This window comes from Manis javanica, chromosome 11 (assembly GCF_040802235.1).
Source record: "Manis javanica isolate MJ-LG chromosome 11, MJ_LKY, whole genome shotgun sequence".
Classification (NCBI taxonomy): Eukaryota; Metazoa; Chordata; class Mammalia; order Pholidota; family Manidae; genus Manis; species Manis javanica.
The window spans coordinates 26,248,916-26,321,004 of record NC_133166.1 but is presented as its reverse complement, the minus strand read 5'-3'; the positions used below and the strand labels follow the sequence as shown (position 1 = coordinate 26,321,004).

Genomic DNA, 72,089 nt, shown 5'->3' with positions numbered 1-72,089 from the left:
TCGCATAAAAATAAAAATAAATCAACTATAAGCATATGGAAGTTGCTTGGTTTCATTCAAAATGAGAAAACATGTAAATCATAATGCTATATTGTTTTACCTCTCCATGTGGCAAATGTTTGAAAGCCTATTAAAACATTATTTAATAGGTGCAACGTTTATCTTGTTCTTTACTCCTTGGGGTACAAATTAGTGTTATCTCTCTGAAGAAAGAAAGGTGCTCTGTGACCCAGCGATTCTTTCCAGAAATAATTTTTAATCTTCCAAATGGACAAAATGAGATTTGTAAAGTTTATGCACCCGAACATTGCTTAGTTACACTTGAAATGTAAAAGAGGGAAATTATCATACTACAATGAAAGAGTTCTACGTAGAGAGAAATGGGATATAGGAATAACAAAATACATTTTTAAATGAAAAAGAATGAAGTATAAGGTATGCTACTATTTAGATTTTTTGAAGTCTGTATACATGGAAGAACCTGGAAGAACATGTAAGACTTGATGATAGTAGTTGCTTCCAGAGAGGAGCATTGTATATTCATAGTATGTTATGAAATAAAATGAGAGCTATAAAAATTTGTAGTACAACCACATTATAAGAGATGTCAGATACAGATCTCTTCTCTTTCTTGATACTTAGTTGGCACTTTCTATACCTGGCAATTAAACTGTCCCTTTCTCAGCAATGAGTTTCCTACCCACCTTGTCTAGGTTAAGTCCCTGGCAAAATGCTTCCTTCCATTGCACCTGCCATGTGACAGGCAATCACCTTGGAATTGGAGACATGTCAGAAAGATCTATATTCATGCTGCTAAAATTCTAAAGAGCAGAGCTGGGGAGCCCACACAATGAGTAACAGTATAATAAATATGTAAGAGGTATTATAAAATAGAAAGGAATATGCACTATGAAAAAACATGAGAGCTGGCTAAAGAACATTAGAACTAGACAGCACTTCGAAATGCGGCATTAAAGTGGGCACCTTTGGTGCGGTCACATTTGAACAAAGCATTGATACTGTTGGGGAGGGAAAATATTCTTCTACCCTTGAAGGTTCTTTTAGCTTATCTAAGTGTTAAATTGACACAACACAGATCAAAAGGAGGAAAAAACCAAACTGCATGCATGCAGAAGCCCAATAATGAAATTGAAGCCCAGTTTTTGTTAGGTAGGCAGTTTTTACATCTCTTAGAAAAAGAGACAATAAATCTGTGAGGAACTGACAGGACAAAGAACACTTATGTTCAGGAATGCTCAGGAATTTCGATTAGTAAGGAATTCTAAATAGATTTTGGACTGGTGTAGTAACTTAGTAAAAGTAACAAGGCTGGTTTACATGGCCTTCTTGGCCCTGAATTCCCTCCCTGGTGACAAGGATGTCTCTTTATCTCATTGCACAGGGAAAGGATCTTTCACATAGGAGATTTGTTTCCCTCTTTGTGGAGATGTGTGAGGAGTCAGAGGTTTGTTTTTTTTTTTTACATTGGCTGTTCCTTATATAACTTTTAATTCAAAGTAATCAATTTTTCCAAAGTGGCACATTTTTGAGGTAGCCTGCCTTTAGCCCTTGTAATATCCCCATTCATAGTGGGAGCAAATCCAGATGTTACAATATATCTAATTGCTAAAATTTGTGTTCAGGCTCTCTGCAGAAGTCATCTGTTATGGTTATCAGAAAGCAGTTGTATGGTTGGTTATGTGACTAAGTGCATTTCTGAAATGCAGGGTGGCACCTTTACACATCTGTTATGATACCTCTGGAATTTAACAAGCCATTTTCTCAAAAACAAACAAACATTACTTAAGGCACTGCAGTGTCATCTGGGACCTTTTCACCAACCCAGTCATAAAGAGTGTGCTATAAAGCCTTACATTTTTAATTACTTGGAGAAATCATGTGGTATTAATGCGACTTTAGAGACATTAAAATCAAGGACTTTGGAATCGGGTGGCCTGGGTTTAGATCCATGCTCTATCAGTAACTGAATATGTGACTTCCGTTTAGTGATTAACCTCTCTGAGCCTCAGTTCGCTTATCTTGAACTAGGCATCACAGAGTATCATCCTGAAAGTCGTCTTTAGGATAAAAGTGAATATACAATTCTTGGAAAAGTACCTGGAAAATAAATGCTATTTTTATTTGTTGTTACTGTTATTGTTTTCTTGAAACCCATTTTCTATGAGAACAGTCAACCCTCAAAGAGACAGTTACTGTAGGGAAGGCATAAGGAATCTCCACTCTATAGGAACGATTTGAGTCCTGGGTGGGCACTTAGGAAGTGAGTACAAACTGAGAAAATGGAGTTTCTATGCATAAGAAAAGAAAATCAGAGGGAGTAAAAGGAGAGAGAGAAAGGATTTAGGCAGAACTTACGCTGAAGTTCTGAGCAGACTAGAAAGTTACAAGTGGGGCTGTGGCTACTTGAAGGTCAAGGGTAAATCCCGAGACTCTGGGTATCTCTCAAAGCTGACGAGCAGCTGCTGGAATGCCTGGTGGTCCCTCTGAAACTCCCAGACAGGGCACTTGCAGATAGGGCCTCACCCAGCTTTCTGGCCATGTCTTGTGTTCCTCCTTTTTCCTTTACCTCCGATCATCCTGAAACGTTTATAGGCCCAAACTTGCAATTCTTTTATAAGAATCAATATTTTGCATATGTTATTTCATTTTTTAAAAAATAACAATTCCCATCTGCTCTTTCTCTTAAAATACTGATAAACATATCAAGTTCATGTCATAAGCTACCTTTTCTGTAAAATATTTAACACCTCTGATAACTACTGATCAGTTTTTATGAATTTTTTAACGATCTTTTTTGTATAATTATCATTTTGTCATAATGATTCAATGCATTTTATATTCTCTACTAGACTAGAAGTTCATTAGTGCTTTTTATATTCACTTTTATTTTTTAGTGCATAATTCAGAGTCAGTCACATAGAAGGTATCCAGAAAAAGTTTTCAGCTGATACTTATGACATGTTTACTAGAACTCAATGGAAGCTTGCCACATAAAACTGGTTTTCTACTGCCTGTACAACTTGAAAAATTTGTTCAGAACAAAATATGATGTTAAGAATGAATCAGAGGTGGAAATTCTTGGTCACGACAATAATAATATCAGTTACAATTTATTAAGTGATTAAGATACATCAGAAATTATAGTAAGTACATTTTATTTGTATTATTTTTGCATTTGTCACTTAATCAACCAAATAAGTCTTTGTGGTAAGTTTTTCCCACATTCGAAAGAAACTATGAAAGCTGAAATTTAGAGAGATTAAGTAGTCAAAGTCCAGTGGCCAGAAATTAAGACAGAGGATTTAAACTATGGGACTATCTAAATCAAAACTCATGTTTCTCCCCACCTCTTTCCTATTATGTGTCTTTCCTCCATACTGCATCCATTTTTATCATCTTTCTCCTTTCTTTCATTTACAGTTCCTCTTGTATATCTCTGGCTAGAGTCTAGATTACAAGTATCCCAAGGCCAGGGACCATTATCGTACCCAATTTAGCTTCTCTCTCATTAACTCCAAGATATCACCAATAATATGACTTAAATAAGTATCTCAAGAAATGAATGCATGAGTGAATGAGTGAATGAATTGTTAACCATACTAAGTAACTTAATCAATGCTTTGCCTTTTTGACTCATGACATTACAATTATATATTTTTAGCTGCATTTTAAATAGAGGTTCCAAAGTGATGAAATGGGAAAAACAGAATTTTTGCACATTTCCTGAATGAAATATATATTTTTAAAAGTATTTAGCCAATGATTTAAAAAGATAAGCTAATGTAGCATGTTTTAGAAAACACTGGGAAGTATTACAGTACTGGGTCCACATTAACCCTTGGCAATAACGTGGTTTGTGTAGAATTTGTCCTTTATGGAGAGAACATGCTCACTCCACATCCCCACAGCTGCTTCTTTCTACACACAAGGCAGACACTGCCACCAGGTGTGCATCTCTCATTCTATTAACTATCTATCCTTTTCAGATATGAGTCTATAAACCCCTCGTAAGATATAAAATCTTTAAGAAATGGGTAAGCTACTTCTTTATTCTCCATTCACTTTTTTGGCAGATCTTTACACAGATGAACCATTTTATAACATATACTTGCAAAGGCTTCAGAAAAATCTACATTTTAGAGGGACTCATATTTTGAATACCATTTTACTGACTGCATTTAAAATTATCTTCTCCACTCTTTTATTAAACCCTTCTCCCAAGCAATATATCTATTTTATAATTTATTTGTCTTGGGTAAAGACAACTTTGTTTCCAAGTAAAACCTTGACCACGCCTTCCCGAATCTGTTTGGTCTTGACTCCATAAACAATGGGGTTCATCGTAGGGGGCAGTAGCAGATAAAGGTTGGCCACAATGATGTGCATGTGGTGGGGGATATTATGTGCTCCAAAACGGTGTGTGAAAAAAGTGAAAAAAGCTGGGACATAGGTGATCACAATGGCACAGATATGAGATGTACAGGTGCTGAACGCTTTGTGACGAGCATCTGAGGATGACAAACTTATCACAGCCCGCAAGATCATAGCGTAAGACACAGAAATACAGCAGATGTCAAACACACCAATAAGGAGAGCAACCATCAGTCCATAAATAGCATTCACCCTGAAATTGCCACAGGACACCTTGGCCACAGACATGTGGTCGCAGTAGGTGTGGGGGATGTGGTTTCCCCGGCAATAGGGCAGGCGCTTGGTGAGGAAAGTGAATGGGGCGATAAGCACCACACCCCTCAAAAAGGTGGCAAGACCAGCCTTGGTGATGACAGGATTGGTGAGGATGGTGGCATAACGTAAGGGGTAGCAGATGGCCACATAGCGGTCCAGGGCCATGAGCATGAGCACCCCAGACTCCATCCCAGTCAGCATGTGGACAAAAAACATCTGAGCCAGGCAAGCACTGAAGTCAATCTCCTTGAGGTTGAACCAGAATATGCACAGCATATTGGGTACAGTGGTGGTGCACAAGGTGACGTCTGTGAAGGAGAGCAGGGCCAGGAGATAGTACATGGGCCGGTGCAGGGCCTCCTCATGGCTGATGAGGTAGATGAGCCCACAGTTGCCCATGACAGCAATGATGTACATGAGGCAGAAGGGCAGGGAGATCCAGATATGTGCGTCTTCCAACCCGGGAACACCATTCAGGATGAAGACCCCTGGGGTCAGGCTGGAGCTGTTGGTCCCAGGCATAGTGGCGGACAGGAGGGGGGCATTTTACACTCTTTAAAATGATAGTTTCCTGGACAAGAAAACAGCTCAGGTGAGTAGACGGCTTGGAAATAAAATGAAAAAGGAAAAAAAAGATTTTTGGAATATGAAGCAGTAATTAAGTTCCCCTGGAGTCACAGTATCTATAATCAGATTCCATACCTGGGTTTTACCTTGTATGTGATCTTGTCAGTTTGTTTACTTATTTTATGCCCCAGTTTTCTAAATTTAAAATGAGGATAATGATTGTGCCAAACTTGGAAAGTTTTCAGAATTATTTAATAGTATAATTTATGTAATGTGCTAAAACTGTGCATATACTACATGGTGAGTGCTCAATAAATGTTAGCAATAATTCCCATGTTATTATTATATTATATATTATCATTTCCTACCTCAGTATAAAGCATCCCATGTGATCAAGCTTACCTTGATTAATATGTGTAAATTCAAATGGAGTTTCCAAGCCCTGCTGTTATTCAAGGATCCTTGCTCAATTTAGGGTGAAAGAGGTAGTATGAGATTGGGTTATTGAGGAGTGACCATCAGAAAGCAAATGCTAGTTACTAGGACCTACAAGAGATTGCAATATATTCTCATATTATAGGCAGAAAAAAAATTTTAAATGTCTTTTAACTCTGGGACATCTTATCTAGTGTGATCCCTGCAAGGCTTCTGTTACTCTAGGTAACTAAGCATGTGGCCATAGGAACTTCTGCAGAGAACTGGTGTGCATGGGATACCACCTCTGATATCTGCTTCCTTCGAAGGGAGCCATAGAACATTACAGCCCCAAGACTGAAAAGACCAGGATATTAGGATAACAGAGGAAGAATAATTTTTGGCTCTGCACAACTGACTTGTAAACTAAAGAGTATTTTGGAAAACTCTCAGGCTCTTCCAAGCATCAATACGGTATAACTAAGCAATTGTTCAACATTCATTCATCACAAGCAAGTGGAAAGACAAAGATAGAAACTCAGGGCTAGTTCTTTCTTTCCTCTCCTCAGTAAAAGATTTCTCTCCACATCCACTCTTCCAGGTGATTTTTAAAGATGCACATGAATTCTCCTACTGGGTTGTCTATTTATAAAGTCATAATATATTCAAAAGAAAGAAAACTAGAAGGATATGTGTCTACTCTCTGAAAATATGAGAGTAGAGTTTTATTACATGCTTCCTTATGGAGACATACACACTAAGACTCCACGAGTTTCCAACACAAACTAGTTGGACGGACTTCAGCATATCTCAAACCTTTCTGTGAGTAATTTTCATGACTTTTAAAGGGCAGATGATAATAGTACATTATAGAGGTTTTAGAATGGTTAAATGAGAGTTAATCCTCCAAATGTTGCTGGCATTTAGTAAGTAATCATGTATATTATCTGTTATAATAATAGATATTAACTCTCAGATTATATGCTAGCATACATATTACTAATTTAACAGGTATTTATTGATTGTCTTCCATGTGGCAGGTATCATTCTAGTTTTTAGGGATACTTTAGTGAACCAAACAAATAAAATCTTCTTCACTCATGGAGCTAATATTTCAGTGAGGGTTGATTCCTGTATTCAGACATATCAATGCCATGGAAATATGTTGTTATCCTCATTTTATAGGAGAAAGGTAAGTGCAAGGTAACTCAAAAAGTCTGCCAACAAAAGTTAAAAACTGGTAGAGCCAAGATTCAAATCCAAGTTTATTTGATTATGAATCCACGTGTTTAATCAATCTATATCTGTTCTAATTTACTGATCCTAATCTGGGGAATGATACATAAACTGGGCATAACTAGCTTAAACAATTCATTATGACATAGGAAGAGAGAGAAAATTTATTCTTAATAGTATCTGAGGGAAGAGATGAATAAACATATAAAGACAGAAAGTCAGCCTTTAGCTAAGGGAGGTCTCTACAGAGAGAAAACTTATCTGTGAGATAGCCAGATTCTCGTTGCTGGACTCCTCACACAGACACTGTGTGGCACCTCCTAGGGCAGTTGTACAGGAAGATTTCTATAAGGAAGCTCCTTCTGGGAATTCCTGTCAATACCTGTTGGGAATCAAGTCTAGCCTTCCATTACTTTCTATCTGCCCACAAAGACCTTTCTCACTGGAAGCAGTTCTGAGTATCAATATCCATTAATTAAGGCAAAAACCTTAGTTTTCCTTCCATGGGGAGCCCACTGTTTTCTGGACTTCTTTGTATTCAATGAGTTATGATGTAGTTTTAAATTTATTTAAAAAGTAAGGGAATGCTGTTTCTCTTCTTAGTCCCCAAATGGTCATCTATTCTGGTTGTAATCAAGAAGAAATACTGAGTTTCCAGTCAACTACATCTCAAACACTTGTATTTTTTTATACTCTGAGCTTTGCATTTGGGAAAGTCACATCTTATGGAATCACCCAAACTCACCACAGTGCCAGCAGAGACCAACCTCATGGGCATGACTGGGACTCCTGAGCAACAGGGTTCTACACCAACCCATTCCCACCTCTACATAGCAGCTCTGTAGCCTCGAGGATTTTCTAGACTTGAGCATCTATGCTTGATTGGATCTCCACAGTTGATGTCTCAGAGGGCTCTAGTTAAAGATCCTTTTGGACTTTTGAGATTATTTCCATTATTTTTAAGCAGGAGTGAAACTACAAAACATGAGTATTAAATTTAATATGTTCCCCCAGGTGTGGATTCTGACCAAGAGATCTGATAGACATGAGAACTGTCTTTCATTTGCCTTGATTTATATAGTTATGGTCTAAGCATGTAGTCATACAATTCCAAAGATGTACTAAAACACCTACAATATCAATCTTACCATCTTACTACCTTGAATATATACATATATTCATATATATATACACACACAATTTTCACATATTTTCAGATTTATATATGTAATATACATATACATCTATATATAATTTCATGGAATTATAAAATGTTTACATAGATTTCTTTTATATATATGTATGTGTTGTATATATAGAGAGTGAAAGTGACAGATTTAGAGGGAGATTAACAGAGAGAGAATCATATATATTATATAAGATAAATAGCTCTGTGTCTAGTTTATGGTTTGTTCTGAGTTTATTGAATAATTTAATGAAAACACAAGCACTTATATGTATACATGCTTTTTAGAGATTGTGGCCAAACCAGTTTGTATATATTACATGTATTTTATTACTTGACTTTCCCATTTAAGATTTTATTGTAAAGGATGCTGACCTTGAAAGGATTAAAAAATAAATTGAAATGATTTTTCATTCTGAATAGTGAATGTATAAAGATTCCTGTTAAACTGGGAGTAATATTAAAATTCTCTTTAATTAGTCTTTGAAAGTACTATCCCAGAACTCTAACACCATACTGGGGCAAGTATAAAATTGTATGACTACTCTGCAGAACAGTTCAGCAGTTTCTTATTAAGTTATACATGTACCAACTTTATGCCCCAGCAATTCCATTCTTAGGTTTTTAAATAAAATCTTTATGACCACAAAAGGACTTATATGTGATTTAAAAAATAATAAAAAGTTATGCTCAGAAATTGGAAGATTAATTGTGGTACAGAGGCAATATAATCTCAAAGTCATTCATCAATTTAAAGAAATGCCAACAGTTTAATTACTCATTTCTGTTTTTTTAAATAAGGTGAAGAAAGTAACTTTAGCATGATGGTAGAATACAAGCTTTCCACCATCCTCCACACAAAGAACAGCAATCACCCATGAATAAGAGTACATTTGTGGAAATCCAGAGCTATGGTGAAGTTCCAGCATACGATTGGAGCAAAAAGTCCAAGACTAGATGTGTTGAGAAATAAGAGCAGTTTCATTTTCCCATGTCATTCTTTTCCAGGATAGCACAGTGTAGTGCTAAGTGAGCTGTCATTAGCCTGCAATTTCTTCTATGGGGTTAAGTGAGAAATGTAAGTGAGCACACAGCTTCCCCAGATTTTTAGGACCTGCCTAGGATGACTATCTCATTCTCTCCCTATCCAGAATACTGAAGTGGTATGCCTGGCTGAGGGATTTGGGGAGAGGTTGGGAGCACTGCCATCAGGGCTCACAATGTATCAGAGACTCTACTAATCACTTCAAGATTCTTCCTGCTAATCACTTCATGGTTTATCCTGCTAATGGCTTCATGGACTCCATAAAGAAGCCCAGCCATAAGCCACCTGAGAAGCCTTGCCTGAAGGTTCTGATAACTGGCCATAGGTATTTCCAATATTTCATGCAACTCACTCCTCAACCTTCCAGTGGTCGGCTCCTGGTTCATGCTACAGCAGATGTGAATTTGAGCCTTTGCAGAGGGCTAGAAGCATGCACAGAAAGCACACCCAATTCTGTAGGATTGGGAAAAGGCTCACAAACTTGTGGATTTCATGAAAATAATTAAGTTGGCAATGATAACTCCTTATCTGTCAATTATTGCTACAAATGTAAATGGATTAAATTCTCCAATCAAAAGACATAGAGTAACTATGGATTAAAAAAATAAAAACTAAATCCAAATATATGCTGCCTTCAAAACACTCACTTCAGTTTCAAGGATGCATGTAGGCTGAAATTGAAGAGATGGAAAAATTATTCTATGCCAATGGAAATAAAAAGAAAGCAGGGTAGCTATAATTTAAACATACTTCAGTCAAAAACTGTTACAAAAGAAAAAATCATTATATAATGATAAAGGATTAAATTCATGAAGGGGCTTTCACAGTTTTTTTGTGTTTCATTTTTTTAATACTTTTTAAAATTTTGTTATCATTAATCTACAATTACATGAAGAACATTATGTTTACTAGGTTCTCCCCTACCCCAAGTACCACCCCACAAACCCCATTATAGTCACTGTCCATCAGCATAGTAAGATGTTGTAGAATCACTACTTGTCTTCTCTGTGTTGCACAGCCCTCCCCTTTCCCCCACTCCCCACATTATACATGCTAATCATAATACCTCCTTTCTTCCTCCCCACCCTTATCCCTCCCTACCCTCCCATTCTCCCCAGTCTGTTTCCCTTTGGTAACTATTAGTCCATTCGTGGGTTCTATGATTCTGCTGCTGTTTTGTTCCTTCAGGTTTTCCTTTGTACTTTTACTCCACAGATGAGTGAAATCATATGGTATTTGTCTTTCTCTGCTTGGCTTATTTCACTGAGCATAATACCCTCTAGCTCCATCCACGTTGTTGCAAAGTGTAGGATTTGTTTTCTTCTTATGGCTGAATAATATTCCATTGTGTATATGTATCACATCTTCTTTAACCATTCATCTACTGATGGACACTTAGGTTGCTTCTATTTCTTGGCTATTGTAAATAGTGCTGTGATAAACATATTGATACATATGTCTTTCTCAAACTGGAGTGCTGCATTCTTAGGGTAAATTCCTAGACGTGGAATTTCTGGGTCAAATGGTAAGTCTATTTTGAACATTTTGAGGAACCTCCATACTGCTTTCCACAATGGTTGAACTAATTTACATTCCCACCAGCAGTGTAGGAGGGTTCCCCATTCTCCACAACCTCGACAACATTGGTTGTTGTTTGTCTTTTGGATGGTAGCCATCCTTACAGGTGTGAGGTGATATCTCATTGTGGATTTAATTTGCATTTCTCTGATAATTAGCAATGTGGAGCATCTTTTCATGTGTCTATTGGCCATCTGAATTTCTTCTTTGGAGAACTGTCTGTTCAGCTCCTCTGCCCATTTTTTAATTGGATTATTTGCTTTTTGTTTGTTGAAGTGCATGAGCTCTTTATGTATTTTGGATGTCAAGCCTTTATCGGATCTGTCATTTACGAATATATTCTCCAATACTGTAGGGTACCTTTTTATTCTATTGATGGTGTCCTTTGCTATACAGAAGATTTTCAGCTTGATATAGTCCCACTTGTTCATTTTTGCTTTTGTTTTCCTTGCCCAGGGAGATTTATTCATGAAGAAGTCACTAATGTTTATGTCCAAGAGATTTTTGCCTATGTTTTTTTCTAAGAGTTTTATGGTTTCATGACTTACATTCAGGTCTTTGATCCATTTTGAATTTACTTTTGTGTATGCAGTTAGACAGTGATCCAGTTTCATTCTCTTACATGTAGCTGTCCAGTTTTGCCAGCACCATCTGTTGAAGAGACTGTCATTTCCCCATTGTATGTCCATGGCTCCTTCATCAAATATTAATTGACCATATATGTTTGGGTTAGTGTCTGGAGTCTCTATTCTGTTCCACCAGTCTGTGGCTCTGTTCTTGTGCCAGTACCAAATTATCTTGATTACTGTAGCTTTGTAGTAGAGGAGTGAGATCCCCCCCCACTTTATTCTTCCTTCTCAGGAGTGCTTTAGCTATTTGGGGTCTTTGGTGTTTCCATATGAATTTTTAAACTATTTGTTTCAGTTCAGTGAAGAATGCTGTTGGTAGTTTGATAGGGATTGCATCGAATCTGTATACTGCTTTGGGCAGGATGGCCATTTTGACGATATTAATTCTTCCTAGCCATGAGCATGGGATGAGTTTCCCTTTGTTAGTGTCCCCTTTGATATTTCTTAAGAGTGTCTTGTAATTTTCAGGGTATAGGTCTTTCACTTCTTTGGTTAGGTTTATTCCTAGGTATTTTATTCTTTTTGATGCAATTGTGAATGGAGTTGTTTTCCTGATTTCTCTTCTATTGGTTCATTGTTAGTGTATAGGAAAGCCACAGATTTCTTTGTGTTAATTTTGTATCCTGTAACTTTGATGTATTATGATATCAGTTCTAGGAGTTTTGGAGTGGAGTCTTTAGGGTTTTTTATGTACAGTATCATGTCGTCTGCAAATAGTGACAGTTTAACTTCTTCTTTACCAATCTGGATTCCTTGTATTTCTTTTTTTTGTCTAATTGCCGTAGCTAGGACCTCCAGTAGTAAGTTAACTAACAGTGGGGAGTGTGGGCATCCCTGTTTTGTTCCCAATCTCAGAGGAAAAGCTTTCAGCTTCGCGCTGTTCAGTATGATGTTGGCTGTGGGTTTATCATATATGACCTTTATTTTGTTGAGGCACTTGCCCTCTATTTCCATTTTGATGAGGATTTTTATAATGAATGGATGTTGAATTTTGTCGAATGCTTTTTCAGCATCTATGGAGACGATCATGTTGTTTTTGTCTTCTTTTTGTTTATGTGGTGGATGATGTTGATGGATTGTCGAAAGTTGTACCATACTTGCATCCCTGGGATGAATCCCACTTGATCATCCTTTTGATTCGGTAGTTTTGAATTCGGTTTGCTAATATTTTGTTGAGTATTTTTGCATCTACGTTCATCAGGGATATTGGTCTGTAGTTTTCATTTTTGGTGTTGTCTTTGCCTGGTTTTGGTATTAGGGTGATGTTGGCTTCATAGAATGAGTTTGGGAGTATTCCCTTCTCTACTATTTTTTGGAAAACTTTAAGGAGAATGGGTATGATGTCTTCTCTGTATGTCTGATAAAATTCTGAGGTAAATCCATCTGGCCCGGGATTTTGTTCTTGGGTAGTTTTTTGATTACTGCTTCAATTTCATTGCTGGTAATTGTTTTGTTTTGATTTTGTGTTTCTTCCTTGGTCAGTCTTGGAAGGTTGTATTTTTCTAGGAAGTTGTCCATTTCTTCTAGGTTTTCCAGCTTGTTAGCAGATAGGTTTTCATAGTAGTCTCTAATAATTCTTTGTATTTCTGTGAGGTCTGTCATAATTTTTCCTCTCTTGTTTCTGATTCTGTTGATGTGTGTTGATACTCTTTTTCTCTTAATAAGTCTGACTAGAGGCTTATCTATTTTATTTTCTCAAAGAACCAGTTCTTGGTTTCATTGATTTTTTTCTATTGTTTAATTCTTCTCAATTTTGTGTATTTCTTCTCTGATCTTTATTATGTCCCTCCTTCTGCTGACTTTAGGCCTCATTTGTTCTTCTTTTTTTAATTTCGATAATTGTGACATTAGACTATTCAATTGGGATTGTTCTTCCTTCTTTAAATATGCTTGGATTGTTATATACTTTCTTCTTAAGACTGCTTTCGCTGCGTCCCACAGCAGTTTGGGCTTTGTGTTGTTGTTGTCATTTGTTTCCATATATTGCTGGATCTCCATTTTAATTTGGTCATTGATCCACTGATTATTTAGGAGCATGTTGTTAAGCCTCCATGTGTTTGTGAGCCTTTTGCTTTCTTTGTAAAATTTAGTTCTAGTTTTATACCTTTGTGGTCTGAAAGGTTGGTTGGTAGAATTTCAATCTTTTGGAATTTACTGAGGCTCTTTTTGTGGCCTAGTATGTGGTTTATTCTGGATAATGTTCCATGTGCACTTGAGAAAAAATGTGTATCCTGTTGCTTTTGGGTGTAGAACTCTATAGATGTCTACTAGGTCCATTTGTTCTAGTGTGTTGTTCAGTGCCTCTGTGTCCTTACTTATTTTCTGTCTGATGGATCTGTCCTTTGGAGTGAATTGTGTATTGAAGTCTCCTAAAATGAATGCATTGTATTCTATTTCCTCCTTTAGTTCTGTTAGTATTTGTTTCACATATGCTGGTGCTCCTGTTTTGGGTGCATATATATTTATTATGGTTATATCCTCTTGTTGAACTGAGTCTTTTATCATTATGTAATGTCCTTTTTTATCTCTTGTTATTCTCTTTGTTTTGAAGTCTATTTTATCTGATACTAGTACTGCAACACCTGCTTTTTTCTCCCTGTTGTTTGCATGAAATATCTTTTTCCATCCCTTGAGTTTTAGTCTGTGCATGTCTTTTGGTTTGAGATGAGTGTCTTGTAAGCAACATATAGATGGGCCTTGTTTTTTTAATCCATTCAGTGACTTTATGTCTTTTGATTGGTGCATTCAGTCCATTTACATTTAGGGTGATTATCGATAGGTATGTACTTATTGCCATTTCAGGCTTTAGATTCTTGGTTACCAAAGGTTCCAGGTTACTTTCCTTACTATCTAAGAGTCTAACTTAACTCACTTAGTATGCTGTTTCAAACACAATCTAAAGGTTCTTTTTTTTTCTCTTCCTTTTTCTTCCTTCTTCATTCTTTATATATTAGGTATCAAATTCTGTACTTTTTGTCTGTCCCTTGATTGACTTTGGGGATAGTCAATTTAATTTTGCATTTGCCTTGCAATCAGCTGCTCCACCCTCCCTCCCATGGTTTTACTACCTCTGGTGACAGCTATCCAACCTTAGGAAAACTTCCCTCTATAGCAGTCCTCCAAAATAGTCTACAGAGATGGTTTGTGGGAGGTAAACTCTATCGGCTTTTGCTTATCTGGAAATTGTTTAATCCCTCCTTCAAATTTAAATGATAATCTTGCCATATAAAGTAATCTTGGTTCCAGGCCCTTCTGCTTCATGGCATTAAATACATCATGCCACTCCCTTCTGGCCTGTAAGGTTTCTGCTGAGAAGTATGATATTAGCCTGATTGGCTTTCCTTTGTATGTGATCTTATTTCTTTCTCTGGTTGCTTTTAATAGTCTGTCCTTATCCTTGATCTTTGCCAATTTTATTACTATATGTCTTGGTGTTGTCTTCCTTGGGTCCCTTGTGTTGGGAGATTTGTGGATCTCCATGGCCTCAAAGATTATCTCCTTCCCCAGACTGGGGAAGTTTTCAGCAACTACCTCCTCAAAGACACTTTCTATCCCTTTCTCTTTCTTTTCTTCTTCTGGTATCCCTATAATGCAAATATTGTTCCATTTGGATTGGTCACACAGTTCTCTCAATATTCTTTCATTCTTAGAGATCCTTTTTTCTCTCTGTGCCTCAGCTTCTTTGTATTCCTCTTCTCTAGTTTCTATCTCATTTATCATCTCCTCCACTTTATCCAACCTGCTTTTAATACCCTCTATCGTGCTCTTCAATGATTGGATCTCTGACCTGAATTCATTCCTGAGTTCTTGGATGTCTTTTCATACCTCCATTATAATGTTGATCATTTTTATTTTGAGCTCCGTTTCAGGAAGAGTCACGAGGTCCATATCATTTAAATCTTTCTCAGGAGTAGTATTAATAATTTTACTCTGGACAAGGTTCCTTTGGTGTTTCATGTTTGTATATGGCGCCCTCTAGTGTGCATAAGCTCTATTCTGGAGCTGCTCACCTCCGGAAGCAATGTGGTGGGTCACAGGGGAGCAGCACTGGTGCCTGTGGGGAGGAAAGAGCTGTCCCCACCTCCTGACTGCTGTGCCTGTCTCCACTGCCTGAACCAGTGGGCTGAGCACAGAGGTATAAACTTTTGTCCCAGAGCAGCTGGGTATGGATCCCTGGTTTCCACAAGTGGCTGGAATCTCAGTCTCTCCAGGAATTCTGCCTGTACTAGCTTTCCAACCCTGTAATCACATGAGTATCATGAAAGCACCATGAAATGTAGGTTTGTGCTCCCAGAGCAGATCTCCAGAGCTAGGTATTCAGCAGTCCCAGGCTTTCCACTCCCTCCCTGTTCCGTTTCTCTTCCTCCCACCAGTGAGCTGGGGTGGGGGAAGGGCTTGGGTCCCTCAAGGCCATGGCTCTGGTACATTACCCTTTTCCGTGAGGTCTGCTCTTTTTTTCAGGTGTGTGCAGTCTGGCGCCATCCTCTTTCCTGTTGCTCTCTCAGGATTAGTTGCTCCAATTAAATTTTCTAATTGTATCCCATTTTAGGAGGAAGCCTCTGTCTCTCCTCTCATGCTACCATCTTTAATCCAGCTTTAAGATTTTTAAATATACATTCACCCAACTTCACAGCACCTATATATACTAAGCAAAGATGAACAAATCTGAAAGGAGAAACAGATAGCAATGTAATTAAAGTATGGAACTCCAGTACCCCACTTTCAACAACCGATAAGCCCTCCAGATAGAAAAATCAATCAGAAAATATTAGACTTGAACTACATTTGGGACCAAGTAAACTTAGACAAATACAAAATGTTCTATGCAATAGTAGCAGAATACATATTCTCCTCAAACACACATGGAACATTCTCTCCAGTAGATTATATATTAAGCCACAAAACAAGTCTTAAAAAATTTAAGAAAGATTAAATCATATCAAGTATCTTTTCCAACCACTATGGTATAGAGTTAGATTTAAGTAACAGGAGGAATGCTGGAATATTTACAAATAAGTGGAAATAAGTCAACATACTAATGAACAATCAATGGGCCAATAAGAAATGGAAACATATCTGGAAATAAGGATAAATGAAAACACAAATTGGTATAACTTCTGTAATACAGCAAAATGCCTGCATTAAGAACAGTGAAAGATCTTAAATAAACAACCTAACTTCACCCTTAAAGGAAATAGAAAAAAGAATAAATTAAGCCCAGACTTAGAAGGAGATAACAGAAATCAGAGAAGTAAATCAATTGAGACTAGAAAAACAGAAAAGATAAATGAAACTAAGTAGTAATTTTCTTAAAAGTTGACAAACTTTTAGCAGCACTAAGATAAAAAATATTCAAATCAGAAATGAAAGAGGACTATGTGTGGATTAAAGATGGCAGCATGAGAGGTGAGACAGGCTTCCTCCTAAACCCACATATAATACAAAAATATAATTAATACAACTAATCCTGAAAGAGCAACAGTAAAGAAGGCTGCACCAGACTGCATACACCTGGAGAAAAGAACAGACCTCATGGAACAGGGTAATGTACCAAAGCAATGAGCCAGCAGGACCCAAGCCCTTCCCCAACCCCAGCTCACTGAAGAGAGGAAGAGAAATGGAGCAGCAAAGGAATGGAGGCCTGGATATCTGCTCTGGGAGCACTAACCTACATTGCATGGTTCTCTGTTAATTGGTGGGGTTGGAAAGCTAAGACAGGCAGAATACCTGGAGAGACTGAGATTCCAGTCACTTATGAAAAACAGGGATCCACATCCAGCTGTTCTGGGACAAAAGAAAGATGGGCAGTCTGAGAGACTTCCTAACAGTGAGAGGGCTGCTAAAGGGGCAAGGATTACCAAGAGCTTACTGCCCAGGAAAAAGGGCAGGTAGACAAAATTGTCTGGGCTCACTCTGCCCAGCAGTTTGAGACCTTTCAGGAGCTACAGGTGCTCCATCCCCTGGCTGGATATGCAGCTCCAAGGCCCCCCACTGTGATACTCAGCCTGCTGGGCCTTCCTCTGGGCCAGCCTGCACCTGGCTTGCAAACCTGCAGCCCCTGCCCTCACATCAGGCCAGCCAGAGGGAGGCCCCACCTAAGGCACCTACAAACACAAAGCACAGACTAACACCTATGTGTTTGGCCCATTGGTTCTGGCACTGGAAACAGGCATAACAGCCAGGAAACAGCTCTTTCCTCCCCCCAGGCACCAGCATCTCTCCCATGAGACCCCCGACATTCAGGGGCCAAGCAGCCCCCAAAAGTAAAGCTCCTGGGAACCACATAAAAATATGAAACACCAAAGGAACCTTATTCAAACAAAAAATCCCTCCAGCACCTTAAAAAGCATCAAGTGAACCTGACCTTGTCAATCTTCCTGAAAGATATTTCACAAAAAAGTTATAAACATGACCATGGAGGTACAGAAATATATTCAAGAAATCAGGAACATTCCAGTCAGAAAACCAATCATTACAGGATGCAATGGAAGGCTTTAAAAGCAGATTAGATATGGTGAAGGAGATGGTAAATGAAACAAATTAGAGAATAGGAATGAATACAAAGAAACTGAGGGAAAGAGAGAAAAAAGGATCTCTAGGAATGAAAGAATATTGAGAGAACTGTGTGACCAATCCAAATGGAACAATATTCATATTAGAGGGGTAGTAGAAGAACAAGAGAGAGAAAAAGGGATAGAAAGTGTCATTTAGGAGGTTATTGTTGAAAACTTCTCTAATCTGGGGAAAGAGATAGTCTCTCAGGCCATGGAGTTGCACAGATCTCTGAACACAAGGGACCCAAGAAAGATAACAACAAGACATATAATAATAAAAATGGCAAAGGTCAAGTATAAGGACAGACTATGAAAAGCATCCAGAGAGAGAAAAAAGATCACCTACAAAGGAAAACCCATCATGATATCATCAGACTTCTCAACAGAAACCTTACAAGCCAGAACAGAGTGGCATGATATATTTAATGGAATGATGCAGAAAGGCCCCAAACCAAGAATACTCTATCTGGAAAGGCTATTATTTAAATTTGAAGGAGGGATTAAAGAACAGTTAATTACTAAGCAAATGCAAATTAAATCAACTACCCTAACAGTCAATGAAGAGATAGACAGAGAGTACAGAATATGATACCTAATATCTGAAGAATGGAAGAGAAGGAAAAAAAAAGTAACTTTAGGTTGTGTTTGTAATAGCATATTAAATTAGACTCTTAGACACTAAGGATGTTACCCTTGAACCTTTGGTAACCATGAGTTCTAAATCTGGCAATGGCAATAAGTACATACCTATTGATAATCATCCTAAATGTAAATGGTCTGAATGCACCAATCAAAAGACATAGTCACTGAAAGGATAAAAAAACATGACCCATCTATATGCTGCCTATAAGAGACTCACTTCAAACCCAAAGACATACAGAGACTAAAAGTGAAGGGATAGAAAAGATATTTTATACAACTAATAGGGAGAAAAAAGCTGGAGTTGCAATACTTGTATCAGACAAAATAGACTTCAAAACAAGATAGTCATGAGAGACAAAGGAGCACATTACATAATGATAAAGGGGTCAGTCCAACAAGATGTTATAACCATTATAAATTTCTATTCACCCAACACAGGAGCACCTACATATGTGAAACAAACATCAACAGAATTAAAAGGGGAAATAGAATGCAATGCATTCATTCTAGGAGACTTCAACACTCCACTCACTCCAAATGACAGATAAACTAGACAGAAAATAAGTAAGGATACAGAGGCACTGAACAACACACTAGACAGATGGACCTAATAGACATCTACAGAACTCTATACCCCAAAACAGCAGAATACACATTCTTCTCAAGTGCACATGGAACATTTTCAAGAATAGATCATACATTAGGCCACAAAAAGAGGCTCAGTAAATTAAAAAAGATTGAAATTGTATCAACCAGCTTCTCATACCACAAAGGTATGAAACTAGAAATAAATTGTTTAAAGAAAACAAAAAATCCCACAAACACATGGAGGATTAACAATATGCTCCTAAATAACCAATGGATCAATGACCAAATAAAACCAGAGATCAAACAATATATGAAGACAAATGACAAAAATAATTCAACACTGAAAAATCTGTGGGATGCAGCAAAGGCCGTGCTAAGAGGGGAGTATATTACAATAGAGGCCTACCTCAGGAAAGAATAACAAACCCATGTAAATAGTCTAAACTCACAATTAATGAAACTAGAAAAAGAAAAACAAATGAGGCCCAAAGTCAGTAGAAGGAGGGACATAATAAAGATTAGAGTAGAAATAAAATAGAGAAGAAAAAAACAATAGAAAGAATCAATGAAAGCAGGAGCTTGTTCTTTGAGAAAATAAACAAAATAGATAAACTCCTACCCAGACTTATCAAGAAAAAAAGAGAGTCTACACACACGAAAAGAATCAGACATGAGAAAGGAAAAATCACTATGGACACCACTGAAATACAAAGAGTTATTAGAGACTACTCTGAAAAATTATATGCTAACAAACTGGATAACCTAAAAGAAATAGACAACTTTCTAGGAAAATACAACCTTCCAAGGCTGACCCATAAATAAACAGAAAATCTGAAAGACCAATTACCAGTAATGAAATTTAATTGGTAATAAAAAAACTACCTAAGAACAAAACTCCTGGTCCAGATGGCTTCACTGCTGAATTTTATCAAACATTTAGTAAAGACCTAATACCCGTCGTCCTTAAAGTTTTCCAAAATGTAGAAGAAGAGGGAATACTTCCAAACTCATTGTATGAAACCAGAATCACCTCTAATTCCAAGACGAGGCAAAGACACCACAAAGAAAGGAAATTACAGACCCATATCCCTGATGAACATAGATGCAACATACTCAACAAAATATTAGCAAACTGAATTCAAAAATACATAAAAATATCACTTGTCATGATCAAGTAGGATTTATTACAGGGATGCAAGAATGGTACAATATTAGAAAATCCATCAACATCATCCACCACATCAACAAAAAGAAGGGCAAAAACCACATGATCATCTCCAGAGATGCTGAAAAAGCATATGACAAAATTCAACTTCCATTTAGAATAAAAACTCTCAACAAAATAGGTACAGAGGGAAAGTACCTCAACATAATAAAGGCCATATCTGACAAACCCACAGCCAACATCATACTTAATGGCGAGCAGCTGAAAGTCTTTCCTTTAAGATCAGAAACAAGACAGGGATGCCCACTCTCTCCACTTTTATTCAACATAGTTCTGGAGGTCCTCGCCACAGTAGTCAGAAAAAACAAAGAAATAAAAGACATACAGCTTGGTAAAGAAGAAGTTAAACTGACACTGTTTGCAGATGACATGATATTGTACATAAAAAACCCAAAGGAATCCACTCTAAAGCTGCTAGATCTAATATCTGAATTCAGCAAAGTTGCAGGATACAAAATTAATACACCGAAATTTGTTGCATTCTTATACACTAACCATGAACTAGCAGAAAGAGAAATCAGGAAAACAATTCCATTCACAATTGCATCAAGAAGAATAAAATATATAGGAATAAACCTAACCAAGGAAGTGAATACCTATACTCTGAAAACTACAAGATATTCATGAGGGAAATTAAAGAAGATACCAATAAATGGAAACACATCCCATGCTCATGGATAAGAAGAATTAATATTGTCAATATGGCCATCTGGCCTAAAGCAATCTACATATTCAATGCAATCCCTACCAAATACAAACAGCATTCTTCAACAAACTGGAACAAATAGTTCTAAAATTCAAATGGCACCACAAAAGACCCCAAATGGCCAAAGCAATCCTGAGAAGGAAGAATAAAGCTGGAGGGATTACGCTCTCCAGCTTCAACCTCAAAGCCACAGTAATCCAGACAATTTGGTACTGGCACAAGAACAGAGCAATAGAGAAACAAACAGACTAGAGAACATTGACATAAACCCAAGCATATATGGTCAATTAATATACTATAAAGGAGCCATGGACATACAATGGGGAAATGACATCCTTTTTAACAACTGGTGTTAGCAAGACTGGAAAGGTACATGGAAGAGAATGAAACTGGACTATTGTCTAACCCCATACACAAAAGAAAACTCATAATGGATCAAAGACATGAGTGTAAGTCACAAAATCATAAAACTCTTACAAGACAACATATGCAAAAATCTCCTGAATATAAACATAAGCTACATATTCCTGAATGCACGTCCTCAAGCAAGGGAAACAAAAATAAAAATGAACACATGTGATTCTATAAAACTAAACAGCTTCTGTACAGCAAAAGACACCATCAACAGAACAAAAAGGCATCCTATAGTATGGGAGAATTTATTTGTAAATGGCATATCTGACAAGGGGTTAACATCCAAAATACATAAAGAACTCACATGCCTCAACACCGAAAAGCAAATAACCCTAATAAAAAATGGGCAGAGGATATGAACAGACACTTCTCCAAAAAAGAAATTTAGATGGCCTACAGGCACATGAAAAGATGCTCTACATCACTAATCATCATGGAAATGCAAATAAAAACCACAATGAGATGTTCCCTCACACCAGTTAGGATGGCCAGTATTCAAAAGACTAAGAACAACAAATGTTGGTGAGGATGTGGAGAAAGGGAACCCTCCTACACTGCTGGTGGGAATGTAAGCTAGTTCAACCATTGTGGAAAGCAATATAGAGGTTCCTCAAAAAAATAAAAATATCAATATCATTTGAAATGGGAATTCCACTCCTAGGAATTTACCCAGAGAATATAATTTCTCAGATTCAAAAGGACATGTGAACCCTGATGTTTATTGCAGCACTATTTACAATATCCAAGAAATGGAAACAACCTGAGTGTTCATCAGTTGATGAATGGATAAAGAAGATATGGTACATATACACAATGGGATATTATTCAGCCATAAGAAAGAAACAAATCCTCCCATTTGCAATAAAATGGATGGAGCTGGAAGATACTCTGCTCAGTGAAATAGCCAGGTGGAAAAGGACAAGTATCAAATGATTTCACTCATTTGTGGAGTATAACAGTGAAGCAAAACTGAAGGACCAAACCAGCAGCAGACTCACAGACTCCAAGAAGGGACTAGCATTTACCAAAGGGGAGGGGTTGAGGAGGGCCGATAGGGAGGGAGGGAGAAGGGGATTGAGGGCTATTATGATTGGCACACATGATGTGGGGGAGATCATGGGAAACACAGTGTAGCACAGAGAAGATAAGCAGTGACTCTGTGGCATCTCACTACACTGATGGACAGTGACTTTAATGGAGTATGGGGGGACATGATAATACGGGTGAAGGTAGTAACCACATTGTTTTTTCATGTGAAACCTTCTTAAGTGTGTATATCAATAATACCTTAATAAAAAATTTTAAAAAAAGAAATGAAAGAGGAGACATTACAACTGATACTTCAGAAATACAAAGGATGTTTAGAGACTCACTGAACAATTATATGGGAACAATTTGGATAACCTAGAAGAAATGGAGAAATTCCTAGAAACATACAATTTGGTTAACCTGGGAGAATTGGAGAAACAATTTGGATAACCTAGAAGAAATGGAGAAATTAATAGAAACATACAACCTTCAAGACTAAGTCATGAAGAAACAGAAATTCTAAACATATCATAACAGAAGGAGATGAGTCCATAATTAAAAATATTCCAAAGGAAAAAAAAACCCAGGACAAGCTGGAGGCAACACAATTCCTGATTTTGAACTACATTGCCAACCTATAGTAATCAAAATAGTATGGTATCATCATAAAAACAAAAACATAGACCAAAGGAACAGAATAAAAAGCACAGAGATAAACTCATATATGTATAACCAAGTAATCTTTGACAGGGGTGCCAAAAACAATAATGGGAAAATGATATTCTCTTGAATGAATGGCCTTGATAAAACTGTATATTCACATACAAAAGAATGAAACTAGACTTATCTTACATTACTCTGAAAAATAAACTCAAAATAAATTAAACACTTAAGTGTAATACCTGAAACCATAAATCTCCTAGAAGTAAATATAAGGAAAATGCTCCTTTATGTTGGCCTTGGAAATGCTATTTGGGCTATGACACCAAAAGCACGTTTCGCATTGTATACACATCATCACCATGTACACATAAACATATATAATTTAATTTGTCAATTGTATCTCAGTAAAGCTGGGAAAAAGAAAAGTTAAAGCAAGAAGTTGATCATATCATTTACTTTGCAATGCAGCAGAGCACCAACAGCCTGTGCAATAATTTTAGAAGAATAAAAACAAACAAACAAAAAACCCAAATAATGGCTGGAGAAAACCCAATTATAGGAAAATAACACAATTTTGCCATTCTTTTTTTGGTAAACATGGTGTATCTCCTGTTCTTATGGGCTTTTTTTTCTTCAAATTTTCACATTGTTTTCTGAAGTGAACACAATTTGATTACTTTACTTACTGAATATCATGCTATACTATAAAATTATAGTAATAAAGATACTATAAACCCAGAACAAAATAAACCCATTGAATAACAAGCAGTGTCTAAAAACAGATCTACACAGGAATGAACATCAAAAGCATTCAAATGGCGCACTTCTTAATGGAGAGAGAACAGTTACTGCAATAAATGGTGTGGAATCAACTGGATATTCATGTGCAAGATATCGATCTTTACCCTTGACTAATATCAAAGCTATTATTAGTGCACAACCAGAAAAAATGTAGTGTATCCTTCAATTAGAATGATAAGACATTTTTTTAGACAACATATAGCATTATATTCAAGACTTTTACACCCTAAAACTTTTCCTAAAAGTGACACAAAAGCTGAGGATTTGTAATTTTTTTATTGTTTCCTTGTTTTTACATTAATAGATTGTTACATTTACTTGAAAAATTCTTATAAACATGAGCATACACAGGCCATTTTTTTCACCAATTCTTCTGGCTCTATGCCATAGATGAATACTATTTAATTAAGTTCATCAGAAATAATGATGAAAACCCTAAGAGGAGTTTTGGTCATTAAAAAAACATTTTAAGATAGTAAAAATGGAAGCCACAGATTAGAAGAAAATACATGACGACATATGTGATTGACAAAGGGATCTTATTTTAAGTATATAAAGAAATCCTGGGAGCCAAGATGGCGGCATGAGTAGAGCAGAAGAAATCTCCTCCCAAAACCACATATATATATGAAAATATAACAAAGACAACTCTTCCTAGACTAGAGACCAGAGGACACAGGACAACATCCAGACCACATCCACACCTGCGAGAACCCAGTGACTCACAAAGGGGGTAAGATACAAGCCCCAGCCAGGCGGGACCCAAGCGCCCCTCAACCCAGCTTCCGGCGGGAGGAGAGGAGTCAGAGTGGGGAGGGAGAGGGAGCCCAGGACTGCTAAACACCCAGCCCTGACCATACGGACCAGAGTACAGACACAGCAGTGCATGCATGGGGTCCTAGATACTAGGGAAACAGGACAGCAAGACCTGTGAGCAGGTCCCTGAGGCCAGGGCCCAGGGACAAAGAAAAGCGAGCAGCTTTTTTTTTTTCTTTTAAATTATTTATTTAATTTTTTTTTTTGCGAGTGTATTTTTGAAGTCTTAAAGGGACAGGGACCCCAAAACTGGATGGAAGCATCCCGGAACACTTAGTCCAGCAGCAGAGAATCTGGAGATCTCTGGGCACTCTAACCCCCTGGGAAGCAGGGAGCACAGAGGCCCCTCATGGAGGTAAATAGCCTCCCACCCACCCACCCTCCAACACGGCTCCACCATATCAGAGCAGCAGCCTGAGGCAAGCCACGCCTACAGTAACAGTGGAGATAAACTCCATAGCAGCTGGGCAGGGACCAGAAGCCCTGCCTGTGCGCAGTGACCCAGCACAAGCCACTACAGGTAGCTGTTCTCCCAGGAGAGGAAGGCCACAAACCAACAAGAAGGAAAGTTCTTCCAGTCATCACTCGTGCCAGCTCTGCAAACTATCTCTATCACCATGAAAAGACAAAACTGCAGGCAAACCAAGATCACAGAGTGAACACCAGAGAAGGACACAGACCTAACCAGTCTTCCTGAAAAAGAATTCAAAATAAAAATCATAAACATGCTGACGGAGAAGCAGAGAAATATGCAAGAGTGAAAGGTTGAAGTGCGGAGGGAGAACACAGATTCCAGGAAGGAGATTACAGAAGTGTAACAAACTCTGGAAGGATTTATAAGCAGAATGGATAAGATGCAAGAGGCCATTGATGGAATAGAAACCAGAGAACAGGAACCCATAGAAGCTGACATAGAGAGAGATAAAAGGATCTCCAGGAATGAAACAATATTAAGAGAACTGTGTGGCCAATCCAAAAAGAAAAATATCTGTATTATAGGGGTACCAGAAGAGGAAAAGAGAGAAAAAGGGATAGAAAGTGTCTTTCAAGAAATAATTGCTGAAAACTTTCCCAAATTGGGGGAGGAAATAATCGAACAGACCACGGAAATACACAGAACTCCCAACAGAAAGGACCCAAGGAGGACAACACCAAGACACATAATAATTAAAATGGCAAAGATCAAGGACAAGGAAAGAGTTTTAAAGGCAGCTAGAGAGAAAAAGGTCACCTATAAAGGAAAACCCATCAGGCTATCATCAGACTTCTAGACAGAAACCTTACAGGCCAGAAGAGAATGGCATGATATATTTAATGCAATGAAACAGAAGGGCCTTGAACCAAGGATACCGTATCCAGCACGGTTATCATTTAAATATGAAGGAGGGATTAAAAATTCTCAGACAAGCAAAAGTTGAGGGAATTTGCCTCCCACAAACCACCTCTACAGGGTATTTTAGAGGGACTGCTCTAGAAGGAAGCAGCCCTAAAACTAAACAGCAAAGAAAGCAGACCAACCAAATACTAACTAAAGGAAAAAAAATAAAATCAACTACCCACTAAAAGCAGTTAAAGGAAAACCTAAAGAGCACAGAATAAAACAACCAACATATAAAGAATGGAGGAGGAGGAATAAGAAGGGAGAAAAGAAAAGAATCTCCAGACAGTGTATATAACAGCTCAATAAGTGAGCTAAGTTGGGCAGTAAGATACTAAAGAGGCTAACCTTGAACCTTTGGTAACCACGAATCTAAAGCCTGCAATGGCAATAAGTACATATATTTCAATAGTCACCTGAAATGTAATGTAAATGGACTGAATGCACCAATCAAAAGACACAGAGTAATAGAATGGATAAAAAAGCAAGACCCATCTATATGCTGCTTACAAGAAACTCACCTCAAACCCAAAGACATGCACAGACTAAAAGTCAAGGGATGGAAAAACATATTTCAGGCAAACAACAGAGAGAGGAAAGCGGGGGTTGCAGTACTAGTATCAGACAAAATAGACTTCAAAACAAAGAAAGTAACAAGAGATAAAGAAGGACATTAATAATGATAAAGTGCTCAGCACAACAAGAGAATATAACCATTCTAAATATATATTCACCCAACACAGGAGCACCAGCATATGTGAAACAAATACTAACAGAACTAAAGGGGGAAATAGGCTGCAATGCATTCATTTTAGGAGACTTCAACACACCACTCACCCCAAAGGATAGATCCACCAGGCAGAAAATAAGTAAGGACACAGAAGCACTGAACAACACAGTAGAGCAGATGGATCTAATATTCACCTATAGAACTCTACATCCAAAAGCAACAGGATTTACATTCTTCTCAAGTGCACATGGAACATTCTCCAGAATAGACCATATACTAGCCCACAAAAAGTGCCTCAGCAAAATACAAAATATTGAAATGCTACCAACCAAGTTTTCAGACCACAAAGGTATAAAACTAGAAATAAATTCTACAAAGAAAAAAAAATGCTCACAAACACATGGAGGCTTAACAACATGCTCCTAAATAATCAATGGATCAAGGAACAAATTAAAATAGAGATCAAGGAATATATGGAAACAAATGGCAATAACAACACAAAGCCCCAACTTCCGTGGGACGCAGCAAAAGCAGTCTTAAGAGGAAAGTATATAGCGATCCAGGCACACTTGAAGAAGGAAGAACAATCCCAAATGAATAGTCTAACATCACAATTATTGAAACTGGAAAAAGAAGAACAAATGAGGCCTAAGTCAGCAGAAGGAGGGACATAATAAAGATCAGAGAAGAAATAAACAAAATTGAGAAGAATAAAACAATAGCAAAAATCAGTGAAACCAAGAGCGGGATCTTTGAGAAAATAAACAGAATAGATAAGACTCTAGTCAAACTTATTAAGAGAAAAAGAGAATCAACACACATCAACAGAATCAGAAATGAGAATGGAAATATCACGACAGACTCCACAAAAATACAAAGAATTATTAAAGACTACTATGAAAACCTATATGCCAACAAGCTGGAAAACCTAGAAGAAATGGACAACTTACTACAAAAATACAACCTTCCCAGACTGACCAAGGAAGAAAGACAAAAGTTAAACAAACCAATTACGAGCAAAGACATTGAAATGGTAATCAAAAAACTACCCAAGAACAAAACCCCCGGGCCGGACGGATTTAGCTCGGAATTTTATCAGACACACAGAGAAGACATAATACCTATTCTCCTTAAAGTTTTCCAAAAAGTAGAAGAGGAGGGAATACTCCCAAACTCATTCTATGAAGCCAACATCACCCTAATACCAAAACCAGCCAAAGACCCCACCAAAAAAGAAAATTAGAGACCAATATCCCTGATGAATGTAAATGCAAAATACTCAATAAAATATTAACCAACCAAATTCAAAAATATATCAAAAGGATCATACACCATGACCAAGTGGGATTCATTCCAGGGATGCAAGGATGGTACAACATTTGAAAATCCATCAACATCGTCCACCACATCAACAAAAAGAAAGACAAAAACCACATGATCATCTCCATAGATGCTGAAGAAGCATTTGACAAAATTCAACATCCATTCATGATAATAACTCTCAGAAAAATGGGTATAGAGGGTAAGTACCTCAACATAATAAAAGCCATATATGATAAACCCACAGCCAACATTATACTGAACAGCGAGAAGCTGAAAGCTTTTCCTCTAAGAGCGGGAATAAGACAGGGATGCCCACTCTCCCCACTGTTATTTAACATAGTACTGGAGGTCCTAGCCATGGCAATCAGACAAAACAAAGAAATACAAGGAATCCAGATTGGTAAAGAAGAAGTTAAACTGTCACTATTTGCAGATGACATGATATTGTTCATAGAAAACCCTAAAGACTCCCCCCCAAAACTATTAGAACTGATATTGGAATACAGCAAAGTTGCAGGATACAAGATTAACACACAGAAACCTGTGGCTTTCCTATACACTAACAATGAACCAATAGAAAGAGAAATCAGGAAAACAACTCCATTCACAATTGCATCAAAAAGAATAAAATATCTAGGAATAAAACTAACCAAACAAGTGAAAGACCTATACCCTGAAAATTACAAGACACTCGTAAGAAATATCAAAGGGGACACTAACAAATGGAAACTCATCCCATGCTTGTGGCTAGGAAGAATTAATATCGTCAAAATGGCCATCCTGCCCAAAGCAGTATACAGATTTGATGCAAACCCTATCAAATTACCAGCAACATTCTTCAATGAACTGGAACAAATAGTTCAAAAATTCATATGGAAACACCAAAGACCCCAAATAGCCCAAGCAATCCTGAGAAAGAAGAATAAAGTAGGGGGGATCTCACTCCCGAACTTCAAGCTGTACTACAAAGCCATAGTAATCAAGACAATTTGGTACTGGCACAAGAACAGAGCCACAGACCAATGGAACAGATTAGAGACTCCAGACATTAACCCAAACATAGATGGTCAATTAATATTTGATAAAGGAGCTATGGACATACAATGGGGAAATGACAGTCTCTTCAACAGATGGTGCTGGCAAAACTGGACAGCTACTTGTAGGAGAATGAAACTGGACCATTGTCTAACCCCATACACAAAAGTAAATTCAAAATGGATCAAAGACCTGAATGTAAGTCATGAAACCATAAAACTCTTAGAAAAAAACATAGGCAAAAACCTCTTAGACATAAACATGAGTGACGTCTTCTTGAACATATCTCCCCAGGCAAGGAAAACAACAGCAAAAATGAACAAGTGAGACTATTTTAAGCTGAAAAGCTTCTGTACAGCAAAATACTCCATCAATAGGACAAAAAGGTACCCAACAGTATGGGAGCATATAGTTGTAAATGACAGATCCGATAAAGGCTTGACATCCAAAATATATAGAGTTCACCCACCTCCACAAACAAAAAACAAATCATCCAATTAAAAAATGGGCAGAGGAACTGAACAGACAGTTCTCCAAAAAAGAAATACAGATGGCCAACAGACATATGAAAAGATGCTCCAGATCACTAGTTATCAGAGAAATGCAAATTAAAACCACAATGAGGTATCACCCCACACCAGTAAGGATGGCTACCATCCAAAAGACAAACAACAACAAATGTTGGCGAGGTTGTGGAGAAAGGGGAACACTCCTACACTGCTGGTGGGAATGTAAATTAGTTCAACCATTGTGGAAAGCAATAAGGAGGTTCCTCAATATGCTCAAAATAGACTTACCATTTGACCCAGGAATTCCACTCCTAGGAATTTACCCTAAGAATGCAGCACTCAAGTTTGAAAAAGACAGATGCACCCCTATGTTTATTGCAGCACTATTTACAATAGCTGAGAATTGGAAGCAACGTGTGTCCATCAGTAGATAAATGGATAAAGAAGATGTGGTACATATACATAATGGAATATTATTCAGCCATAAGAAGAAAACAAATCCTACCATTTGCAACAACATGGATGGAGCTATAGGGTATTAGGCTCAGTGAAATAAGCAAAGCAGAGAAAGACAAATACCAAATGATTTCACTCATCTGTGGAGTATAAGAACAAAGGAAAAACTGAAGGAACAAAACAGCAGCAGAATCACAGAACCCAAGAATGGACTAACAGGTACCAAAGGGAAAGGGACTGGGGAGGATGGGTGGGTAGGGAGGGATAAGGGGGCGGAAGAAGAAAGGTGGTATTATGATTAGCATGCATAATCAGGGTATGGGAGAAAAGGGAGGGCTGTACAACACAACGAAGTCAAGTAGTGATTATACAACATTTTGCTATGCTGATTGACAGTGACTGTAAGGGGGTTTGTGGGGCAGACCTGGTATAGGGGAGAGCCTAGTAAATATAATGTTCTTCATGTAATTGTAGATTAATGATAACAAAAAAAAAAAAAAGAAAAGTGGGATTACTCCCTGATAGGATAAAACTAACTGCAAATCACCAATTAATGCATGCTTTAAATATCCTTAATTTTGATCATTTAAAGGGTATCAGATGATCAGCTAAGTACATTTTTCTGATAATATTTCTTTCTCTTAAAGAAAGAAAAAACAAAAAAAAGCCGTTCCTATGTGGTGATCTCCAATAAGTTCTTCACAATGGTATAAAGGGCATATCAAAGTGTGGGCAAAGGGTTTGTTTGTGTTTATACAGAGGATCAAAGCCTAATTTGGCTACCCAGAAAACGAATTAAGATATGATATGAAGAAGAACTTCCAACATCAACTTTCTCTGGAAGAGTCATTCCAGAAGATGATCATTAAAAAACATCAACAAAGATCCTGATGCTGTTGCAGTTGTAGCTGCCTTCATCCACTGGTTCCTGGACTTGCCATGGGAATGAAGAAGGAGATATCTAAGCTGGCCTGTGCATACAGTAAAACAACAAATCTGACTGGATCTATACTGTCAGAACTCAACCAAGAATTAGGAGAAGTGCAAGTTGCAGCGCTCCAAAATCTTACAACTATAGACTCTCTACTGTTAAAAGAACATATGGAATGTGAACAGTTCCCAGGAATGGGTTGTTTTAATTTGTCTGATATCTCTCAGACTGTTCAAGTACAGTTGGACAATATCCATCATATCATAGACAAATTTTCACAAATGCCTAGGGTGCCTAACTGGTTTTCTTGGCTTCACTGGAGATGGCTGGTAATTATAGTTCTGCTTTGGTTATGTAACTGTATTCCTTTATGTTTATGTGTGTGCGCAATTTAGTTAGTAGTTTTAAACCTATACATGTTTAAGTTACTCTACAAGAAGATATGTCAAAGAAATGATCAATCTTCCCATGTTTTCTTGCATCTGCTACCTCTATAGCTTTTCTTCTTCCTTCCTAATTACAACCCTTAAATAGAATTCGTGCCTCATATCAAATTTACTGAGTATCATAATTCCTCCAAGTGGTAAAGATACCTCAAGACAAATGCTGGGCATAGAAGCCACAGGGCATAAATCTGCAAAGAAGTAAAAAGCTAACCTTTTCAAACAATATGGTTTCTCTCTCACTTACCAACTTTACATCTCCCTGTATGGCCCCAGAAGATGACTGGTTAGCCAGAGACGGGTAAGATTCCTCAAGGGAGGAACAACCTAAGACAGGCACAGTCGCAGGGGGGCCATCAGGTGAGAAATTAGGGATCAACAGTGGTGAGGCTTAGAACCTCACCCCTCCCCTCCTGTTTTGAGAGAAATCTCTGCATCCGTGGATGTTTTGTTGCCCTTGTCTAGCTTGGATTAATACTTAGTCCATAGGCACACACCTGATCATCTACATTTGCCCTCTTACAGCACCAAACTATGTTTTCTACCTTTTTCTTGCATCTACCTACCACTTCAGCATTTTATTAAAAATAATAATAATAATAATAATAAGGGAGAAATGTGGGATTCACATATAAATCAAGTATAAAAATCAAACGAATAATCATAATTGATCTGATTGTTTATAGTTCATGATGCGTGATCAAAACCGAAAGTTTCTGTGATGACTGCCCTTGTACTGTTCACCATGTAAGAACTTATTCACTATGTAGGAACTTGTTCACCATGTAAAAACTTGTTCGTTATGCTTCAGAAGATTGGAGACTTTTGAGAATTAGGCTTGGGGTTTATTAATAATTGTGCATTGAGTCCCCGATACAGAATTTTATTGTTGTTAACAACCATATGATCAATAAATACGAGAGATTCCCTCTCAAAAAAAAAAAAAAAGAAAAAGAAATCCTACACATCAATAATGAAAAGGAAATTCTAAAAAGAAGTGGGCAAAATCCTTAGCAGCCACCAGCCTAGCCCCAGCTGCAAAGGTTTTCAAATGGCCAAGAATTTGTGAAAATGTATTTCATTTTCTTTGCCATCAGGAAAATACAAACTAAAACCATAATGAGATGCCACAACACTGACAAAAACAAGTATTGGGAAGGCTATAACTAGAATTCTTATACTTGGTGAGAGTTTAAATTGGTACAACTTGGAACACAGTTGATAGTATGTACCAAAAGGCAACCTAAAAATACAACATCACCTTGTTGTAATACTGTATGATCCAGAAATACCACTCTTGGGTATTAAACCAAAGAAATATGCAAACATTTGCTCCAAAAGACATATACAAGAATGTTTATTGTGGCATTACTCATAGGTGCTCACCAAAAAAGTCCTTCAGGAATACAATAATAAATGAACATATTCATCAATTAGAATATTATTTAGGAATGAAAGTAATCAAACTAATACTTCACACAGCATGGTAAGCTATAAATGTAATCATTGCCATTTTTAAATTTGAGAACAAATCTTCTCTCTTCTGAAATTTGGTGTTACAGCCTATGAATCTGTATTTATTTATTCTTTCTTCTCCCCTTTCCTTATTTTCCCTCTGCTCTCCTCCCCACTTTCGTTTCCCTTTTACCATTCTTCTCTTCTCTTTTATTTTCTTTACATGTAGCCTGCAATTTCCTGGGTACATGTGAATTTCTCTTTTTTATCATTGTAGTTCAAGTATTAACTACCTACAAACATCAAATACATTCAAATGGGACACTTCTAAATGGAGAGAGAACAGTTACTGCAATAAATGGTGTTGAATCAACTAGACTGAGTTGTGTCTTCTGATGAAATGAGTCTCTTGAAGTGTCTCTTTGTGTGTAGTACACTCTTAAAACTTACATGCAAGCATCAATATTAACTTTAGATCTATTACTCTTTATATGGCTTTGGATATTATTTCTAGTCCAGTCATCCTGAGCTCTGTTTTATTAACACCAGTAATATTTATGCTGTTTCTTCATTCTCTGTACTTTATCTTCTCTCAACGTTTTTCCTTTATTGTCTTTATCCACTGCATATTTAATTACAAATTTATAATAATTCCCAACTTAAAAGCATAACATTTTCTTTACTCTTTAATAATATATTTTAAGTTTTTATATTTTTACTTTCCTAATTAAACTCTCTTTTACCCATTTGTCATTGTTTGATCCTGTCCTGTTACCTTATCATCTCATTCTCTACTCTGGGAATCCAAGGCATTTCTGTCCTTATTCTTTTTTTCTCCTTTTTCATAGGTTATATGAAGTTATGCCTATTTTCAAAACATTTTTAAGTCGTTTTTGCAATGTAGTAGTAAACATTTTATATGCCTGTCAAAATCTTTTCATTTTCCTGTGTGGTATTTCCTTTCTCTTCTTTCTCAGGACATTATTATAGATGCAATATAATTCTTATTGTCTGTGGTGGTGTTGCTTTCCCTCTTTATCTTTAACCAGAGTTAGTTTTTAAACAAATATGGAATATAAATGTCTTTTTAAAATTTTTCTGTCATCCTTCTCATACACACATATGGAGGGCAGATTAATATATGGATTCCTAAACCGCTTGTCAGTTTCTAGCAAAGTTGACCAGTGTCTCTCTCCTCCTGAGGGAGCATTGTTACCGTGGCTGCTAGTGGTCAATGTACAGTCAAGGTCCGTCCTACCCATATCCCTCTCTAGGGTAGTTATTAGGAAAGACTTGCAGACTAAGTGTGTTGGTCTATACACTTATCCCTCCCTTTCAATACCTAATTCCTATCTAATTATTTTCTATATTTTCAATTTTCCCCAGTATGTCAAAGAAGGTGAATGTGCATGTTTGTGTGGTTGCAGGGAGTTACAAGTCGCATAAAATATCAGGATGTGCATTGAGTGCTCTTACTACTAAGCAGATAAAATAAGTGGATGTACAGAGAAAGACTATTGCCAGTAAATGTCTTTGTATATTTTTATCTTTCTGGATCCATTTATAGTGATAATATTTGTTGCATTGGTGTTACCTCAAATTATTATAATAATAACATTTTTTCTGTATCTTTTGGCTGGCAGACATAGACATTTTAGTTCCCATTCAAAGACTGTGATTCCAGATTCTAGACTTCATGCTTTGTCAAATCTTACACATAGGATACAGGGAATGGAAATCAGTATGTAAAATGTCTTCAGCTTGTTAAGTGTCCAGCAGTGACCCAAGTGTAACTTATTTGCTGCATGGGCAAAGGACCTGATTATAGGAGACAAGTTCAATGTTTGTGAATAACTTGGTCATTATATAAACTTTCTTCGAGCAATCAACTTCACTTTGTTATCAAACTATGGTAGAGGATTTTCAGCTGTGGTAGTTGAGCCAGGAGAAAAACAATTCTATGAATCAGTCAAACCCAAATGTTTGTAGATTTTTCTGGTAAATCTACTCCTTTGCCTACTACCACTTCACAATCGCGATTCTATGTGTGCTTCAAAAATTTCCTGGAATTGTCCTTAAAAATTTGTCTGTTCTAAGTTTTTGTGGTTTTGTTCCTTGCTTATTATTCAATCTTTTATTTAGATCTTACTGATACAAATATATGAATATCATTCCCCTTGATAGTGGAAATTCAATACAGCTTAGGTATACATGAGATAGTTTATAGAACTACACTATACAAAATGATTCAGTGAAAGGAATAGTGGGAGTAAATGAAGTCACTAAAATGTGTGTGAATGGCTTTATGAAACAGACTCTGAGAATTCTTTTTTTTATGGATATCTTCCGGGAACAGGTGAATCTCCAGCAGAAGATGAGGAAATCTTTTATATTACTTCTTGTGTGCACTCCACTTGAGATTTGTTCAACATGCAAAACACATTAGGAAATAAGCAAAGCAATTATTTCTCAACAGCATTGAGGTTATACTGAAGTGAAATTCCTTTTAAGAAAAAGTAATGCTTACATTTAGAAGGAAATTTCTTATTTATTAATTCCTACTATTGATGCACCCTCCAAAAAAAATAATTCAGTTAATATTATGGCAGATATTCAATGAATATTCTTTTCTTTAATGAGACCAGGTGGTCTTAAATTTACACTCAAGAATCTCCTCTGAAATATTATTTGTCTTTACTTAATTTTGAATATGAATTCATGAATCTATTTCATTGTTAATACATCTTTCTCCTTAAAAAGTAATTTGATCACTCCTTCTCGTATCTGCTTGGTCTTGACCCCATAAACAATGGGATTCAGGGTAGGAGGTGACATCAAATAGAGATTAGCAATGATGATATGGATGTTGTGGGGAATGTTTTGTCCCCCAAAACGGTGAGTAAAAATTGTGAATAAGGCTGGAACATATGTAATGACAATAGCACAGATATGGGATGTACAAGTGCTGAAGGCTTTGTGACGAGCATCTGCGGATGACAAACTTATCACAGCCCGCAAGATCATAGCGTAAGACACAGAAATACAGCAGATGTCAAACACACCAATAAGGAGAGCAACCATCAGTCCATAGATAGCATTCACCCTGAAATTGCCACAGGACACCTTGGCCACAGACATGTGGTCGCAGTAGGTGTGGGGGATGTGGTTTCCCCGGCAATAGGGCAGGCGCTTGGTGAGGAAAGTGAATGGGGCGATAAGCACCACACCCCTCAAAAAGGTGGCAAGACCAGCCTTGGTGATGACAGGGTTGGTGAGGATGGTGGCATAACGTAAGGGGTAGCAGATGGCCACATAGCGGTCCAGGGCCATGAGCATGAGCACCCCAGACTCCATCCCAGTCAGCATGTGGACAAAAAACATCTGAGCCAGGCAAGCACTGAAGTCAATCTCCTTGAGGTTGAACCAGAATATGCACAGCATATTGGGTACAGTGGTGGTGCACAAGGTGACATCTGTGAAGGAGAGCAGGGCCAGGAGGTAGTACATGGGCCGGTGCAAGGACTCCTCATGGCTGATGAGGTAGATGAGCCCACAGTTGCCCACAACAGCAATGATGTACATGAGGCAGAAGGGCAGGGAGATCCAGATGTGTGCGTCTTCCAACCCGGGAACACCATTCAGGATGAAGACCCCTGGGGTCAGGCTGGAGCTGTTGGCCCCAGGCATAGCAACTTATGGGAGGGGGACATTTTACATTCTTTATCAGCAATTAATTTCTGCATAGGAGAGAGAGAGAGAGAGAGAGAGTTTGGGACCACATAAGAGGCTGTCGTATGGACAATGATACTTCCAAATGCCATGACCATTCACCTTGTTGTAATTACTAGGATATTTTTTTTCTCATAGCTCTAGCAAGAGAGTCTGAACTATGGTGTCTAAAATAAATACCCATAGGTGCCTCATTAGTGCAGTAGGTAGCACGTCAAGTCTCATAAATTAATTACCCTACTCAATGTCCCGTTGTACACTTTGTCTAAGGAAGTACGCTCACTTTCTCCAGCACTCCCCAGCGTACCTCTTACACTCCACCACATTCCTATAAAAAGCTGTGAACTGGACTGCAAGTGTCTGCTTCCTTCCAATAAGATACTTCTATTCTCTCCTCTCCTCTCATTCTTCTTTTGGTAGCTGTACTTGAGTCTTGTCACTGAAATCATGTGAGTATATTTAGAGGGTCACCCTAAGTGAACCAGCCCTCCTCAGCAGGACCTTTGTCCTGCCTTGAAGATTATGAAGAAAGCTGATTCACCACGTAAAATTTGCAATCATGTTCCACATAACTTGCTTAACATAATCCATCGTAGATAGTCAATAAAATGTGTGTGAGTGAAGGAATGATGAATTAGTAAGGATTTGGTACATCTGGTATTCAAGTTCACATAATGCCAATTTCATGCTTTTCCACACTGAAATTTCGAAGGTAGTTCTTCAGTAGGAAAAAAAGTTACTTATATTTCTACATCATAGGCAATTTTTATGGAATTTTAGTAAAAATTTAATTAAAAATTTAAATTCCATCAGATACAGCATCCTTTCCTTTTGGCTTCTGTTTCTGCTACTTGTATGTTATTTTATTAGTTTCCTAACCATTCTTAACAAAAAATTTGCTCTCAGGAAAGCCTTGAAGTTCTAATAGTTACTCTCTGTACTGTTTTAATTAAATAATATTTCTTTTGTTATAAGAGTACAGAAGAAAATACCTCATCTTTGGATTGCTATTTTTTGTAGAAGCAGTAGAAAGGATTGACTGATAATTGAAGGAATTTTTAGAGTTAGAGATGTTTGAGAAAATGAAGTTTCCAAATGGTTAAAATACTTCCTTCCACTGAAAAAATAAAGCCATCTAGGCTCTGAAGTAGACACAAGTCTCACCATAAGCAAAGTCAATGCCAAATACCCGCCACTGTCCAGCAGAACTATATAGAAACTTACAGTGTGATGGCATGTATTTCATGGCTATAAAGCCATGAATCATAGCCCAATAATTTGGAGATCACTGTTGTGTCCATTCCTTCTGACTGGAATATACAGAAGCCACCAGGTAAGAAGTAATCCAATTTCAGAGCATCATCATCTCCAGTTTCTGAACTGACTGCATCTCATGTTAACAATCCCTTCCTATAAGAAAGTTCTCCCAAACTTCTCCAGAAATGGAGAAACCATTATTTCATAGTCTTAGACCAGAGATATTGGAAGATTAATCTCTGCAGTGTCTGCCATCTTTTATATGTACACCATGATGACATGAATAGGATAATGGAAAATGAGTCTAAGTCCAGTGGATATCACCCAGATAGAAAAAGAGCCATTACCTCTTAAAAAGAGAAAGGGAAAGAGAAATACATTGTTTATTTCTAATATTGCCTTCTTCTAGCTGTCCTTGTATTCCAGGCTATTGTATTCTTAGGCAGTGATGTCTTACTTATCCCAAAACAGGTATTTTTGAAAATTGCATGCTCACCTCAGTGTTTAGCACGGTCAAATCCCTATACATTGCTGATAATAACTAGGAGTTCTTGGAAATCTGGGATGGCATTTTCTTACATAGGTTTTTTAGTTTCCCTGGAGACTCTCCAGCAAGATGTCCCAGGCTGATTGAATCTCTATAATTAGATTTCTCATTGAAAGAAAATTAACTTTGGACCTGGGAGTAGTACATCAGTATTTAAAAGATTTGAGTAGTAAAAAACAAAAAATTAAATAACACATTGGAGCTTAATGCCTTTTCCCAAGTGGGAAATGTCACTACCATGTCAGAAATACACCCTTAAGTGTAGGAAATCAGAAAACTATAGAAAACGTAAAAATATCAGGAAATAACTTATAATCCTAACACAGAGGAATAATCACTCTAAAATACTTACTGTACTTCATTCAATAGTTTTATAATTATTGTGCATGAATTTTGTATAAATTTCAGACTATATTGAGTTTTGTATGCTGTTTGTTCCTCTACTTGATATTATTTTGTTTTATAACATAATATTTTCACATCATCCTGCATGCCTCAAATAGACATTTTCAGTAGTTAAACCTTCTTTCCATCAAATAGCTGTACCAAATTTAATAAGCATTTCCTTTCTCCTGAATATTTAAATTATTTCTCATGTTTTCTATCAAAAATAATTATTCTATGGATATCCTACTCCACTCCTTTGCATTACTAATTCTTCCTCTCCTAAGATAATTAAAAAGAGGATTGAAGTTTATGGGATCAAGGGCATGGGCAATTTTAATTTTGTGGGTAAATGTTGGAAAATCATCTCCATAAAACTGTTCATTTTCATTTTCATACACAGTTAGCAGACCTTCCGTGTATAAATTTTGACTATTACATGCCCTCTTTTCTGCAGCTGGACTGGCAAAAACACTCTCTCTTTGGTGTTTCAGATTGAATTAAAATGAACTTCACTTGTAGTGATTACAAACATTTTTTTCAGGTGGATTTGGTCATTTCTTTTCTCATATTTTGATTATTCATTCACCTCATCTGTCTTTAGTGGAAATGTTAATTTGCATTTTCATGCTTGCTCATCATTCTCAGTACTGAAATATGAACCCATTACTTTTGTCATAGTTCGCAAACATTTTTCCAAAGTAGTGTTTGGCCTTAAGTTCTATTTAGTTGTGAACAGAGATGTAATTGTTCTACAGTTCTTCTCTCTTTGTGACAAAAAAGAAAAATCATTTTATATATCATCCCTCTTGCGGGAAATGACATAATGTAGGAAATAAAAGTTGTAGTATACCCACAAACTCACCTCTCACCTAAGTTCTCAGAAGGAAATGCTAGTAAAGCCTAAATTCTGGTGTATAGATTTCCAGAAGTTTCTTAAATAAGCATTTAATAAACTATTAACACATTAACTTTGTGCCAGTTGGCGTGTTTAGATTTTCACATTGCAGAATTACTAGCAAAGGCTATAGTTGTTCCCCATTCTCCTCAGTTTCTCTTTCCACAGTTGGAGTTACCTACCCATCTGCATTCAGGAAGCAGATGATCCTACATCTCATGAGTCCTTGGAAGGTCAATAGTAGCCCAACTCTGTGTCATCGCCCTCCCTTCTTATCATGTAGGCATATTATCATCTCACAACATCACAAGAAGGGTGAGTAGAGTACAATGAGGTAATTTGAGAGAAAGACAGTCACATACCTTAAAGTGCAGTATATCATAATGGCTCTTTTTATTGTTAGCTCTTGTTGTTAATCTCTTACTGGGCCTAATTTATAAATTAAACTAGATTGTAGGTAAGTGTGTATAGGAAAAAGCATAGTTGATATTAGGTTCAGACCTATCTGCAGTTTCAGGCATTGTTGGTATCATGGACCATATCCCCTGCGGATAAGAGGGCACTAGCGTTAGAGACTTCCAGGTTGACTAAGACAACTGTTATTTTAAAAAAATTAATTTGGTTTTGTTAGAAAGCCATAGAATACACCCAAATGTATTTTGATAAATTTTAATCAATGCAACTATATTCCCAAATTATATATAGGACTCAATAGAAATCCTGTCCTTTTGGATTAAAAATTTATGGAAATAAGAATTAGTACAAAACTTTGGTTAAATATAGAGCAGGAGTACTTGACATGGAGACCATGGTCCCCAAACTGGTTATACTCAACTGCATCAAGATTTTGGGGAGCATTTTAAAAGAGAGACTATTGGTGGCCCTGTAACTATCACTTTTGCACATAAATATTTGTATTAACTTTAGGCATTGACAGAACTAACCATCTTAATAAAGTTATTTTTTTCATTTCCAGTTTTTGTGAATTTCATTTTTACATTTAATTATATATATCAGAAGTATGAGTTATGAGGCCAATATTTAACATACGTTACGCTATATATGAATTATAAATATTTTAAATGTATCTTTCACATGTTTAGACACTTTTGCCACTAGTTTATTTTGAAAAAATTTCTCAACCTCTTCACTATAGAAAAAATTGCTATTCAAAAATGGGAAGTGTCTGGCACTCATGTGTTTAGAACTTTCTATGCTCTCTCGTTCTTACTGCAGAGTCCAAAAATGACTCCATGAAGTTAGTTGCCTTTCATAGATGTATGACTTTGTTTTGTATGAAACAAAACAGCAACAGTAACAAGAGAACAGGAAAGTAATACATTATATGAATTTTCAAATACTTATACACTATAAACTCACAAGGCACCAGCCCCTGATTTGAGCCCCTTGATCTTGTTTTCAGTCCATTGAGTGCAGTTGGTGCCTTCCTCTGACCTCCGTGCAGGCCGTTACCTCCTCCTGGAACAATTGTTATCTCCTCATTCCACCAAATTAAACTAGTTCATCCTTTAGTAGGAGCTTAAACACTGATTTCTTCTGGAAGCTTTTCTATTTTTATTATGTGTTGACACATTTCATTGTATCTATAATAATTGTGTGATTGTGTTTCTGCTGGATTTGATTGTTCCTTTCTCTTATTCGTTTATCTTTCCATCATGTTCTAATTTCATGATCAAATTTGGGCTTTTCAGCAGCCTATTCATAACAACTATGTTCTTCCATCCCAAGTTAAGCATTGAGATGCATAGGAACCAGGAAGTCGACATGAAAATGTCAACACTTTTACAATGTACACCTTGGAGATTAAGGCTTTTGATCTTCAAAAGGGCTTGTTTATATTTCACCCCTGACTCAAGTGGGCTTGCTCACCCAGGGTCCAACACAAATACGAGCCTGGGACTGGCCACCTACTGCCAGTGTGGACAGATCAGAATTCCATGGCTAGTCTGATCAGACAGGGACATTGACTAGTGGAGGGGTCAGGACTCCGTAAGTAACCCACCCACACCACATACCCAAAACTGAAGTTTCTCCTATTCTGGGGGATGTTAGGGTGAAAAGTGAAAACTTCTAGTCTAAATGAAGTCTCTATACTTGCAGTGATAGGAAGTGGAGAATAATCATATTGCTCCTCTAAACCTCTCTTCCTTTCCTTAAAATCGCTATTTGTTTTATTTGTTTTATGTTATCACATCGTACTTGTACAATCACCTGATTGTGATAGGTTCTCCTGAATTTTCCTTCTCCTTCCCCATCTCCTTCTCCTTTCTTCCTACCCTTCTTTCTTCTTCTCTTCTTACTACTTGGTTTTCCTCTTTTATATCCCAAACTTCCTGCTTTCACTGTAGCCAGAGTTCCTCTCGCTGCTCCAGGTTGCAGTACTTTCCCCTGAGAAGTTTTCTTAGCAAAATGGCCCACGCCACGTACACACTCTTCCCCTGCCGCATTTCCAGCAGCACTTTGCATCCTCAACCGCATGCACAGTGGCCTACAAACTATTTGCCGTCTTGGATTCTGGGGTTCAGAGTGTGTTTGGGCTCAGATGCTCGCCTCCTGCTCTAGTTCAGTGATGAGTCTTGCTTTACGGGGTTATTTTGTTGTTTCCAATGAAAACCATTTTTGAGTTTGTGATGAAGATGACATAAAATTAATTGGAGATTGTTACTCAATGGCCTCAAGAAATTTATTTATTGCATTTTATTTCTCCAGAGTTTAATTTCTGGTTTTATCTTATCACTCCTGTTATGGCCCCCACAGCCCCTCTCCACAGCATAACACTGTTGTATTTAAATTTTAATCTTCATGTTTTGAGATTCATCCAGTTTTGCTGTTTGTGTAGCTCATATTCCTCTCCTATAAAATAAGAATAATTATAGCTGCCCCATAGTTTTGCAATAAAAATCAGTGAAATGTTATATACTAAGCATTCTTGTAATAACTGACAAATATTTATATTTAAAAACTGTTGTTTAGGAAAAGTAATTTTTTGACTGTCCACTAGTGTTTTGGTTTGATTACTTGGTAAGCATATTTACCAATTCCAAATGCATGATTCTGGGAGACAGTAACTTTGCTGATTAGAAGTTCATAATGTACTTTACATAGAGACACATTTATCATATTTCTGTTTAAAAAAAACAGGAAAACAGGTTTTACTTCCAAACTTGAAAATTATGTTACAAAAATACACATTGTGATTAATAGATTTCATGATAATTTGACTATGTATAACATGATATGAAAATATCATCTTTATGTTAGCAGGTAATAGAATATCATCTTAATACAACTCATGTTTTTTCATATTCATCTATTTGTACTCTTTTCCTGGTCATATTCCCTTACTCCAGGTACTAATTGGAGTATGATCTTATTCTTTTTCACTTTTTATTGAATCTGCAATTTCTGAGAACCACATTTATCATTCTGCTTTCATTTCCTTTTCTCTTTTATTTCCAGGAATCAAAATAAGGTACTTCTTTCTCCATTGTCCCTGTTTTCTCAAGTGTTTCTCCCTCTATATTAAAGTCCAGTAAGCAGCACAGCCCAGACATGCTTGACTGGCAAAGAATAGGGACTTTCTTCAAGTCTCCTTTCATCTACTTATAAAGGCTTTCCTACAATAACTGTCACATAGTGTCCACTGTGTCTTTCCAAGTTCTGCTTGACATCATCCATCTCCAAGGAGTACTTCCCAGATTATGATGAACTCCAGTAATCATATCTGCTCCACCTTCATTGGTACGTATGTGGGTACATTCATAGATATACAAATAATTACCTAGGCAGCAAGAATGTGAGAAATAAATGATCAGACAAGATTCATTTTTCAAAGTTATTAATGTTTCACATAAACATGGGATGAAAAGGATGGCAGGACCCTTGGAATTCAGCACATACTTTATCACACACTCAAAATATCTCTTACCCTAAAAAATGATTTGACCACCCTTTCACGGATCTGTTTGGTCTTTACTCCATAGATAATTGGATTGAAGGTGGGAGGCAACACCAGGTAGAGGTTGGCTATAAAAATGTGGACATGGTGAGGTATAACATGTCCCCCAAAGCGGTGAGTGAAGAAGTTGAAGAAGGCTGGGACATAGGTGATGACAATGGCACATATGTGGGATGTGCAGGTGCTGAAGGCTTTGTGGCGAGCATTTGCAGATGGCAGATTCAATACAGCACGGATGATCATGGTGTAAGACATGGAGATGCAGAACATATCAAACACTCCAATCAGTGTGGCAGCTATGAGACCATAGATAGCATTAATCTTGATGTTACCACAGGATAATTTGGCCAAAGACATATGCTCACAGTAGGTGTGGAGGAGGAGGTTGCCCCTGCAGTAGGGAAGACGTTTGATCAGGAAGGTGAAGGGTATCATGAGCGACACACTGCGAGTTAGGGTGGCAAGGCCAAGCTTGGTAACTCTGGTGTTGGTGAGGATGGTAGAATAGCGTAGTGGGTAGCAAATAGCCACATAGCGATCTAGAGCCATAAGCATGAGCACGCCAGACTCCATGCCCGTCAGCATGTGGATGAAAAACATCTGTACGAGGCAGGCATTAAAGTCAATCTCCTTGAGATTGAGCCAAAAGATACATAACATATTGGGGACAAATGAAGTGCACCCACTAACATCTGTAAGGGAAAGCAAGGCTAGGAAGTAGTACATGGGCCGTTGTAGGGCCTTCTCACAGCTGATGAGGTAGATGAGCCCGCAGTTCCCCATGACAGCAGTGATGTACATGCAGCAGAATGGTAGAGAGATCCAGATGTGTGCAGCTTCCAGCCCAGGAATCCCACTGAGGATGAAGAATTGAGGGGTTAGGCTGGAGCTGTTGGTTCCATGCATGACGGTCAGTTGAGAAGCATGTTTCTTTCTGTTATCAGCAAAGATTTCCTATGTAAGAAAATAGTAGGATTAATTTCAGTCAGAGACAAAAGATGAATAAGTTTTTTTCACAATATAAATGCTAAATTAAGGGTAAAATCATTTTTTTGGTATCCAGACTGTGTTTTTGAACCTTCTGAGTAGTCCTGACTCTGTTACTGAATCCTAAGTATGCAAACATAGTGCCTGCTTAATCACAGAGATTCTGTAGTGGGTATAATTAAATAACACTGTTTGTCGTAACGACTCCTTTCAGTTGTGTCATCTGGGTTATGGCCAGTTACATTATGTGAGCCCCTACTAATTGCACATGAGTCCTATAAGACTGAGCACTATCTGTCTATAAATCTAACCCTGGCAAGTCCGTATTTTCTGTTCAGAATAATAAAAGACAGAGGATTTGACAGGCAAAAAAGTTACATAGATAAGTTACAACTTACAAATCTTGGCCATGTGCATTTTGTATAATATCTCTAAATGTTTCTTTCTGATACATGAAAGATTTCAGCATGTACTTCTAACCAATAACATTACAAAGCTCTAATTGTTTCTCATAGTTTCTATTGATTCTCTTGATTCTGTGTATATAGGCTTTGTAGATATGTATAATAATAATAATTTTTATGTTCTTGGTATGTTATTTTTAGCCCCTCAGATAATATGTAAAATTATATTAGATTGTATGATTAATAGGATTAAATAATTTGTTTTTTGAAAACCATCAGCTTTCCACATTTTATGTTCTGAGACATGGATCAAGCATAAATGCTTTTTGATTAAAATCATAAGAATCCAGAATCTCTCTTTTTCTGAAAAATTTTTTTCATCTTATATTTTTTAAATTTCTTCCATAGTCATTGTTTGCTTTAAATTGCCAACTTGAATTACTTGTTTCCCATAGCATTAAATTGTATATGGTATAGCCTTTTCAAACAGTATTTTACATATTCTTATTATATTTAAGTTTCCTACAAAAGACAACATTTCCAAAGCTGTACTTCGTAAATGATGCTATATAAACAATATCTATACATAAAAAAACAAAAAGCAAATTTTTCTAGAAACAAGAAAAGATTAGAACTGATGACTTTTCAAAGCAATTGGCTCAACTGTAAATGCCTTTAACATTAAGTTGATTAGACTATGGAGATTGTCACCACGACGTGGAGCATAACATGTAAAATATATAGTACTATGATAATTATTAATAGTGTTATTACCATTATTTACCTTATAAATATATGTAAATAAAATCTAGTGTAGCCATCCCTTAAATCTCACTCACCTAAATCTCTATATCCTTCCATCCCACTCAGAACAAAAGCCAACATCCACATGTTTTCTTATGGCATCCTAAACAATTAGGACCCTTTTAAATCTCTAAATGTGTTTCCCAAGTACTCTAACTCTGTCTCTGTCCGTGTATCCATGCCAACTGGAGGTTTCTCAAACTTGGCAAATGTGCACAATTCAGGGCATTCCTCCTTGCCCCTTTTCACTGCTTGCTTTGTTATTCCCCAGATCAGATGTGGCATGTACCTTTTTGGTTCCAGGTCTCTACTCATGTCAATCCCGAAGTACGTCTTTTTTCATAGCTCCCAATTTAAAATTTCAACCCCCAGGCCTCTGACAATCTTCGTATAACACCTTCCTTTCCTGCTTTTCCTTATTCTATAGCAATTAGTATTGCCCTTGATCCTTCACTGGAATGAAAAGTGTATATGCACAGGGATTTCTGTCTATTTGGTTCTCTGCTCTATCTCTGGCACTTAAAATAGTAATGGACACAAGAGAAGAGTCGTAGATAAATGAATTTCAGAGCATCATTTTTTTTTGGTTAGTCTTTTTGCTTGTGCATAAATACTTTAACATATTAGTATGCATATTGAAAAGTAAGAGTGCATCTGGTTTCAAGACGTCTGGAATTGCAAACATAGGCAAAGGAAGTTGAAGATATTTAGAATGGGTGTGAGTACATGGAGCAGATGCAAGTAACTGCCTTTTATATTACTTTGTACACCTCAAGGTCACACAGATGGTGCACAGGAAAACTTATGGAAAAGTAGACTTGGCAAAGTAATGTTCATTCATGTGAAAAGCAATCTCTAACAATATAAGAAGATTACTGTTATTACATATATTCTAGCAAAGGGAGAGTGACATGTTTCATTTACGTTGTTTTCTGGAAGTGTTGGGCTACATGGTCCCTGAAATTCCTTCCAATTCCTGCACTTACTAATTTTCATTGATGGAGGTCTTCCTGCTTCCTGAGGAAGAGTTCTTCATTGTGGAGAACAGAGAAGTTTTGCTATTGCTTATCCGTAACATTATCTCTTGGTCCTTATTATATCAGCACATGGAGTCACTTTCCTCCAGTGCCTCAACCTCATGTAATCTTTTCTCACTTCTCCTGCTCCCTCCTCAAGGTGGCAGTTTGCAATTCCCTTTGGTTTCAGAAGCCTAAAGAACTAGAAAATTCAGTCCTTCATTTTCAACCATCCTCTGGCTCAAATCCCTCCTATTTAGTTGCAGATTTTCTGTGCACCTTGCCTGTTTCTTTCTCCTAAATCACCCAAACTCACCCTGATGCCAGATGTTTTAAAATCTTGATGCATGACCTATGTTGCTCAGAAAAATTGCGTAGAGTTGGTTAGGAACCCTATTTAACGACACTCAGTGTCTTCTCTGGGGATTTTTCCAAGCCAAAGTAGAAAATTTGTTTGGGCTTCACTGATAGATGTCCCAGGGGTCTTTGATGGAAGGGAGGTAAATTTATCTTTGCTGAAGCTAAATCAATACAGGTTTCCCTGACTATATGAAGGTAAAACTTTCCTATGAAAAATTTCATTAACAAAAGTGGTATAAAGTGAAAAAGCAATTACCATTAATTATTACGGAAAAACTGTTGAGCTTTCCGAAATAGAAAAGCCAGTAGGCTTTTCTGATCCCTAGGACACATCTTGCAAAGATATGCACAAAATAATGGAGAAAAAGCACAGATGTGCACAGACACAGTTCAAAGCTCTGGAGGTTTGATGCTGAGTGGGGTTCCCAGGGAGAGTGCTTGGCAGACCCATTCTGTCAGGGTTCACCCCGCCTCGGTAATGGCTTGCTGCAACACAAATTTTGAAGGTTATTTTCACTTTTTGCCTTTTCCTGTAAAAGTGAAAATACACTTTGGAGTTCTTTCAGTTAGCAAAGACAGGTACTAATATAGGTCTTTTGTAAAATCCAAGTGGCATAATGTAAACCTTTGAAAAGCAGGGGACTTCTGTACTTAGAATACCTTTGGGTAGGTGATTAAAGCTGCAATCATTACACTCAAATCTGAACAACTTAGTAATGGCACATTAATTGTTTCTTGTATCCATTGCAATGACAAACCTCAAATGACATCTGACTCCCAGAGTGCTTCTGTTCTAGCTTCCTAACTTTCGTCAAAGCTGTTACCTACGTGGAGTGTATAGGTCTCAAATCTTCCTCAAAAAGACTGACTAAACAATTTCAGACTCTTCTGTCCTGGAGATACTAAAATGTATCTCATGCAGTGAATCCAGGTTGTATGTTCATGTGAAAAAATTACACTATTAAATGCATTTTTTCTCCCTTCCTATTCCCCTTTACCTCAGTAGAAATAGAGCATTTCTTTAAACTGTGATTCCATTTAGTATACCTCAATCAAATCTAAGTAAATAAAGACTGGATTGAAATTCTCCCAATAGTGAAGGGATTTGGGGAAAGGAAGTGGAGATCATGACCACATTTTCATATCATTTCATGGGTTTGTAGAAGGAAGTGCTGGCTATTGGCAGGTGAAAATGGTAAGAAGGAATCTGGTACATCTTTCTTCTAGAACAATGAGTGGAAACTAGCCAATCTGAGTTTTCTTTTGCAATGAACAAACCCATTCCTGAAAGCACCTAAAACAAAATAAAACAAGCTATATACCACATTGTTTGGCCAGAGTGGGTCCTTAGCTGTTAGATATCTGGTGAGGTACAGCTTCATTCCAGAGAGCAGGCAGTTATAATAAATGAAGAGCCTAGAGATAAGCCTTCTCCTTGAAATATGCTGTGTGACAATATTAACAGCATTAAGTAAAATAATACTTAAATAAAATAAATAGCATACTAGTAGATGGTAGCTATGCTCCACACCTTACACTCTGTTAAAAAGTTCCTCAGCATAGAAAATCTTTGAATGAAAATATATTTGCTTCAAGTCTTTCTGTTCTTTGCCTATTTTTCTAATGAAAAAGCTGTATTAAGAATACATCATTATGAATATTATACATATATTATAATATGTCATAACATGTATTTATTATAACATACTTATAAAACTAATGCATGAGTGTGAAATGTTAAATGCATTCTGGTTATCCATATATGTTTTATGATACATTGATTAGTAGGGAGGATCTGATAATACATGCCAAGATGTCTAGTAAAGACGATTCCTGTATGTTTAGGGGTGTTTGAAAGGAAAAATACATAGAAAAGTTCCAAATGGTGAGAGGAAATTAGAAAATTTTGTTTTTCCCTATCCTATAACTGAAAAGAGGTTTAGCTTTAGGTAAATGAGATACAGTGGGTGTGAGAGGGATTAGACATTTATGTTATTATTGCTTTCATTGAGAAATCCTCCCTGAAACAAATTTGGCCTAAACTACTGCCTGAGACATGTCAAATTACCAAGAGATCCTCCTAAGATTCTATTAGCTCTAAGTTCCCTCATATAGATAAGACTCCTAAGGTTGTAGCTTGTAGGATTGATAGCAGGGTTCAGTACCAGTTACAACATAACAGCAGGAGGGAAGCTGGCATGTAACAGTCAGTACAATGAAGCTGTGAATAGCAGTCTCTGGGAAATGATAAACATGAACCCGAATCCTTCCTTTTCACTTAGCAGCTGTACGAACTATGTTAAGTTTGTTATCCAGATTTGTATTGGCACTAAATCATTTTAATGTATCTGAGGTTGTGGTAATAGTATTCATTTCAACGTACAGTTGCAAGATTTAAATGAGATAATTAATCTAATAATGATCATATGGCTTTTTTCTTTTATTCCATTAATATAAAAATTGCTATGTAAATATTAATTCTACCTTATATTTCTAGGATAAACTCCAGGCAGTTATGAGTTACTACTCTTTTTATGCATTAACAGATTTAATTTTCAAAATTAATATTTTCTTGGAGATTTTTTTAGTCCTGCATTTATAAGGTACATTGGTCTTTAAGTTTTCTTTCTTATAATGTCTTTGTAGGAATTGGTGTTGAGGTTATGTGGATTTAATAAACAAATTTGGAAGTGTTACATCTTTCCCTCTTCTTCTAAAGAGTTTCTTTCTTATTTAAATATTTGGAAGAATTTACCATTAATGTCACTGCATGTGGGGATTTTTTTCAATTAAGGTATCATTGATATACAACACAATCTTATGAAGGTTTCACATGAGCAACATCGTGGCTACAACATTCACCCGTATTATCAAGTCTGCCCGCCCATTGCAGCCACCGTCCATCAACACAGTAAGATGCTATAGAGTCACTGGTTCTCTTCTCCCTGCGGTACTACCTTCCTCGCGACCCACCTTCATTATGTGTGCTAATCATAATGCCCCTAAAAACCCTTCTCCCTCCTTCCCCACCCACCCTTCCCAACTCCTTCCTTTTGGTAACCAATAGTCTCTTCTTGAGGTCTCTGAGTCTGCTGCTGTTTTTTTCCTTCAGTTTTGCTTTGTTGTTATACTCTACAAATGAGGGAAATCATTTGGTACTTGCCATTCTCTGCCTGGCTTATTTCACTGAATATAATACCCTCTAGCTCCATCCTTGTTGTTGCAAATGGTAAGATTTCTTTTCTTCTTATGGCTGAATAATATTCCATTGTGTTTATGTACCACCTCTTTTTTATCCATTCATCTGATGGACACTTAGGTTGCTTCCATATCTTGGCTATAGTAAATAGTGCAGCAATAACCATACGGGTGCATATGTCCTTTTGAATCATGGATCTTGTTTTCTTCGGGTAAACTCCTAGGAGTGCAATTCCTGGGTCAAATGCATTTCTATTTCTAGTTTCTCGAGGAACCTCTGTATGACTTTCCAGAAAGGTTGAAGTAGTTTACATTCCCACCAACAGTGTAGGAAGGTCCCCCATTCTCTGCATCTGTGCCACCATTTGTTGTTCCTTGTCTTTTGGATGTTTGCCTTCCTAACTAGTGTGAGGTGATATCTCATTGTGGTTTTAAGTTGCATTTCCCTCATAAATAGCGATGTGGAGCCTTATTTCCAGTTTCATACCTTTGTGGTCTGAGAAGATGGTTAGCACAATTCAATCCTCCTGAATTTACTGAGGCTCTTTTTATGGCCTAGTATGTGGTCTATTCTGGAAAATGTTCCATGGGCATTTGAAAAGAATGTGTATCCTGCTGCTTTTGGGTGTAGTGTTCTGTATATGTCTGTTAGGTCCAACTGTTCTAATGTTTTGTTCAGTTCCTCTTTATCCTTGTTTATTTCCTGTCTGGTTGATCTGTCCTTTGGAGTGAGTGGTGTGTTGAAGTCTCCTCAAATGAATGCATTGCATTCTATTTCCCCCTTTAATTCTGTTAGTATTTGTTTCACATATGTAGGTGCTCCTGTGTTTGGTGCATAGGTATTTATAATGGTTATATCTTCTTGTTGGATTGAACCCTTTATCACTATGTAATCCCTTTTTTGTCCCTTGTTACTTTCTTTATTTTGAGGTCTGCTTTGTCTGATATAAGTACTACAACTCCCGCTTTTTTCTCCCTGTTATTTGCAAGAAATATCTTTTTCCATCCCTTTACTTTTAGTCTCTGTATGTCTTTGGGTTTGAAGTGAGTGTCTTGTAGGCAGCATATAGATGGGTCCTGTTTTTTTTTAGTCCATTCTGTAACTCTATGTCTTTTGATTGGTGCCTTAAGTCCATTTACATTTAGGGTGATTATGGATAGATACGTACTTTTTGCCATTACAAGCTTTAGAGTAATGTTACCAAAGGTTCAAGGGCAACTTCTTTACTATCTAACAGTCTAACTTCACTTATTTATTACACTATTTCAAACACAATCTAAAGGTTCTTTTTATTTTTTCTCCCTTTTTTTCTTCCTCTACTCTTTATATATTAGATGTCATATGCTGTACTCTTTTTTATCACTGGACTGACTTTGTGGGTAGATGATTTAATTTTGCATTCACTTAGTAATTAATTGGTCTAATTCTTTTACTGTGGTTTTATTTTCTCTGGTGACAGCTATTTAGCCTTATGATCTCTTCCATCTAGAGGAGTCCCCTTTAAAATACACTGTAAAAATGGTTTGTGGGAAGTAGATTCCCTAAACATTTTCTTATCAGAAATTGTTTAATCCCTGCTCCAAATTTAAATGATAATCTTCCCAGTAGAGAACTCTTGGTGGGACGCCCTTCTATTTCCTTGCATTCAATATATCATGCCACTCCCTTCTGGCCTGTAAGGTTTCTGATGAGAAATGTGATGATAGCCTGATAGGCTTTCCCTTATAAGTGATCTTTTCTTCGATTTCTGGCTGCTTTTAGTACTCTCTCCTTGTCCTTGAAATTTGCCATTTTAATTATTATATGTCTTGGTTATGTCTTCGTAGGGTCCCTTGTTTTGGGAAATCTCTGCACTTCCATGACCTGAGAGACTATTTCCTTCCACAGACTGGAGAAGTTTTTAGCAATTCCTCAAAGAGACATTCTATCTCTTTTTGCTCTCTTCTTTTTCTGGTACCCCTATAATGCGAATATTGTTCTGTTAGGATTGGTCACACAGTTCTCTTAATTTTTCTTTCATTCCTAGAGATCCTTTGTTCTCTCTGTGCCTCAGCTTCTTTGCATTCCTGTTCTCTAATTTCTGTTTCATTTACTGTCTTTTCTATGTGATCTAATCTATATTTAAATCCCTCTTTTATATGTTTCATTTCAGATATGAAAAAGTTCTGCTGATCTAGAGTACAGAATGGTGACCATAGTTCAAAATACAGTGTCATACACTTGAAAGTTGCTATGAGAAGAGAGCTTTAAGGTTCTCATCATAATGACAATAATAGAGGGATACTTATGTGAGGTGAAGGATATGTTAACTAATCTATTATGGTAAACATTTTACACTTACCCAATGTTATAGCTTAGTTATATCTCAGTAGAGGTGGAAAAACAAGTATCTATAATAATATATAACAAATATCACATACAATGGTGATTTATTTGATGTTAATCCAGGATTATCTTCTCAGTAATGAATTATACTTTCATGGACTCCCAGTCACTTCAGGGTGTGTTCAAGAGCATACTTAAAAGTCTGAGTGAGTTTTATCAATCAGCAGGCACGGGCACATTATTATGAATTACTGTATGTCACTATAAGCAATTAGCTAACTATTACTTATTCTGGAGCTCTTTTTGTTTTATGATAATGTTTATGTGCTTTTGCATTGTAGCAGAAGTCCACATCTTCATGTGGCTATTTGGAACCAGATTTCCATGTACCCTTTGTAGGCGCTGCAATTCCCAGTCTTCTGTAAACAAAAATGTCCATGGCACTTCTCCTGTTAAACTTTGCTCAGGAGGGATATCCAGCCAGTGAAATACGGCCAAAAAAAAGTTTTTAAAGGGGAAAAGAGAACAAAAATGTTCTTCATTCACAATGAGATGGCACACATCTAGATAATCCAAAATCATATGTACAAATATTATTAAAATTAATAAATGAATGTATCAAGGATACTAAATACAAGATCACATATAAAACTCAGTTATTTTCGTACCAATATTATTTAATCCTTTCTCCAAAAATATCTTTTTCAGTACCCGGTTTTGCATGGCATTGTGCTAAACGTTGAAAATGGTTGAAGATAGGTCTATCTGTCAAAAGGATTTAATTCTGAGAGTCCAAATAGTTTCAGACTATATATGCTCTGTTGTACCTAGCAAAAAATGCCTTCCTAAGCCCTAGACTATGATTTGGAACAAAATAATTCTTAAGAAAATTTCTAGTTGCTGAGCCAGGGTCCTTAGGACCCAGATATATCTGATTCGTAATATCATTTTTCTTGATTATGAACACCATTTGGGACAACAGTTCTCCTCTGAGACTATAGTAGAAGATAGTAGCCATTGATCGTTCCCAGTGCCTCAGCTTTGGAATATATCACACACAATACACATACGCGTGTGCACACCCACGCACACACAGAAGAAAATGCTCCCTCCTCTACCTGCTTCCTCAGGATCTCATTATAGACCCCAGCTCTCTCCTGCAGGGCCAAAGAGCATCACATAGACCTAACCCTGGATACACCGTCAGTTTCTTGAAGAAGTGCAGTAGCTTTAAGGGTGAGCAGATTTCTGAATTGGGGGTACATTCTTCTATAAAAGTGTGGGTGTGGATTATGATGGTTGAGGGGGAGGAGGCATAAGAGAGTTGTCAGATAGGGTAGTTCTAACTTTTGAAAAGGCACATTGTACCTACTATAAGGCTGCTTTTACCTTCGGTTGTCTGTTCCATTTCATTTGGGATAAAACACTCATGTTGCAACTACTCAAACATAACTGTGGGAATATTCTAAAGAGAGGTTATCAGTCCCACTGGCTGTGGAAGCTAAAAACAGCTTTTTTGAGAGAAAATAATTTATACCATGGTGGGAGAAAACAGAAAAATGCTAACAACCTTATTCTATAATTTTCTGTTTTTTATCTACTTTTCCTTATCAGGACTCGCTTTCATTTCACATCATAGTTATGATATTTGAATCACGTCACAGTTCAAAGGGCCCCTAGCTCTGATCTATTCAGACTTCATCTTTCAAAAAATATGGATATGAAATTTTATAAAAGACACATATAAAGAACAGAGAATACTCTCATACAATCTTAAATTTCCATGACACACCTCTGAAATGGCAATCAAGTCACACCTCATATCTTCAGTGGGTACTATAAACTTCAGCAGTGATATTTTTGCTTCAAAGAGTCTACTTTTCTTCCCATAGCCCCGATATAGGATCATCCACCTCCTCAGAATATTTGTGCACTTTTTAAAACACAGCCCACTTTTTCAGGCTGGTGCATCTTACCTGCATTCTTCCTGTAGTCTTTGTTCTTATTTCCCCACAATAAACACTCAAACATTCTTCTCACTACTCATGAGGGTATTTTTTAGTCATTCTCTCACAGCTTGTTTTGCTATGGAGTTTTTAAAAATACATCAAGCATCTTTATGTTAAAAAACCAGCTTTGGAGATTATGTAGCCTGAAAAATATTTGATTCTATGGCTTTCTGAAGTTGTGATATATATAGAAAGTAAAGTACTAAGTTTTAAAGGAAATGCCAGTTGTTTTATTTTAAGATGATGAGTATCCCCACAGGCATTGGATTAGACTCTAGAGTGCATCAGAAGAGATTCAAACCTTAGAAAAACATTAACTTCTCATAAGTTACTGCATTTCCCATGACTGTTCACCATCTATTTATTGTATTATTAGTAGGGGGATTATTACTTTTTTACTTTTAAGATCATTCTATGATTTATACTTTTTTTGAATTTAGGGTTTTATTTTGTTTTGTTTTGTTGCATACCAAAAAGGTGATATTTGGCCTGAACTAGGTTGAAATCATTGTCGGTATGTCCACCAGGTGATACTGATTAATGTCGAAAGGTGGGCCCTTAAGAACCACTGACCACAGTTAACATTTAAGAATGGAATAAGCATCTCTGAATAAGATGATGAGCACCTAGAACACAGTCAATATTAAATCAAACCTTGGTTATTCAATGCAGTTGGTCAGTTAGTGGTCAACTTCAGCCTAAAGAATCGACTGCGTGAACATACAACCCCCAATCCATGCAGACCCAGCACATGGACTAGAATCTGTCAGCTCATCTTGTCAATGCTGAATGCTTAAGGCATGGATCCAAACAGTGCTGATGTCACTTATCAACTTGGGAGACCATATGTGGTGACTGATCTACAGGAAGGACAAATTAACCATTATGGGGAAGAAAATCCTGCTTTACAGTTACTCTCTGACTTCACTTTTTTTTTTCTGCTTTCAGAGCAATTGTGTAACAGGTGTACCATGAAATTCCAACAGTTGTTATGTCATTTCTAAATGGCACCAGCCTAACTCCATCTTCATTCATCTTAAATGGCATCCCTGCGCTGAAAGGGGTACATTTGTGGATCTCCTTTCCCCTGTGCACCATGTATAGCATTGCCATCACAGGGAACTTTGGCCTCATGTACCTCATCCATACTGAAGAGGCTTTACACAGACCTATGTACATCTTCCTAGCCCTTCTCTCCTTCACAGATGTGCTCATGTGCACCAGCACTCTGCCCAACACCCTCTGCATATTGTGGTTCAACCTCAAGGAGATTGATTTTAAGGCCTGCCTGGCTCAGATGTTCTTCGTACACACCTTCACAGAGATGGAGTCTGGGGTGCTCATGCTCATGGCCCTGGACCGCTATGTGGCCATCTGCTACCCCCTGCGCTATGCTACTATCCTCACTAATTCAGTCGTGATACTGGTTATCCCTTTCACTTTCCTCACCAAGCGCCTTCCATACTGCAAGAGCAATGTCATACCCCACACCTACTGCGACCACATATCTGTGGCCAAGATATCCTGTGGCAGTGTTAAGATCAATGCCATCTATGGTTTGATGGTTGCCCTCCTGATTGGGGGCTTTGATATACTGTGCATCACAATCTCCTACACCATGATTCTTCAAGCAGTTGTGAGTCTGTCATCAGCAGATGCTCGACAGAAAGCTTTTAGCACGTGCACTGCCCACATCTGTGCCATCGTCATCACCTATGTGCCAGCCTTCTTCACCTTCTTTACACACCGTTTTGGGGGACGCACCATTCCTCCACTCATACACATTCATTATCATGGCTAACCTCTATCTCATGCCTCCCACAATGAACCCTATCGTGTATGGGGTGAAAACCAAGCAGATAAGAGAAAGTGTCATTAGGTTCTTGTTGAAAGGAAAGGAAAATTCTCATAGCAGTTAAATAGAGTCCTCTCCTAACCAGGCTGCATTCACTCCAAATGAAAGCAAATATTCGGCATAGGAAATACTTGCGTATGACTTTTATTCTTCTATCCCATTTTGAAGGAGTACCACTATGCTCCTGTAGGCAAAGACCCACTTTCTGCAATTCCATTTTCCTCAAAGCCTCTTTACATATAGGGGACTACAAAGTTCAATTCATTTAATCTTCAACAGGCATCTCTCTCCTGAATGACTGCGTGCACAACTTCATGGCATAATGGTTGGATCTCTAAGACTGGAGTTGAATTTTTTAAATTTAAAAATCCGGCAAAACATGAGCTGTATACATCAGTGTCTGTGCTAGTTTATGTATCTCAGCATTGCCCTGCCAAAATCAACTGGAGTTCATTGTTATTTCCTGAGTTCTTATTTCCTGCTTCCCTTCCCAAGTTTGTCAGCTGTATGATCCAGCAATGCATGCATATGCTAACCAGAAACTTCTAAAGGATGTAAGTTGCAACACATTCATACTACCCAAAGCTATGTTTATCAAAATGAAACTGAATAACTAACTGTGCTCTACTCAAATAAAATGTCACATGAACAAGACAAATTGATACATAGTGCATGATTTCACTTTTAAAGTTCACAGGCGGGCAAAAGTAATTCATGGTGTTAGAAATTAGGATGATGTTGACTTGGGAATGAAAGTCCAGGTTATGATCGCACAGGTAAGAGGAGGTACTTCTAAAGTGCTGCCAATGATTGAGTTCCTGCCCTGCAGGCTAACTACAGGGTGGGTCTACTTGGTAATATTTCATGAAGCTCTACCCTTGATCGGTGCTTTTTTTGGAGTGCATAATATACTTCAATAAAGCATTCATTTAAAATAATATGCCTCAGCATACTCTCTGACCTCTCTGTAAAATATTTTCTTCCTTGCATCTTGTGCTATCTATCTATGGCTTTCAAAGTAGATGCACTTCCTTGACTTTTAGAATTATGTGAATTTCATGTAATATGTATATTTGTACAAATTATAACCGAATAACACAGAGAAGTTAATCATTAAAAAAAACCAAAGTCTCCATCTTGAAAATCTCTTCCATATAGTTCCTTTGCAAAGATAACCTCTTAAGAATATTAAGTGTATGTTTATATTTTTAATTTGAAGTATCATTGATATACAATTATTGTTGACTACCTTTTCCACTCCGAGCCATGTTTGAACTTTAATTGAATTGCCAACTACTCTCTATATACAATGAAGATTTTAACTAAATTGCATTATCTATCACCTCTGTGTGATTGGTATATGTGTGTGTATATAATCTATGCATATACAGATATGTAATCATATGTACTATACACTGCACATGCACATATTTACACAAAACATACATGTATATTAAATATTTTATAATAGCGATCCTGATAGATGTCAAATGATGTCCTATTTTGGTTTGATTTGCATTTCCCTGTTGATTAATGATACTTAGCATGTTTTCATACACCTGTTAGCCAGTCGTATGTTCTCTTTGGAGAAATCTCTGTTCAAGAACTTTGCCCAATTTTTAATCAGATTATTAATTTCTTTGCTGTTGAGTTTTAAGGGTTCCTAATATATTATAGGTATTAACCATTTATTAGGTTATGTTTTGCAAATATCTCCTCCTAGTCCACAAGTTGCCTTTTTACTCTGTTGTTTGCCTCCTTTTTTTCATTAACACCATCCCATTTTATTTCTTCCCAGAATTTGTTGAAATCTCCATTCATTGCTTATCAGTTTGCTTGATTGCTTTTCTTAAATACTCTTTGCTATTATGTGTCTCTTTGCACTTTGTTACTTTTAATGCCTGGAGGAATATAGTACTCTCCTCTGTTTTAGCTCATTATCACACCACTACTTCTGTTTAGTTGACAAGGATTATTTTGTATAAATACTTAAAGAGAGTGATTTGAAAAAAAAACACATATAACTTCATGTGTAAGTTGTAGAGAATGTATTTGTCCTTTTAAAAATATTTTCAAATGCTTTAATTTACATACAACATTGTAGAAGTTTAAGGAATGCGTGTCTTGTTTTGATACATATACATACTGCAAAAGATTAGCACCATAGATTTAGCTAACACCTCCATCAGGTCACATAATTATCCTTTCTTTTCTGTGGTAAGAACTATGCAACTTTGAAGTTCATAATACATTATTGTTGTCTATAATCACTATGCTGTGCAATAGATCTCCAGGACTTATTTATCTGTCAATTCTTAGTTTGAACCCTTACACAATGTAAACCCAAATCCCCCACAGTCTCTGGTAACCTCCATCCTGCTCTCTGTTTTTATGAGTTTGGCTTTTTTAGATTCCATATATGCATATATATATATATACACATATGGATATATATGGAATACGTATAGATATATATTTTTATGTCTTTCTCTACCTTATTTACCTCACTTAGCGTAATATTCTCAAGATCCATGCAGGTTTCCTTTTATCATGGAAATATTACTTGTATGAGTATATAAATAGAAGCATTCAGTAATTAAATAGTCTGTGAATAATGATCCTGAGTTTTCAATACATACATAATATTAAATTGTATGAGTATATAAAAAGAAACATTCAGTAATTAAATAGTCTGTGAATAATGATCCTGAGTTTTCAATACATACATAATATTAAATTGTATGAGTATATAAAAAGAAACATTCAGTAATTAAATAGTCTGTGAATAATGATCCTGAGTTTCCAGTAATATTGGAAATTAATGGAAGTAAAGACACACAAAATTCTAATAGTACATGTTTCTGCTATCAGAGGTTAGTGTTATTTTTACATGATTTTATTGTTACATTTTTCTTTTTTTATTTAATGAGTTTAGTATTTCAGAAATAGAATAACAAATACTTATAAAATCACACACACATATACACTTTAATTTTTAATTGCCTTAGACTAGAATTTCCAACTTCTAATCATAATGGTGAGATATATGTACCATGGGAATTACTTTCTGGAATGCCCTCATTTGGGGATCAACATTTTGCCCAAATATATGAAGCTTGGTATCATGCTTTCCTCTATGGCTCTGTGGTCTCTGAGGTTTGTAAGCTCTGTTTCACCTTGAGACTTGGAAATCCTGAGGATATGAGATTATGCCTGTTTCCTGTGGGAAGCCAGGTAGACCAAGCCCTTCTGATCTAAGCCCTAATAAGGTAAAACCAGGGTGCTGCCATCATACTCATTCCTGGGCCCTCTCCCTGGCATGAGCACCCTTCACATTCCTTATTGTCTGGAGCTGCAGTGTAGGTAAGGTAATGCCTTCTGCACATTTTGATCCTAGGTTTACTGTGTGACAAAGCCTAGTCTTTTTGCAGTTGGCCCGTGTTATCACACAGATCAAGGACCTTGCCCTAGAGAAGATGTTGTTGATGATGTCTTACCTGGAGAAAATTAAGAGGCACTTGTTCATGCCACGCTGAAAGCAGAGAGAGTACTCTCAAGGGATGTGTGCTCTGGTGTGGGCAAGGGAGAAACTAGATGCTCCTAAATCTCCTTTTGACGATACAAAATTTTTCTCTTTGTATTTATTCATTTCCACAAATATGTGGTTTAAAGACAGAGACAGAGAATTAGGCAATAATCATCCAAAGATGCCTTAGATCAGGGAAACATAAATAGGAACCTCCTTTTCCCTCCAAGTCTCTGGTTCACCCTTCCCCACCACCTTTCTTTCCATCCATTGAGTCACACAGTTTACAATCTGAAAATCTAACTGGAATTTACTTCTTTTTTAGTCCAGGCATTGTCCTTTATCATGCAGTGATATAGGTTGCAGATTTTCCTATCTATTAAAACAGCCCACAGGAGAGTAAAGGGATATGATCAATCTGTAAATAGTTCTAAAACAGGCCCCAGGTTACCATCATCACCATGATAAATGGGGAAAATACGGTGCCAGAGAAGAAGAAAGGTGACTTTCAAGTAGAGAAACTTGTTTGGCTGATGGGAGAAAGGGTTGTGTTTCACCAGCACTTAGCATAGTGAACACAAAATTCTGTGTCTTTGAGCAAGCTGTTGAATATACTATGTTTTTACAGATAAAAGGACTATACTAATATTGAATTGGTAGATTCATTTTAAGAATGTAATTGAATTTAAATTTGAGTTTAAAGAATAAATAAGTCAATATATTTAAATAGGCAAACATAGCCAAATAACTTTACAATTATTTTTTTCTGCAGGCCTGTGAATAAATATTTCAATCATTGTGCAAGTTGGCAATTTATGCATACGTTAATCTAAAAAAACACAGAGTAGAGGTACAGAAAGGTCTTATGTTGAGTTCCAAAGGGTTCTTTTCCTGGACATGGTAGATGCCTGATAGAATTTTTAAAAATCTGACAAATGTAATTGTTTAACTTAACACTGAGTCCATACACTTGAAATATTCAGACTCAGTGTTGACACAGTGTGCCACTGAAAAACTGAACTTGGTATCTCAGGAAAATACTTCAGAACAGTAGCAACAAAAAAACAGGTGAAACAGTCTCAGAGAATCTGGATCTGTCTTTTGTAGATCCAGCTTTTCCCTGACATTCCTGTCCAGGGGGTATGGGAGTGATTCTTAAGATGCCTGAGAGAATTTTATTCTGTGTCCCAGACCCTACATTCCTTTAAAATGCTGTTTGTGGCCATTTCTAGAGAAGCATAGCATGTAAACGAGAAAGAAGTGGAAAAGCAAGCCTCCTGGGCTGTCCTAGGCCCTAAGCACTGATTCATCCTGATATTTCTGCAGGTGGGATCAGGTGAATCTAAAGGAGCCGGTTTTGTGTTTTAAACAGCCCAAGGCCACAATGGGTACTGCACATGCTTTGTGTCAAATGGTTGCCCAGCGTGGAATGAGGACACAGTGGAAGCAGCAGTAAAGCAGTAATCACTGTACTTGCCGTCAGACCCTGGAGGCTTAGACACCTGGACCAGGTATGTACTTGACTGTCACGAAGGACGGGAGAGACATCGTGACTGATGTGAGGGGGTATGGTGCAGCAAATCTTTTTATACTATGTGTAGATGTGTGTCCTTTTTGTAGGTGTGTATGCTTTTTTGTAGTACAGTGAATTGCTTTGTCTCTTTTATTGAACAGGCCCCATGCAAGACTGAAGGAAGCAGCTGAGGTGGGCTTCTCTTCCTGGCATTACTGTACTTCCAGTTCTTCCCTATATTCTGCCTTCATTTATTTGCTTCTCCTGGACCACAGGCTTTAAGCAAGGCAGTGGGGAGGGTTCAGGGTAGTCTGCATGGTCCTCGTAACAAACTGCCTTGCCCTTTGAAAGAGAAGGTGTGAATCATCCCAGATACTCCTCTTGTTCTTTCCCTATAATATGGTTGGAGTACTTGTCAAGGAGAAATTATGAGAAGCAGGAAATGTAGCAGACCAAAGACAGAAACATGAAGCCTCATATTTTCCAAGAAAATAAACAAGCAAACAAATAAATTCAAAAACAAATGAGTGGAAAAATATATCATTGAGCCACTGTTTGTTAGAATTTATGAAGGATTTTGTTTGGTGGAGCAGATATGACATCTGAACTAGGAAAAACTGATTTCACTCTGAAGTAACCACTTGTAGCTGTGGGCAAGCACATTAAACATACTGTATTAGGTCAAGGAATTTAGTGACAATAGCTTATCCTCGACTTTCTGGATGCACAGTATCTTAAAAAGAAGTGACTTTCTATCTCAGTGTTCAAAGACTTATCCAGGTAAATGTGTGGCAGAGAGATGTTCAAGTAAGGGAAGGAAATTCAGCCAAGTCAACATAGGGTTGTAATATATGTAGTATTTTTGGATTAGCAAGTAGTCCAGTAAAGTTTAAATATGAAATGCTAGGATACAGTGACCATATGCTATATGTTATCTTCCAAACCAGGACAATTTTGGATGGTTAGGGAATGGAAAGAAATAAAATGGGAAAGAGAAAATGAGACCTAAATTGTACCTTATTGAATGCCATGTCAAGAAATTTGAGCCCTACCCTTAAATTAATGGGAAGACATGGAAGGATATTAAGCAGTGGGTTAAATGTCTTCAACAGTATGCTATAGGATGAGTTTGATTCTAAAAATACAAGAGAAAAAGCAGAGAATAGGTGGATGCAGGCAGTTGGTGTTTAAGAAACGGAGTGGAGATTGGAAGGGCTGATGGTAGAAATGTTTCTCTGGTAAAAATACAAATCCTTTCTTGCCTGAGGACTGAGGAAGAATAATATACATGCTGAGGTGACCTAGACTGAGTAAGAACCCAGACACTTTGAACTGTAAGGAAATTATACACAGATGAAGTAGAGGCATACCTGCGATCACAAAGGTGCTGGTAGATCAGTTAGAAGATGATGATAGAATTATCCAATAGGCAGAACTCAGGAATGAGTCTATTTTGGGAACATGTGAGTTTGAAGGGATATGTTTATTCGTGGACATGGTGAATTTAAACTGTCCATGGACATTTAAGATGGAAATATCCAATATGCATTTAGAAGCAAGATTCAACAATTGTGACACAGCTTTCTTATATTATTAATTACCTGAAAATGATCTTCATGTTGGCTGTAGAGTGGATATATTTTCAAGAGACAGAATAAAGACAGAGTCCAGAGAATATACTTCTCACGAATTATATAAAAACAGACCCCATGGAAAAGAAATACATGACCTCCATGACATTGGTGGGGGCTGGGTCAGGATTTATAGGAGGATTTCTCATTTTTCTCTTTCATGACACAATCAAGTTAGATTGATTTTCATGGCCACTATCCTTGAGTCTTATGTTTATGCAGTATCTACACTTGCATTGCAAATCAGTATATCTAATCCTTCAGGATCCTAACCCCAGAGTAAAATAAATTTCTGCTTATTTTTCAGAACTCTTTAGGTAGCCTCCCATGATAGATGAGCAACTGGGGTTTCAAGAGTGAAATAATTCTCACCAAATCATAAAATTGCTAAAGAAAGAGGTTGAGATTTGAAATCTTACTTGGTATAAATAATTTTCCTATTACATATTGCCACATAAAATTAATGTAATAAAGTCTAGGCCATCCCCCATGGAATTATAACTTGCTATCATAAGCTAAGAATTCTATCAAACCAGGTTACAGAATAAAGAGATTGCATAAATATTAAAGTCATGTATGAATACTGTTTATGTCCCTGAATCTAGTTTTATGGCATTCAATATTTGATCTCCTTCCATTTGATTAAAAAATACAATTACAACTTTGTAATTATGGCTTTAAAATTACACCTAGAGAGCTTATAAAACTTAAAATGTATTACCCGAGATAGAGTGTTATTTAATAAATGGTGTATCTTCATAGTCCCTGTTATTCTAAATTGTTAGTACTATTGTAAATGTAATTTTGTTCTGAGTTTACATTTACAACCTCAAGGATGATCTGAATTAAATTTCTATTTCTTCATTCCTTCTCCTCAGGATAGAGACTTCTGGAAAAATAGAGTTCTACTGAATTAGTTATGCTATTTTCCAACAATTTATATGTTGCCCCCAAATCTTTTATTCTTAATGGTATTCCTGGTCTAGAAAGAGTACATGTATGGATCTCCATCCCATTTTGTGCAATGTATATCATCTCCCTTTTGGGAAACCTTGGCCTTGTGTACCTCATTCATCACGAGGAGTCCTTACATCGTCCAATGTATTTCTTTCTGGCCATGCTGTCCCTCATTGACCTCTTTACCTGCACCACTACTTTACCCAATACACTGTGCATCTTCTGGTTCAATCTCAAAAAAATCAACTTCAATGCTTGTTTAGTCCAGATGTTCTTTGTCCATGGGTTCACAGGTGTGGAGTCTGGGGTGCTCATGCTCATGGCTCTGGACCGCTATGTGGCCTTCTGCTACCCATTGCGTTACGCCACCATACTCACTAACCCTGTCATTGCCAAAGCTGGACTTGCCACCTTCCTTATGGGCGTGTTGCTGATGATTCCTTTCCCATTCTTGGTCAAACGTTTGCGCTTCTGCCAAAGTAATGTTATCTCCCATACATACTGTGACCACATGTCAGTGGTGAAGTTGTCCTGTGCCAGCATCAAGGTCAATGTCATCTACGGTCTGATGGTTGCCCTCCTGATAGGAGTATTTGATATTTGCTGTATATCAGTATCTTACACCATGATCCTCCGAGCAGTGGTCAGCCTCTCATCAGCAGAAGCTCGGCAGAAGGCCTTCAGCACCTGCACTGCCCACATATCTGCTATCATCATCACCTATGGTCCAGCCTTCTTCACTTTCTTTACCCACCGTTTTGGGGGACACACCATTCCCCCTTCTCTTCACATCATTGTGGCTAATATTTATCTACTTCTTCCCCCAACTCTAAACCCCATTGTCTATGGGGTGAAGACAAAACAGATCCGATACAGTGTCATAAAGTTTTTTCAGGGTGAGAAAGATATAAGTATTCAGGACAACTGAAATGAGAACAAAGATGAATGAAAAACAAGGAATAAACTCATGTGTGACATCATTCATTCATTCCCGTGTGGTATTGTAGATATTCCATGACGTATCTGAATATGTTTTCTGCAACTGTAAATTTATACCTGATTCTCAGTTTATAGTCCAGTGCCTTTCTTTTATTTGTTGTCCATTCCCAGTTTTAATCAGATCATTGATAGGGGCTCACTACAACTTTGTCTAAATGTATCCACATCAAGAAATTTTCTTAACTTCTATGAGTGTCCTTAATTGTCCTGTCTATATCTGTAATCCTCCCTTTAGATGAGGAATGAAATGGCTTCTCAGGACATTTTGAAGATGGAACAGCCTTTGAAACTGAAATTCAGTTCATGAATTATACTGATAAAATACAGGTAAAAATGGCAATCATGGCTTTTAATAGGATGGCATTAGTAAACCTCATATTGTAAAAGCTGTGCAGACCAATTTACTTGAGAAATAAAGAATACAAATAATACATTGTCTAGCCCTCAAAATTAAATGCAACATATAAGTCAAAACATCTATACTGTTTTCTGTATATTGACTTATTTTTTGCAGTTATTTACTGATATCAGAATTTTTTCTGTTGAATAAACTTACTTTTTAATACCCATGAACACTACAGGAATAACGCTCTCAATTATCGTATATATGTGAAAACGTCCTGGGTATAGTCTGCCCACTATAATCTCTCATCTCAGTACTATCTGTTCCCTGGCTCACATTTTATCAAGGATCTATTTCCAGGTTCTTCCACTTTTATTTCTGGATGGTCTAATGCAGCATTTGTTGAGATGTTGTCCATGGACCCCTGAGGATCTCATGACCATTTGGGGGAAACTATGATATCAGCTGTACGGTCACAACCATTTTTGTATTTTTAGTAAGGCACTTTTTGCCTTTTTCAACTTAATTCTCTTACTAATATATAAACCACTTTTCCAAAATGCACACGATACATGATTATTTTTGTAAAACAAACGATGTCAACATTTGGAAGATCTGTATAACTCAGTGAGCCACTGTTTCCAAGTGATGAATGTTTGGTGTTACAAAATGATGCACGTGTGAAGTGTAATTCCAGTGAAAGATAGACCGGTGGATTTTAATGCAACAGACTACCAAACATTCACTGATGTGGTATCAGATTCTACATTGCAAATAGCTGAAAAGGAATTAAAAAGTCAACTCCACCCTCTTCCAACTATATGAAGGTCATATTTTCATCAACAATAGTGAACAACACAACCTACTTCAAAAGGTCGTGTGCAGAAGCAGATAGGCCAGTCTAGATTTGTCTTTAAATTAGACATTAAAGTATTTGCAAAAATGTAAAATAAGGCTCTTACTGATTTTGTTTTGAAAAATATACATATTTTTCATAGAAATATATTTTATGGTAGTGTCAAAGCTTTATTATTTCTACTTTAAAATTATAAGGAAATTCTTTTTAAATTTATGGTTTCATATTGAATGTTTAATATTTATGGTATGAAACTCATAAACAAATGCTCTTCAGTGTTTCAGTAAAGTTTGATGAGGTAAATTGGGTAGTAAGATTGACAATTTTGATACTTTCATATATTTAATATGTTGGGATATTAAATTCAATAAAGAATGTAAAAGTATATGTTCAATAATTTAATATACTGGGAATTGATTTAATATATTGAGACTCAATTCAGCTATAATTTCAACTGTTTCCATGTGATCTTTCTTTTATACCTTTTCCTGAATTTGACATATAATTTATTGGAGTACAATGCACAAATCTTAGGTATGTCTATTTTACCAACAGCCAGACCCAAGCACAGAACATTTCAGCACCCCATGGGCTTTCACTGGCCACCAAAGGTAACCACCGTTTTTCCCTCAGCGTCTTAGCTTTCCTTGTGTCTTTTTAAAACTTGCTTAATAGAAATAAGACAGGATATACTCTTATGTGTCTAGCTTTACTCACTCAACAGTGGGTTTTTGAAATTCATCTATATTGCTTTTACATAGCAGTATCTCATTGGTTTTCATTGCTCTGTAGTATTACAATGTTTTATATAGTTTATACATGAAATCACATAAAACCGCACATACACGAATATAAGTTTGCTATTATTTTTGCTATAGTGCAAATATATAGTGTATTATCCAGGAATATAATTTGGGGATCATAGATACTGCTAAACAGTTTTCCAAACTGTGAATTTACACTCCCACCAGCAACATATGAAAGTTTTAGTTGCTTCACATCCTGCCCAAAACTGAGATTGTCAGTTCTTTTCATTGCAAAAATTCTGTGTATTTAGTGGTGTCTCATGGTGGTCCTAATTTGCCTTTCCCTATTAACTGATGCTGTACAACAGTACATACGAATGTTTCTCATTTAGATATTCTCTTTTATCTAAGTCTTCTACAAATTTTTCAATTGAATTTTCTAATGTGTGCATATTTGTATTTCTTTTGTTAAATGCATTCATTGCAAATTGCCTCTCCATCTCTCTCTTTCTCTGTCTCTATCTCTCTTGTTGAAAGTAATGTCAAATGTACAGAATGTAAAATTGGCATATTATTTTAAAAATACAAAATTTTTCAATTTTCTCAAAAATGTTCTATAGAGTAAGTTTTTGCTCCCCAAGGCAAGGTCTCATCCAAGAGAAAAAATCATACTTGGCTATCATCTTGAATCTTTTTTTTTTTGAGAGGGCATCTCTCATATTTATTGATCTAATGGTTGTTAACAACAATAAAATTCTGTATAGGGGAATCAATGCTCAATGCACAATCATTAATCCATCTCAAGCCTAATTCTTGTCAGTCTCCAGTCTTCTGAAGCATAACGAACAAGTTCTTACACGGTGAACAAATTCTTACATAGTGAATAAGTTCTTACGTGGTGAAGAGTACAAGGGCAGTCATCACAAACTTTCAGTTTTGATCACGCATTATGAACTATAAACAATCAGGTCAAATACGAGTATTCGTTTGATTTTTATACTTGATTTATATGTGGATCCCACATTTCTCCCTTTATTATTATTATTATTATTATTTTAATTTTTAATAAAATGCTGAAGTGGTAGGTAGATGCAAGATAAAGGTAGAAAACATACTTTAGTGTTGTAAGAGAGCAATTGTAGATGATCAGGTGTGTGCCTGTAGACTATCTGCTAATCCAAGCTAGACAAGGGCATTAAAACATCCACGGATGCAGAAGATTTCTCTCAAAACAGGAGGGGTGAGGTTCTAAGCCTCACCACTGTTGATCCCTAATTTCTCACCTGATGGCCCCCCTGCGACTGTGCCTGTCTTAGGTTTTTCCTCCTTTGAGGAATCTTACCCGTCTCTGGCTAACCAGTCATCTCCCGGGGCCATACAGGGAGATATAAAGTTGGTAAGTGAGAGAGAAGCCATATTGTTTGAAAAGGTTAGCTTTTTACTTCTTTGCAGATTTATGCCCTGTGGCTTCTATGCCCAGCATTTGTCTTGAGGTATCTTTACCACTTGGAGGAATTATGATACTCGGTAAATTCGATATGAGGCACGAATTCTATTTAAAGGTTGTAATTAGGAAGGAAGAAGAAAAGCTATAGAGGTAGCAGATGCAAGAAAACATGGGAAGATTGATTATTTCTTTGACATAACTTCTTGTAGAGTAACTTAAGCATGTATACATTTAAAACTATTAACTAAATTGCGCACACACATTAACATAATAGGAATACAGTTACATAACCAAAGCAGATCTATAATTACCAGCCATCTCCAGTGAAGCCAAGAAAACCATTAGGGACCCTAGGCATTTGTGAAAATTTGTCTATGATATGATGGATATTGTCCAACTGTACTTGAACAGTCTGAGAGAAATCAGACAAATTAAAACAACCCATTCCTGGGAACTGTTCACAACCCATATGTTCTTTTAACTGTAGATAGTCTGTAGTCGTAAGATTTTGGAGTACTACAACTTGCACTTCTGTTAATTCTTGGGTGAGTTCCAACAGTATAGATCCAGTCAAATTTGTTGTTTTACTGTATGCACAGGCCAGCTTAGATATCTCCTTCTTCATTCCAATGGCAAGTCCAAGAACCAGAGGGATGGATGCAGCTACAACTGCAGCATCGCCTGGATCTTTGTTGAGGTTTTTTGGTGATCGTCTTCTGGTATGAGTCTTGCAGAGAGTGCTGATGTGGGAAGTTCTTCATATCATGTCTTAGTTCATTTTCTGGGTAGCCAAATTAGGCTTTGATCCTCTGTATGAACACAAACAGACCCTTTGCCCACACTTTGATATGCCCTTTATATCATTGTGTAGAACTCATTGGAGGTCACCACACAGGAACTGCTTTTTTTTTTTTTTAAGAGAAAGGAATATTATCAGAAAAGTGTACCTCCATAGTGGATCATCTGACACCCTTTAAGTGATCAAAATTAAGGATATTTAAAGCAATGCATTAATCATTGATTTACCATTAGTTTTATCCTATCAAGGAGTAATCCCCTTTTTCTTTCTCTCTCTTTTTTTAATTTAATCTTTAATCTATACTTAAATGAAGAATATTATCTTTACTAGGCTCTCCCCTATACCAGGTCCCCCCTATAAACCACTTTACAGTCACTATCCATCAGCATTGCAAAATGTTGTAGAAACACTACTTGTTTTCTCTGTGTTGTACAGCCCTCCCCTTTCTCCATCTCCCCTATGCATGCTTATCTTAATACCCCCTTTCTTTTTCTCCCCCTTATCACTCCCTACCCACCCATCCTCCCCAGTCCCTTTCCCTTTGGTACCTGTTAGTCCATTCTTGGGTTCTGTAATTCCGCTGCTGTTTTATTCCTTCAGTTTTTCCATTGATCTTATAATCCACAGATGAGTGAAATCATTTGGTATTTCTCTTTCTCGGCTTGGCTTATTTCACTGAGCATAATACCCTCCAGCTCCATCCATGTTGCTGCAAATGGTAGGATTTGCCCTCCTCTTATGGCTGAGTAGTATTCCATTGTGTATATGTGCCACATCTTCTTTATCCATTCATCTACTGATGGACATTTAGGTTGCTTCCAATTCTTGGCTATTGTAAATAGTGCTGCGATAAACTTACGGGTGCATCTGTCTTTCTCAAACTTGATTGCTGTGTTCTTAGGGTAAATTCCTAGGAGTGGAATTCCTGGGTCAAATGTAAGTCTGTTTTGAGCATTTTGATGAACCTCCATACGGCTTTCCACAATGGTTGAACTAATTTACATTCCCACCAGCAGTGTAGGAGGGTTCCCCTTTCTCCACATCCTCGCCAACATTTGTTGTTGTTTGTCTTTTGGATGGCAGCCATCCTTACTGGTGTGAGGTGATATCTCATTGTAGTTTTAATTTGCATTTCTCTGATAATTAGCAATGTGGAGCATCTTTTCATGTGTTTGTTGGCCATCTGTATTTCTTTTTTGGAGAACTGTCTGTTCAGTTCCTCTGCCCATTTTTTAATTGGATTATTTGTTTTTTGTTTGTTGAGGCATGTGAGCTCTTTATATATTTTGCACATCAAGCCTTTATTGGATCTGTCATTTACAAATATATTCTCCCATACTGTAGGGGTCCTTTTTGTTCTATTGATGGTGTCTTTTGCTGTACAGAAGCTTTTCAGCTTAATAGAGTCCCACTTGTTCATTTTTGCTGTTGTTTTCCTTGCCCAGGGAGATATGTTCAAGAAGAGGTCACTCATGTTTATGTCTAAAAGGTATTTACCTATGTTTTTCTCTAAGAGTTTTATGGTTTCATGACTTACATTCAGGTCTTTGATCCATTTTGAATTTACTTTTGTGTATGGGGTTAGACAATGGTCCAGTTTCATTCTCCTACATGTAGCTGTCCAGTTTTGCCAGTACCATCTGTTGAAGAGACTGTCATTTCCCCATTGTTTCTCCATGGCTCCTTCATCATATATTAATTGGCCATATATGTTTGGGTTAATGTCTGGAGTCTCTATTCTGTTCCACTGGTCTGTAGCTCTGTTCTTGTGCCAGTACCAAATTGTCTTGATTACTATGGCTTTGTAGTAGAGCTTGAAGTTGGGGAGTGAGATCTTCCCTACTTTATTCTTCCTTCTCAGGATTGCATTGCAGTCTATTTCCCTCTTTAGTTCTGTTAGTATTTGTTTCACATATGCTGGTGCTCCTGTGTTGGGTGCATATATATTTAGAATGGTTATATCCCCTTGTTGGACTGAGCTTTTTATCTTTATGTAGTGTCCTTCTTTACCTCTTGTTACTTTCTTTGTTTTGAAGTCTCTTTTGTCTGATATTAGTACTGCAACCCCTGCTTTCTTCTCGCTGTTGTTTGCCTGAAATATGTTTTCCATCCCTTGACTTTTAGTCTGTGCATATCTTCGGGTTTGAGGTGAGTTTCTTGTAAGCAGCATATAGATGGGTCTTGCTTTTTTATCCATTCTATTACTCTGTGTCTTTTGATTGGTGCATTAAGTCCATTTACATTTAGGGTGACTATTGAGAGATAGGTACTTATTGCCATTGCAGGCTTTAGATTCGTGGTTACCAAAGGTTCAAGGTTACCCTCTTTAGTATCTTACTGCCTAACTTAGCTCACTTATTGAGCTGTTATATACATTGTCTGGAGATTCTTTTCTTCTCTCCCTTCTTATTCCTCCTCCTCCATTCTTCATATGTTGTGTGTTTTGTTCTGTGCTCTTT

General features: G+C 37.0%; 5 protein-coding genes across 5 annotated transcripts; 2 read left to right on the top strand and 3 right to left on the bottom strand.

Annotated features, from left to right (window-relative positions):
- Positions 1-4,263: 4,263 nt before the first annotated feature.
- LOC108404122 (olfactory receptor 52N2) lies at positions 4,264-5,229 on the bottom strand. Its single transcript, XM_036994486.1, has one exon. The coding sequence runs from the start codon at positions 5,227-5,229 to the stop codon at positions 4,264-4,266; it is 966 nt and encodes a 321-aa protein (XP_036850381.1).
- Positions 5,230-35,784: 30,555 nt separating this feature from the next.
- On the bottom strand, positions 35,785-36,747 carry LOC140844230 (olfactory receptor 52N2-like). Its single transcript, XM_073215710.1, has one exon. It carries the CDS (start codon positions 36,745-36,747, stop codon positions 35,785-35,787), a length of 963 nt encoding a protein of 320 aa, XP_073071811.1.
- A 7,053-nt stretch (positions 36,748-43,800) lies between these two features.
- LOC108389077 (olfactory receptor 52N2-like) lies at positions 43,801-44,760 on the bottom strand. The gene has a single exon (XM_017647654.3). It carries the CDS (start codon positions 44,758-44,760, stop codon positions 43,801-43,803), a length of 960 nt encoding a protein of 319 aa, XP_017503143.3.
- Positions 44,761-55,949: 11,189 nt separating this feature from the next.
- On the top strand, positions 55,950-56,759 carry LOC140844229 (olfactory receptor 52N1-like). Its single transcript, XM_073215709.1, has one exon. It carries the CDS (start codon positions 55,950-55,952, stop codon positions 56,757-56,759), a length of 810 nt encoding a protein of 269 aa, XP_073071810.1.
- Positions 56,760-64,402: 7,643 nt separating this feature from the next.
- Positions 64,403-65,368, top strand: LOC140844632 (olfactory receptor 52N5-like). The gene has a single exon (XM_073217713.1). The coding sequence runs from the start codon at positions 64,403-64,405 to the stop codon at positions 65,366-65,368; it is 966 nt and encodes a 321-aa protein (XP_073073814.1).
- Positions 65,369-72,089: the final 6,721 nt, after the last annotated feature.

Bases quoted from the DNA above. Each gene is read 5' to 3' on its own strand.
- LOC140844632 (XM_073217713.1), top strand. From the start codon at position 64,403: ATGCTATTTTCCAACAATTTATATGTTGCCCCCAAATCTTTTATTCTT.
- LOC108404122 (XM_036994486.1), bottom strand. From the start codon at position 5,229: ATGCCTGGGACCAACAGCTCCAGCCTGACCCCAGGGGTCTTCATCCTG.
- LOC140844229 (XM_073215709.1), top strand. From the start codon at position 55,950: ATGTCATTTCTAAATGGCACCAGCCTAACTCCATCTTCATTCATCTTA.
- LOC140844230 (XM_073215710.1), bottom strand. From the start codon at position 36,747: ATGCCTGGGGCCAACAGCTCCAGCCTGACCCCAGGGGTCTTCATCCTG.
- LOC108389077 (XM_017647654.3), bottom strand. From the start codon at position 44,760: ATGCATGGAACCAACAGCTCCAGCCTAACCCCTCAATTCTTCATCCTC.